The sequence below is a fragment of the Lutra lutra genome, chromosome 10 (genome assembly GCF_902655055.1).
Source record: "Lutra lutra chromosome 10, mLutLut1.2, whole genome shotgun sequence".
Lineage (NCBI taxonomy): Eukaryota > Metazoa > Chordata > Mammalia > Carnivora > Mustelidae > Lutra > Lutra lutra.
This window is the reverse complement of record NC_062287.1, coordinates 58,652,626-58,724,714: the sequence shown is the minus strand read 5'-3', so window position 1 is coordinate 58,724,714 and position 72,089 is coordinate 58,652,626. Positions and strand designations below refer to the sequence as shown.

The following is a 72,089-nucleotide window of genomic DNA, read 5'->3' as shown; positions in this document are numbered from 1 at the left end:
CCCAGGATGGAAACCACACAGATGAGGTTGATGGGGATGGAAACCCAATGATGAGAGGCTTCCAGGCCTGGAAAGCCAGTGAGGAGGAATGTAGAATGACCAGAAGTGCTGGTGTTGCAGGAGAACATAGTGTTTCCAGGAGGGCGTTGTCCATCCTACAAGTAAGAGACATTCATTTATTTGATCATCACTTATATAAAGTCCCTAATAAGTTAGTATGGAAAGGAAAATCTGCCCCATAACCCTTTCTTAAGCCATGAAAGAAACCTCCTTCCCCTTAGAAGCCCATTCCTCTCCATCTCCTGGCTACTTTAGCCTTCTCTTTGGATATAGTAACAATGAATACATTGTAAGAGTTGATCTCTGCTTACTGCTTTAGCTACTCAGTATCTTTTCTTGGGCCTAAACAACCTTCTTTATTCACTTAAGCTATACTCAAAGGCCTATCTCCAGAGTGTCTCCTCAGATTAAATAATGAAGAATGGAGAATAATTTACTGTCAAAATTTAGGATGGTATTATGAATAAGCAGAAGAGACTCCATTTTTATTTATTCTTAGAGGCAGGTTTTCCACAGCCCAATATATAAACAACACTATTAACAAACAACACTAGAAAGGACACAAGCAAACAAAGGATGTATTTTCAAAATCTTTGTCTGAGGAGGCTGGTTTTGGTTTTTCCTCTAGTGCTCTATAAAACCAACATTTTCTTTATTTCTTTTCTGGAAATTCCTTTGGGGCCCCATATAGGTTCTTTTGAATGTGTTCAATAGTGACAAATTTCTCTTCTGAGAAGATGGGTTGGGTTGACTTAGAGTAAGTATCCAAGAGTTCTTCAAGCTAAGTCTGGTAAACAAGATAGGAACTCAGATGATGCACTTTTGTTAAAATGCCATCTTCCCCAGGCCCATCTCCACTTCCCTGGCTGCTTGAAGCTTCTGACTCTGCTTTTGAGACAGTCCTATGGACATGGACTCAATAGGAAGGCACTGTCCTCTGAAATATCTCTTTTGGCCCTCTTGCCATAAAAGCTCTTATGATAGCCCCCAAGTACTTTGAAGTTCTCCTTTGTGTGGGCAGAAGGGTGAGGCTGACTGGCCTGAGGGTAACCACCTGAAGAGTTAGAGCAGCTGAATTTCCAGAATCCCAGGATTAATAAAGTTAAGCAAGGAAGCCAGAGTGTAGTGTGAAAGTTCCTCTGATCCCATAACTTCACATCACACCTTTAGGCTCTCCATTCTCTCCAGCTTCTCTCCTCAGCAACAGCAGTGCATCTTCCCTGTGTCTACTAACTTCACATCTGTTTGCATTATAAATTGAATGTCTCACAGAAGCACAAACTGTAATTCCCCTACTTTGTCCCCAGAGTTCACCCTCTAATACCTGCCAGGTTTTCCTCCCATTCCTGTTATCCATGAAATCTCCCAGGAGGGAGAGGAGATCTGTTTGTTTGTTTTTTTTTTTTTTTTTTCACTCCAAAACATATTCCTCAAATCAGATCCCAATGAAACTACAAATTGTCATTATTTCTCTAGATATTTATGCCTCCTAACTGTCCTACTTTCTTCAGTCTTTCTGTATTCATTATCGAAATTTCCAACAGAATTCTCAGAAAGCTTTTAAAAAGGCAAGTATGGACATTTAAATGAGTACATGCATAGAGAGGAAATAGCGATCAGATTTGTTATAGGAGGATGTCTCCTATCATAACTTCCTTTAATGATCTGGCCCCTCATTTTGAAGGATCGGGTCTAAGTAAGATCTTTATACTGGGTGCAGAGAGGGAGAGACCTTGTCCGTGCTACATCTGTAGCTTACTCTATCACCGGTTCCCTAAGCATTATAAACACTACTCATAAGATATCTTTCTACCAGCAAATTTACTATACTTGTTAATTCTTTTTTGTTAAAGTATATGAAACACATAGAAAAGCCTACCTGTCGTTAAGTGTCAAGATTGAATTTCCTTGAAGTGAAACAGAACAATGTCAGCTCCCCAAGAACACTCTGGGACCCCTTCTGGTCACCCCATCCTCTCAATGATAACTACCTTTCTGACTTTTTTTTTAAAGATTTTATTTATTTATTTGACAGAGAGAGATCACAAGTAGATGGAGAGGCAGGCAGAGAAAGAGAGAGAGGGAAGCAGGATCTCTGCCGAGCAGAGAACCCGATGCGGGACTCAATCCCAGGACCCTGAGATCATGACCTGAGCCGAAGGCAGCGGCTTAGCCCACTGAGCCACCCAGGCGCCCCCTTTCTGACTTTTAATATCACAGATTAATTTCCCTGTTAGAATCATGCAGTATACACTCTTTTCTATTTACCTTCCTTCGTTCAATTTTGTCTATTTGCTGAAAGGATGAATAGATGACTTGTCTTAAAAGCACTATCTTACTAAACTGACTTTATGTTCTATGCTAAGCACTGTGCTAGGAAGTGTTATATAGCAATGAAAATTCACATAAGGCAGGGATAGACTAAAGGAATGTGTTTTTGCTTCAATGTGAGTGTATATGGATCCACCCATCAGTCTCTGATGATGATGATGATGATGATGATGATAAGAATAGTTGCCATCACTTATTGACCATGTACCAGACACTGAGTAAGGATGTTACCTACACTCATAATAATAAGATGAGTCTCGGGTTGACTAACTTGCTGTAGGTGAATGATCCTGATCTCAGCTCAGCACTGATTCTCAAGACAGTGCAGTAGACAGTTTACAAAACTTGTCCCAATGTCAGGCAAGACATGCATTATCTGATAGACCAGAGCCCAAATGGAGGGGCTTTTCCCCTGTTCAAAAAAACACAATGGTCTATTCAGCAAAAGAGCAGCTTAGGTACCACCCAAAGCAACATTTTCGCCAACTGCCATTCCATATAGTGTCATTTTGTACGAAGCTTCTGTCCATAGCAGAGTGCAATGACAACCACAAGCCCACAGTCACACCTGAGAAAAAGTCAGTATCTGACATCTCAGGCACATGGAAGCTGATCTCTGATTCCTAGGCATCTGTATATCAGTTTGCTAGTGTTAAATCTACTCTGCTCTACCCCATTTTTCCCTTTTTGCTATGCTCCTTGCTTTCTTCCTTCTCCTTCCTTCATCTTCAGGGTCATAAGGTCTTTTTTCTTACACAATAATGTAAAAGTCAGAAATAATACATTGGCCTTTTATAAATGTTCCATACACATATTGCTGGCTTAATCCTCCAACCCTGTGGAGAAACCCTTTTTCCATTTTCTGATGAAAAAAACTAGGGTTCAGAGGAGCTAAGTGACTTTGCCAAGGTCTTGAAACCAGGTTGTAGATCTGGGGATTTAAATCCAAGCTGGCCTAAAGATAAAGCTATTTGCTTAATTGCTTTATACAAGGAAGAATTGTTCTGGCACTTTATGATTATTAGGTGCCCAGCTCTCAAGACAATTTAAAGGCCAGTTTTTCTGTCCCCTCCCTCCAAAGCCACTTCCTCTAAAGCGGATGCAGAAGTTGGGCACTGGAATGAGGTCCCCCAATAAAAGCTGTCTTCAGATCAGTCCAGCCAGACCCCTCTGCTCCAGTCATTTCTAGTTTTTCTAGCCTTTTCACACAGATTGTGACTCATCCCCTGGAAGCAGTGGCCAAGTCCCCTTCCATAGCCCACCTGCACCCAAGACCCAAGAGTGTTGTGGTGTTTGATACAGGGAGGCTACTCCCTCCTCTTCCACTCCCGTGCTGCAGGAGGAACAAGGAGTTCACCAAAGGTAGTATTCTTGTCATAGAAAGGACAAGAACACTGACCTCACAGAGCATGAACACAGGGAAAGATTATAAACTGTTTAGCACATGGTAGGCACTGAAATGTAAAAACAAGCATATTTCACATTCATTATCTCATGAAGTCTCCCTACTTCCAAAGCCTATTAGTGGCATCACACACACCCCTTCTGGAAATGGAGAAATAGTCTGAGAGATGAGGAAACTTGCCAAGGACCACACAAAGGGTCCGCAGAAGACCAGCTTCAAGCTCCATCCATTTGACTCCAAAGTTCATGTGGCTGTCCGTTCCTCAGAATTCTCACCTCTAAAATCTTTGAAAATAATATTTATCCCTTGAGAGCATTGTAAAATGAGAATGCATGCAAGGCACTTAGGACAGCGCCTGGCACATAATAAGCACTTAAAAATGATAATAGCTAATATTCCAGTATTAACTGCTTTGTAAGGTGGGTATAATTATCATTCCCACTCTGCTATGTGAAAACTGAGCCACCAAGTCATTAGAAAACTTTAAGTTCATGAGGTAAGAAAGTGGATGAGCCTGGGTTCAAATCTAAGCAGTCTGATTCCAGAACTCTCATTTTTGAGCACGGTGTTATGCTGCTGCTTTGTGCTAGCTAGATTATTAGTGCCACAGATGTTCATCCCCAAAGAAGTGCAGAACTATGGATGTATGGGATCTCCTCGTTTACCACCCTTGCCTCCTCTCCAATCACTTATAATATCATCAATCTTGAATTTCCCCCATAGAAAAGTTCTAAGTTTATAAGGGGCCGATGTGCTTATTAACTGTCCCTATGCTGCATAATGCATAAGTTTAATTATAGGCTCATGGTTTAGGAAGAAGAACTTTCTCCTCAAAGTAGTAGTCTCCTGAGAAAGCAAAGGAGAAACATGATAAAACTGTATCTGGAAAGAAAAAAGAGGGAGACAGAAAGGGAAACAATGCAGAGCAGATCCTTCTGAGGACGGGGGTGGGGAGGGACAGAATTAAACTACACTTTCTGACCCTCCGCAATCTTCCTCATTCAGGTTCCAGAAAGACTTTGTCTTTCTCTAGTCAGGGACGTCTGTGCCCACATGGCCTGTAGCTGAACTATGAGCCACTGCAAAGAAATGACCCAGCTTAGAGAAGATTGGAGACACCTTCCCCCACCCCAAAAGATTTCTGTGGTAACCAGGCATCAGTCCCCAGCACTCTAGGCGATGTAAAGCTTTAAGCCTCTGGATTTGCCAGCTAAGTCCTAGGATTGAAGAAGCCCCAGGCCTGGGGCCAAGAGGAAGTTTATGGAAAAATCAGCTTTGGGGGGTGCCTGGGTGGCTCAGTGGGTTAAGCCGCTGCCTTCGGCTCAGGTCATGATCCCAGCTCCTGGGTTCGAGCCCCACATCGGGCTTACTGCTCGGCAGGGAGCCTGCTTCCTCCTCTCTCTCTGCCTGCCTCTCTGCTTACTTGTGATTTCTCTCTGTCAAATAAATGGATAAAATCTTTAAAAAAAAAAATCAGCTTTGGTATGGACAGCTCTAGCCTAGCAGAGACCAGCAGCTTGGAACTAGGGATCCAAGTTTTCCACAAGCCCATGATGCTGTTTTGCTGTAGTCAAAATTAGCTCTATCACTGCTCTGCTCAGAAATAAGCTTAGCCTAAACCTGCCTGAGCCACACAGCTATAACTGGGCAGTCACAAACTGTGTGCAGGGCCTCTAACTCCCCAGAAATAACTCAAGGCTCCTTCCACCTCCATCTGCTTTCTAGCTGTTTGAAGTTGCTATTATGACTTATGAATGAATGGGGATGTGTGGGGAGATTTCCTGCTCAGAGCCTACAGCTTCAATACAGGACTTAGATCCCAAAAGCTATCAATGAAATTGCAGCGAAATCTGAGTGGAGGAATAAAATCAGAGTTCCTCAAAAGGTTTTCATTTATGTATCAACTTAGGATCCATATAGTAATAAAAATCATTAAGTAAGTCTGATTCTATCAGTCTCTTCTAAATCACTTTAAATATTTTTGAACAGTAGATCCCCTTCAAATTTAACTATATATGTTGCCTGATTTCGAAAGTTGGCAACTATGAATCCTTGATTAGATTTAACTGATGCAGTGTGGCTATTTATAAAGAGATGCCAAGGTCTGGGATGGAGAGGGAATATCTCTAGTACTGAATGATATAAAATTTTAAACGATAGAATCATCCTGGTGTACAGGCCTGTTTGTATAAATCAGCACCTATCAATGTGTTATAACCCAGCCTTCTGTGATCTTCCCTCCAAAATCAACACACAAAGCAAAAGTGTTTGCGAAAGTGATCTCTCCAACTTCCTTGAATGTCTTTTATAGCATGAATACTGTATGTTCTATTAAAATTATGTGTCTTCTCACATTAGCATTTCAGAGTTTGGGACAGGCTGGCCTCTAACCTGTATTTTATCCTGGATGGGCAGTACAGAGTAGAAGTATATACCAATAGACCCAGACAGCTTGGGTTTGAATCCTGGCTTCATACTACTGATCAGCCTCATGACTATGGGCAAATTTCTTAACATCTCTGTCCTAACGTTCTGACCCATAAAACATAATGAGTACTTTTCTCATTGAGTTTTGGTGAGGTTAAATGAATTCATCAGGAAATCATAATCTTTTCGATGTTTACTATGATCATCTCTTACATAGCTGACTGCCTTCTTGACTTAGAATGACATGGTAAGTGACCCCTCCATATTGGGCGAAACTAGTCAGAATATGCTGTTTCAAGGGAGGTTTGGTCACACACCTGAACCCCAGACTGAGGCAGAGTCCATCCCCTATACCTGTCTTTGCTCCAAAATCAGAAATCCCATACTATGATGCAGGAAATCTGTCAGATTCAGCCTGTCCTACAAGAAGCCTCTGCAGGTGAACCTGGAGATTCATCTATAGCTCATTTGGCCCAGATTTGGCCAGGTAATTGAAGACTGAGAAGGAACGGTGTTTCCCATTATCATGAAGTAACCATGTTTCTCAGCCCAGAATAGCAAGGAATGGTCTAGCTCAAAAGACGGCATTGATTAATATAATAAGAACTCATTACAGATGTCCACCCAAGCCTATTATGTTATAAGAAAAAGGATCAGCAAAAGCCTTCTAACACTCATCTCTTGGGATTTGGAAAGACCAGAAGGGTGGTTGCCAGCCCTAAACAGAGACTGTTCAGTGTGGCCCAGAAGCAGAAATGCTGAAACAGGCTGAAGCTATAAGGATTCCTCACCCTGGGTCCCAGGTTTGACCTTCCACTGCCAGTACTCACCATCTCTCCAGAGTGGGAATCTCTTCTCATCTGTTCCTCTGTTTGTGAAAAGCATTTTTTTGGCTGTGTCAGTAAAGACCAATACTTTATAATCCTCCTGATGAACGAAGGGGAATAACTGGTCTTCTGGGATCTGAGTGCAAATCCAAGAGATTTTCATAGTTGAACTTCCTGAACCCCCTGAGTGCTGCTAGGCAGCTCTGGGACTTGGAAGGAAGCATCAAGCAGAAAATCCTAATGATTTTTCATAGGGGGCATCAGAAGAATACTAAATTGCCCCAGATTGAGCACGTGCCTTTCCCAAAGGCCAGCCCCATGAACAGCCTGGTGACAGATGGAGGCAGGTAGGGACCAAGAGGATAGTTAGAGACCAGGGCACCCAACTGTCCTGCTGGAGCACCAGAGGCCATGAAAAATTTCCATTTCTAGAAAGAATAGATATAAGTTCTTTCCAAATTCTCCCAAAGAGAAACCCAGGTAGTGTAGCCAAAGAGATGTGCATGAGTGCTTTATACATGGGGAACATGTTAGAGAGGAGAAAACAGTTCTCTTTTTGTCCATACCTAGGGAATGAAGGTGGCTGAAAATGAAGCTATAATGATGAAGCAATATCTCTCTCTCCTGGCAATACCCTCTGAGGTCACACATCAAGCATGATGTAGTAGAAAAGCTGGGATCTATTTCTGGATCTGTCACTTACCAACTGTGTGATAATGAGCAAATTAACCCCTTGAGCCTTTTATGCTTTACTTATAAACTAGGAATAATGCTTATTTCATAGGATTGTTATAATTATGCTGGACTATGAAGGCATGCAGAAAAGGACTTGGCACATCATATAAGCTCCATAGACCCTCCTTTCCTTTCCAGTAAGAAATTGAGAACAGGCTTTCAGTAATGTCTGGACACCCCTATCTTGCCCATCCACAGATCACATTCCCCCTAACATTCATAGAGTTTTTGGGCAGGGTCAGGAGTGGGAGGGAGGTGGTTTAAATAAACTTTTTATTTGAGGATATTTTCAGATTCACAGAAAAGTTATAAAAACCATGTAGTTTCTATATATCTTCCCCCCTACTTTCCTTAATGTTAACAACTTACATACACACGGTACATTTGTCGGAACTAAGGAATTAATAGTGGTACGTTACTAGTAACTAAAGTCCAGATTTTATTTAGGTTTTGACAGTTTTTCTATTAGTATCGATTTTTTGGTCCTAGATCCAGTGCAGAGAACCAGAGTGCAATTAGCCATCATGTCTCCTTAGTCTCTTCTGATCTGTGATAGTTTCTCAATTTTTCCTTGGTTTTCATGACCTTGAGAGTCTTGAAAAATATTATTCAGTTATTTTAGAATGTCAGAGCATTTAATTCACTAACTTCAGCCATCCCCTCTTCCTTTCTCTCTAGCATGGAAAGGGGGACAATATAGAGGCAACAGGCTACCCCGCAGGATGTCCTGACTCCTCTTTATTCCACTCCAGGTCCTAGTGTGTCCTGCAGATTCAAGAACAGGACATTTCAAGGTTCTGTCTGCTTGAGGCCAATAGCATCTCTTGAGGTTTTCCTAGTGGTTTTCCCAATTAGGTTTTCCCATCCTCCATGGGATGCACACCAATATAAGGCTTTCCCATACCTACTACACACCCCTTTTTCTCGTTCATTGAAATCTTAGAAATTTTTCAGGTTCTTATGTTTCAGGCTCTAAAAAGTTGAGAGATGATTTTTAATAGAGTCTTAACTATTTTTTTAATTAACTATGTTGAAATATGGGCATCTTTCTGATGAAATTGTTTCTTTAGCTTTTCTAGCTCTGCATTCTGAGATGCATTCTTTGCCTTAAAGCTAATAAATATGGCTAATGTTAGGTTGTCTCTCAAATCTGGAATGGGAGGGAAGTTGGTAAATGGAAGTAGATGGAAGAAACCTGAGAGCAATTCCATCTGCTCCTGAGAGACTGTTCTATTCGCTCTAAAGTCTACATTATCCAGTAGTCTTTGAAATGGTTCGCAATATTGGGGTTCCACTTTACCTACAGATTAATCAGGCACCAATCCTATCCTGCTCTAATTTATGTCTCCAGAAGAAAGTAAAGTATGTGTAAAAACTAAAATGGACTCTTTACTAGACAAGAGAGAAATAGAGAAGTCTTTATATAAAGAAGATGTTATTTGAGTTGAGACTGAGAAGAGTTGGCCTTAAATATGTAGAAATAAAAGGCTTGCTTTGAGGGGGGGGGGGGGTACCCAGGTGTCTCCATCAGTTAATCATCTCCCTTCAGCTCAGGTCATGGTCCCGGGATCTTAGGATTGAGCCCCACATCAGGTTCTCTGCTCAGTGGAGAGTCTGCTTCTCCCTCTGCCCCTCAACCTGCTCATTACATGCTCTCTCTCTCTTTGACTCTCAAATAAATAAATATTAAAAAGCCTTGCCAGGACTGTTGTTAAGATCATTGCATATGGAATCAAACAGGGCTTAAACCTTTATTACTAAACTAGATACCCTGTGCCAGGTACCTAGACTCTAAAAACATCAGTTTTAATTAGTAATAATTAAACCCATCCAGTGGCTATTGATCAGTGTCTGCTCCAGTGACCTGTTGCCACTCAATGGACTTTTGTGCAAGGGTCCGTATCAGTAGTGGTAAACAGAGAAACCTCAGTGAGGGGAAGCCTGTGCTCGGTTAGAGCCTCCATCCCTGCTGCTCTGGAAAGATACATAAAAGGGGCACATTAGTTGCATAGAACCAACAGCATTTTGTCCTCATAAAATAGGTAGTAATATTTCAAAGACAGATTCATCCTCTATCCTACACTGCCTCTGCCAGCACCACCATTTTCAGACTTAAACCATCAGGATATCCCAACATCACTTGCAACTGAGAAACTGGTTTTGCAATCAAGGAATTCTGATAATGGGATTGCCCTATGGAATGCATTAGTCTTTCAACGTACACCATCAGCCAGAAAAAGTTGGCCCAATAAGACTATGAGATGCCCTGCTAAAGGCACAGCTATGACACCAGTTTGGAAACCCCAACCTATGACATAGGAAGGTTGTCCCATAAACTCTAAGTGATTAAAATCAACAAATATATGGTGGCATTTTTTTCATATCTACTATATGCACACACTTCAGAGAATCGGGGGGGGAAGAAGTGGCCCCTATTATCACCAAACTAATAGCTCCTTTATAGAACACTTTCTTTCCATCCCCCAATATAGTGCTCAGCCTGTTTAGTAAAAAAAAAAAAGGGGGGGTAACAATGACAATAACTAGGACTTTCTACCAGAGTAAGCAAAGCTGGTTCTAATAAACTGGAATTTGCAACTATCCCTTGGCTCTGGAACTTCTTCAGCCACTAATAAATAGAGGATGGGGTTTCTATACTGGCTGGAGTGAATTATCCTTATTACCAGAAAGAATTCAAGTGGCTAGTACATAATGGGCCAAGAAGGACTATGCCTAAAACCCAAAATATACATTGGAGAGATTCCTAGTTATGATTGCCTGATGGCAACGGCCAGTGCATTAAAAACAGGAACATTAAGGATACTGATCCTTCAGGAATGATTTGGTTGACTCACCAGGAAAAGTACACTGGAGGACTAAGGTACTGGCAGTGAGTGAGGGGAAGTTGGAATGACTAGCAACTTTGGTCTTACAGCCAGTACCAAGGTGGGTATAGCATGCCTGTGTTCTATCCAGCAGTCTAGATGCATATTATTGAATATTACCAAAGCAATCCTGTGGTATATATTAATATCTTTACTTAATAGGTAAATAAAAGGAAACTCAGAGAGATGGCACGTGGCTGGTAAATAGCAGGGTTAGCCCTGAATCCATGTCTGCCCTATCATGAGATCTGTGTTCTTTTCTACCACACCCAACAGTGGCTTACTCACTGCCTATAGGAGTGAGTGCAGTGATGTGAAGCAGAGCATTTTCTGAATGTCTGCAAATTCATACATGGGTCTCTTCCTTTGATTTTTTTTTTCCACTTTGCTTTCTGGGACTATGGTCCAGGAATCAAATCAGTACAGTGATGCAACTTGGATGTTAGATGTCACCTGATAACCTTCCACTACACAAATTCTCTTAAAAACAGAACTGGAAATTTCAAAAAGGCATGAAGTATTTTTAGGTTCCCTAAATCTATAGAAAACATTAAGCAGTTATACAGGGATATATATATATATATATATATATATATATATATATATATATATACTTATATATATATGAGTTGGAAGGAATTGAGAATTATTCTAGTCTCCTCGCCCTTCCTTTTTTCCCTTCCTCCTCTACAGCTTATGACCACATCCCTCCCAGCTGCTCCTACAGCCTCTGCTTGAGCTGACGGGGAAGCCTGTTATCTCTGGGTTGTCACTAAAATAAGGGTCTTCCCTGGACCTTTAATTCTCATGCACCTACTTACTATGCCACTTCAAGCAAGTCGCTTTACTCCATTCAGAATCCATGTCCTCTCCTGGGATGTGAGTTTAAAAATTCCTAAATCACTAAATTGTTATGTGGCTTAAATCATACAACCTGCCATAGCAACAGTATTCACAGTAGTCAAAAGATGGAAGCCACCCAAGTGTCCATTCACAGATGAATGGATAAACGAAATGCATTTACAAACATGGGGATATTATTCAGCCTTTAAAAGGAAGGAAATCCTGCCACATGCTACAACATGGAGGAACCTTGAGGACCTTTTGTTAAGTGAAATAAGTCAGTCACAAAAGAACAACTACTATATGATTCCACTTACATTGGGGCACCTAAAGGGGTCAAATTTGTAGAGACTGAAAATTGAATGGTAGCTGCCAGGGGCTGAGGGGAAGGTATAATGGGGGAATTATTGTTGAACAGATAACAGTTTCAGTTGGGCAAGATGAAAAAAGTTCTGTGGATGGTGCTGATGGTCACATAATGAAGTGAGTGTATTTAATGCCACTGAACTATATACTTGAAAACGGTTACAATGGTAAGTTTTGTTGTTTTACTGCAATTTTTAAAATAAAAAATAACCTCAGAAAATCCTTAGCTCAGTGACAAGTACACAGTTGGTGCCCAGTAAATGTCAATTCCTTTCTTACCAGTCACTGGTGTGACACCTGCCTTGGGGTCATGTGGTATAAATCCCTTACCCCTGACGTTAAAAGAATATCAAGTCTTTGGGCACCTGGGTGGCTCAGTTGTTAAGCATCTGCCCACAGCTCAGGTCATGATCCCGGGGTCCTGAGATCAAGCCCACATTGGGCTCTCTGCTTGGGGGGAAGCCTGCTTCTCCTTTTCTCACTCCCCCTGCTTGTGTTCCTGCCTTTACTGTCTCTCTCTCTCTGTCTTTAAATCTTTAAATGAATGAATGAATGAATATCGAGTCCTTCCTCAAATGGACTTGTTTCTGGAAGTAGGAAGCTGAGGGTGGCCTGTAAGAGAGACCTCCAGGCCCTGTTGTCACCATCCAAACCTCCCTAAGAGCAGCTCCCGTAAGTGGGCACGGCACAGCACGTAGGTGTGGAGTGATGGTGACCAGTGTCAAAGGAGGCAGCATGACTCCTCCATATTAGATGCGATATTTTCTCTTATTAGATACTGAGGATATGGGAGGGAGCGGGAAGCAAGGACGAATAGCTAAGGAGCTCTCACTAGAGCCAGCCTCGGCTTCCGCCACCTGCTGCGCCCTAGCTCCGCCCCAGCTGGCTAGTCACGCTCTCCTCCCACTCTCCGCCCCTCCGCCCGCCTCCCTTCCAGACGCGCCTCTGACGGGAAATCGAAAGTGAAATAGGCAACTTGCCGCCAGCTGGTGAGTACCCTGGAAAGGTAAGTGACTTGCCCCGACCCTAGTGGCCCAGAGACAGGGGGACCTCTCTCCCCTGCCCCAGATCCGAAGGGCCCCTTCCATCCCTGCTCACCCCCTTAGAGCCTGCAGTCCCAATGGAGCACCCTGAGCCCCAGCCCGGGCCACACCCCAGCCCCTGCCCGAGGGCGCCTGGCTCCGAAAGTGACTTCCACGCCACCAGGAAGGAGGAGGGGTTGAGGGCTGCCTTGCTATCGCGGCCTGACCACCTTGAGCAGGAGAATGGGGCAGCAACCTAGCCTGGAGTGTGGCCCAGGGACCCCTGTCGACAGTTACCCTCTGAGGGTGAGAGGGGTAGGATGGTTTCCGGTGTTAGAAACTTAAGAGTCCATGCCCCAGAAGCAATGGAGACAGCTACCAGGTTCCCCCAAGGAAGCGCGCTGGTCTACCAGTTTGTGTGTATAGAAACACAAACATATCCACACGTGCATACCTACAGGTATAGATACATACAGATAGACATATATAATAAATATATTATGTACATAATCACAGATATATATAACTCTTGCCATTATTGTGCAGATTAGTGATGTTTGCAGAGCATACAACACCTTCTCTGGCACAAGGAGTGTGTGTAGTGAATGGCCCCTATCATGATGATGAGCTACTCAGCAGAGGACTGGTGACCAGGGAGGGGAGGGGAAGGTATGGATAGGAAAAACCTGGGCAGGCACAATGAAGCAAGGATGGCCATGAGGAAAATAGAGTTGTAAATAGCTTTATCTCTGAAGTTCTCAATAACATTCACAGTCTCTTTAAGGGGACTCAGTTTCCCCTTCTGTCTGACTAGATAAGTGGATGAGACTAGAGAAGTTCTTATTATTTAAATTACTGTTCTGGTCTTATTCTCACCCCTTCCACTAAACTCATTCTCATGTTTTCCTTTGGACTGTTTTTTCTCACACAACGCTTATGATCTTCTCATTTACTTTTCTCCTCTCCCCACCAGGCTACCCCCAGGATCTTTGCATTGCTGCTTACTAAGAACATTAGCCCCATGGCCTCAGTAGCGCCCTTGGCAATGATGTGGGAGGAGGTTACATGCCCTATCTGCCTGGATCCCATGGTGGAGCCTATGAGCATTGACTGTGGCCACAACTTCTGCCACGAATGCATCTCTGAATTTGGGAAAGATGGGGGCGGTGTCTGTCCTGTGTGTAAGCACAACTTCTTGCTCCAAAACCTCCGACCCAACTGGCCACTGGCTAACATGGTGGACAACCTCAAACAAATGGCCCAGAGTGCCAAGGAGGACACACAGGGGGACCGGTGTAAGGTGCATGGAGAGAAACTGCACCTGTTCTGTGAGGAAGATGGGAAGACCCTTTGCTGGGTGTGTTCCCAGTCCCAGAGCCACCGTAACCACCACATGGTCCCTATTGAAGATGCTGCTCGGGAATACCAGGTGAGTCCCTAGCATAGAGGCATGAGCAGGTAAAAGGGATATGGGTCCCTTGAGGTCTTTGTTCCCCAGTGGTGGGCAGGCAGCATCATCTGTGGAAGTGGAGGGGTTGGGGAAAGGTAGGGGGTCTCCCACCTTCCGTATCTAATGTAAGCAGAGAACTGCAAGCTCAGCACAACTTTCTCATTCCCTAGGAGCAGGGAATATACTTGGGGAAAATGCTGCAAGAATCACATTTCCTGTGGCCTCCTAGTTAATTAGGAATGAGTAGTACCCCACCCCTGCAGCCCAACAACAGTTTGGTTTCATTTTTTTTTTTATTATGTTATGTTAGTCACCATACAGTACATCTTTAGTTTTTGATGTAGTGTTCCAAGATTCATTGTTTGCATATAACATGCAATCCTCCATGCAGTATGTACCCCCCCCTTAATACCCGTCACCAGGCCAACCCATTCCCTCACCTCCCTCACCTCCCTCCCCTCTAAAACCCTCAGTTTGTTTCTTGGAGTCCACAGTCTCATGGTTCGTCTCCTCCTCCAATTCCCCCCTTCACTTTTCCCTTCCTTCTCCTAATGGCCTCCATACTATTCCTTATGTTCCACAAGTAAATGAAACCATATAATTGAGTTTCTCTGCTTGACTTATTTCACTTACTGTAATCCTCTCCAGTCCCATTCATACTGATGCAAAAGTTGGGTATTCATCCTTTCTGATGGGTAATACTTCATTATGTATATGGACCACATCTTCTTTATCCATTCGACTGTAGAAGGTCATCTTGGTTCTTTCCACAGTTTGGCTATTGTGGACATTGCTGCTATGAACATTGGGATGCATATGGCCCTTCTTTTCACTACATCTGTATCATTGGGGTAAATACCCAGTAGTGAAATTGCCGGGTCATAGGGTAGCTCTTATTTTTAATTTTTTGAGGAACATCAACACTGTTTTCCAAAGCGGCTGTACCAACTTGCATTCCCACCAACAGTGTAAGAGGGTTCCCCTTTCTCCACATCCTCTCCAACATTTGTTGTTTCTTGCCTTGTTAATTTTTGCCATTCTAACTGGTATAAGGTGGTATCTCAATATGGTTTTGATTTGACTTTCCCTGATGGCTAATGATAATGAACACTTTTTCATGTGTCTGTTAGCCATTTGTATATCCTCATTAGAGAAGTGTCTGTTCATGTCTTCTGCCCACTTTTTGAGTTGATTATCTGGTTTTTGGGTGTTGAGTTGGAGAAGTTCTTTATAAAACTTGGATATGAGCCCTTGGTCTATAGTGTCATTTGAAAATATCTTCTCCCCTTCCATGGGTTGCCTCTGTTTTGTTGACTCTTTCATTTGCTATGCAGAAGCTTTTTGTCTTGATGAAGTCCCAAAAGTTCATTTTCACTTTTTTCCCTTTGCTTTTGGAGACGTGTCCTGAAAGAAGTTGCTGTGGCCAATGTCGAAGAAGTTACTGCCTATGTTCTCCTCTAGGATTTTGATGGATTCCTGTCTCACATTGAGATCTTTCATCCATTTTGAGTTTATCTTTCTGTATGGTTTAAGAGGATGGTCCAGTTTATTCTTCTATATATAGCTGTCCAATTTTCCCGGCACCATTTATTGAATAGACTTTTTTCCATGGGTTATTTTTTCCTGATTTGTCGCAGATTAGTTGACCATAGAGTTCAGGGTCCGTATCTGGGCTCTCTACTCTGTTCCGTTGGTCTATGTGTCTGTTTTTGTGCCAATACCATGCTGTCTTAGTGATCAGCTTTGTAATAAACCTTGAAATCAGGCAATGTGATGCCCCCAGCTTTGTTTTTCTTTTTCAACATTTCCTTGGCACTTCGGGGTCTTTTCTGGTTCCACACAAATTTTAGGGTGGGTTGTTCTAGCACTTTGGAAAAATTGATGGTATTTTGACCAGGATATTGAAAGTATAGAAGTATAGATTTCTCTGGGCAGTATAGAAATTTTAACATTGTTTATTCTTCTGGTCCCTGAGCATGGAATGTTTTTCCATCTTTTTGTATCTTCTTCAGTCTTCCGTGAGTATTCTATAGTTTTCAAGTAGAGATCCTTTACCTCTTTGGTTAGGTTTATTCCAAGGTCTCTTATGTTTTTCATTCATGCTATTGTAAATGTAATCACATCTCTAATTTCCTTTTCTCCAGTTTCACTGTTAGTGTGTAAGAAACTGATTTCTGAGCATTGATTTTCTATCCTGCCACATTATTGAATTGCCGTATGAGTTCTAGTAGTTTGGGGGTGGAGTCTTTTGGGTTCTCCACATAAAGTATACTGTCATCTGCAAAGACAGAGAGTTTGACTTCTTTGCCACTTAGCTAGGATCTTGTTGAGAATCTTGGCATCCACATTCATCAGGGATATTGGTCTGAAATTCTTTTTGATAGTGTCTTTGCCTGGTTTGGGGATCAAGGTAATAGTGGCTTCATAGAAAGAATCTGGAAGTTTTCCTTCTCTTTCTATTTCTTGAAACAGCTTCAGGAGAATAGGCATTATTTCTTCTTTGAATGTTTGGTGGAATTCCCCAGAGAATCCATCAGGTCCTGGACTCTAGTTTTTTTGGAGGTTTTGTTTTGTTTTATTTTGTTTTGTTTTCTGATATTTTTTATTTTTTTTATCTTTTTATTAACATATAATGTATTATTTGCCCCAGGGGTATGGGTCTCTGAATTATCAGGCTTATACATTTCACAGCACTCATCATAGCACATACCTTCCCCAATGCCCATAACCCAGCCACCTTATCCCACCCCACCCACCAGCAACTCTGTTTGTTTCCTGAGATTAAGAGTCTCTTATGGTTTGTCTCCCTCCCAATCCCATCTTGTTTCATTTTTTCCCTGCCTACACCCCCTGACCCCCTGCCCTGCCCCTCAAATTCTTCATGTAAGAGAGATATAATTATCTTTCTCTGATTGACTTATTTCACTTAGCATAATACCCTCTAGATCCTTCCACGTCATTGCGAATGGCAAATTTTTAAGGTTTTTGATGTATTCCATTGTGTGTGTGTGTGTGTATCACATCTTCTTTATCCATTCATCTGTTGATGGACATCTAGGCTCTTTCCATAGTTTGACTGTTGTGGACATTGCTGCTATAAACATTTGGGTGCATGTGCCCCTTTGGATCACTACATTTGTATCTTTAGGGTAAATAACCAGTATTGCAATTGCTGGGTCATGGGGTAGCTCTATCTTCTGGTGGCTCCCTCCCCCTTCTGTTTATCCTCTGATATCAGTCTGTGCACTCTCAACAACTCTGTACCACTCCACTGCTGATCCTCTGCCCCTGTAGAGATCCAGAAGTGTATAATCTTAAAACTCAGGCTTATTTCACAGGTGTTCAGGGTGTTCTGGTAAATATCTAGCTCAATTCAGGGAACCAGCTGAAATAGGTTCTCCTATTCCTCTGCCATCTTCTTGGATGCATTTTTTAAGAAACATCAGGCTTTTCCCAAAGTCTTCTTATCCACAGAATTCCTATCCCAGTCAGACTGTAGTCTTCCCTCTTTCTCTGAACTCAGGTTTTTCAAAGTACCAGCATGGTCATCTTCATGCCACTCCACCCCACTTCTTGGTCTAGTTGGGTGCTAACCTATCTTTCTCTGCAGGCGAAGCTTCAAGTGGCATTAGGGAAACTGAGAAAAGGACAGGAGTTGGCCGAAGAGATGGAAGTGAATATTGCAACAAAGAGAACAGCCTGGAAGGCAAGTGTCACATCCCAAAGGGAATCTCTGATCAGAAGCCAGGGCAGAGTCCAGGGTCCTGGTCTCAAGCTCTAACCATAGCTATGCCCATATGTGGAGTGATAGTATCTCACTCTCGAAGAATCCGCTGCCCTCTAGATCTCCTGATAGAGAATAAAAAGGAGAGGTTCCCAATCAGAAAAATCAAGAGTCTTAGGAGAAGGTGCCAAGAGGAACAAGCCATACCTTAAATTCCCAATCCTTGAGCCTAGTCTTAAAACATGATAGCATGCCTGCCTTGGTATCTGGGACAGAGGTTCCCCAATAGAAATATAGAGATCACCAATGGCTACACCTGTCAGGAAATGACAAAGGCTGTGAGTAACAGACTTACAGGAATGACCAAGGCAAAACATAGAAAAACTAATGTGACTGGGTAGGTGCTTGACCTTGTCCAGATCACTGGTCCAAAGTAGAATGGAGAACTAAAGCTTGTTCTGCCTCTGTAAGTGGGACAGGGGTTGGGGGGGCCAGGGATTAGAGGAATGGAGGGAACTCATGGCCAATAGAGCCCAGAAAGGGAACATTTGGGATTGGAGAAGGGTAAGTCAGGCTGTGGTGACAAAAGGAGTCATCCTGTGTCATCAGGTGACCTTCAGTCACTAATAGGAGATGGCAAAGATTATCCCAAGGACTCTCTTTCCTCAGGACTGAGGAACAGTGTTGTGAGGCTGTTTGGGAGGTTGTTGGCGGTGGGGACAGGTGTTACAGTCTCAGGAACTCATGGAGATGTGAAGACAGAGCAGCACAGTTGGGTGCTGACTAGGTTTTGAAAGAGGCTGTAGAAAGTTTGATACCATGGGCCCATGCAGCTGTGGTTGTAGGGCTGCTACAGTGTGCCCCCTGCCCCATAATCCCATCTCTCTCTTAGCTCAGAAGCCTCACCCTCATACCTCCCCAGCAAAATAGTGTGTACGTATGTATGTTCTCAGACCCAGAGTGATGAGTCTACAGGGAATAGAAATAGATATAAACACCTTCGTTCCTGAACCTTCTCTTTCTTCCCACTGACACTAAAGAATCAGGTTGAAACACACAAACTGAGAATTCACGCAGAGTTTGTGCAGCAGAAAAACTTCCTGGCTACAGAGGAGCAGCGGCAACTGCAGAGGCTAGACATGGAGGAGAGGGACCAGCTGAGAATCCTGGGGGAGGTGGAGGCCATGCTGGCCCAGAAGAGCCAAGCCCTGCAGGAGCTGGTGATGGAGCTGGAGAGGAGGAGCAGGGGTTCAGCCGTGGAGCTGCTGCAGGTGAGCCGGCCCTCTCCCTGAGGCTCAAGGATGAACTGAAAAATGGGTAGCCTCAGAGATCTCTAGCATCAGCAAATGGAAACTCAGTGTCTGGACTAACCAGAATTCAGACCCATGAGTGGTCTGCATTCAAGCCATGGAAAGGTGCCAACTTAGGAGGGAATTTTCCTTGCAGCAATTTAAAAAAGCAGCCATCCCCATTAGAGCCTGCTCTGACACATACCAGGTTTGCGATCCTGAGAAAGTTCCTTAACCTTTCAGAGTGTCAGGTTTCTCCTGTGTTAAGTGGACATTATAATATTACATATCTCAAAGGATTTTTGTGAGGATAAATGAGAGAAACCACAAAAGCTTCTGCATGATGGTTTGGCCATGGGAAAGTTCTCATAGACGTAACTGAGAACATGGCACTAGAAATTAAGAGACAGTAGCCCAGCCCCAACCCTGCCATCAGTTCTCTCCATAATTCTAGGGCAAGTGCTTTTCTTTTCCAAGACCTACTTTCTACACTTGTGAAACAAGAGGGAGGGAGTGGACTGAATAACAAAGATTCCCCAGATTTTAGTCACGATGTATCATCTTCACACTTCCTGCCACTTCTATGAACTACCCAAATCCTGTTAGCATTGGATTTTCTTAACATGGTCTCACTCTTTCATTAGAAGAAATTCAGCATAAAAGGAAATTTGTCCTAAGCAATAGTAGTCACAAAATTATGTGTTGATATGTTACTGATTTTTGTTTTCATGTCCACAATGACCATTTCTTAAATAGCACATAGGACACACCTCATTGTATTCATTCTGTCACAACAATGCAATGAGGTGGGTACTGTTATCCCCATTTCATGGATGAGAAAACAGAAGAGCAGAGAGGTTGAGAAATTCAAAGACTACAGCTAAATAACTTAACCACTTTAACCCAAATAATAAGAGCCATAGCTAAAATTAAAATAAGCATATAATGGTTTAAAAAAAAAAAAACAACCTCATCCATGTATGTTCTCTCATCCCCTAATATGTTTACCTTGTTATAGGAGACCAGAGTCTCAAAAGTCCCTTCTGCTCTGACCTCCTACAGTTTTCCTCTTCCCAACTTTTTTTTTTTTTTTTTTTTTTTTCAGGGAGAGTATTTTTTTTTTAATTTTTTTATTTTTTTCAGCATAACAGTATTCATTATTTTTGCACCACACCCAGTGCTCCATGCAATCCGTGCCCTCTACAATACCCACCACCTGGTGCCCCCAACCTCCCACCCCCCACCCCTTCAAAATTCTCAGATCGTTTTTCAGAGTCCATAGTCTCTCATGGTTCACCTCCCCTTCCAATTTCCCTCAACTCCCTTCTCCTCTCCAACTCCCCTTGTCCTCCATGCTATTTGTTATGCTCCACAAATAAGTGAAACCATATAATAATTGACTCTCTCTGCTTGACTTATTTCACTCAGCATAATCTCTTCCAGTCCCGTCCATGTTGCTACAAAACTTGGGGATTCATCCTTTTTTTTTTTTTTTTTTTTTTTTTTTTTTTTTTTTTTTTTTTTTTTTACAGCTTTATAAACATATATTTTTATCCCCAGGGGTACAGGTCTGCGAATCGCCAGGTTTACACACTTCACAACACTCACCATAGCAAATACCCTCCCCGATATCCATAACCCCACCCCCTCTCCCAACACCCTCCCCCCATCAACCCTCAGTTTGTTTTGTGAGATTAAGAGTCACTTATGGTTTGTCTCCCTCCCAATCCCATCTTGTTTCATTTACTCTTCTCCTACCCCCTCGACCCCCCATGTTGCATCTCCTCTCCCTCATATCAAGGAGATCATATGATAGTTGTCTTTCTCCGATTGACTTATTTCGCTAAGCATGATACCCTCTAGTTCCATCCACGTCGTCGCAAATGGCAAGATTTCATTTCTTTTGATGGCTGCATAGTATTCCATTGTGTATATATACCACATCTTCTTTATCCATTCGTCTGTAGATGGACATCTAGGTTCTTTCCATAGTTTGGCTATTGTAGACATTGCTGCTATAAACATTTGGGTGCACGTGCCCCTTCGGATCACTATGTTTGTATCTTTAGGGTAAATACCCAGCAGTGCAATTGCAGGGTCATAGGGTAGTTCTATTTTCAACATTTTGAGGAACCTCCATGCTGTTTTCCAGAGTGGTTGCACCAGCTTGCATTCCCACCAACAGTGTAGGAGGGTTCCCCTTTCTCCGCATCCTCGCCAGCATCTGTCATTTCCTGACTTGTTAATTTTAGCCATTCTGACTGGTGTGAGGTGATATCTCATGGTGGTTTTGATTTGTATTTCCCTGATGCCGAGTGATATGGAGCACTTTTTCATGTGTCTGTTGGCCATCTGGATGTCTTCTTTGCAGAAATGTCTGTTCATGTCCTCTGCCCATTTCTTGATTGGATTATTTGTTCTTTGGGTGTTGAGTTTGCTAAGTTCTTTATAGATTTTGGACACTAGCCCTTTATCTGATATGTCGTTTGCAAATATCTTCTCCCATTCTGTCAGTTGTCTTTTGGTTTTGTTCACTGTTTCCTTTGCTGTGCAAAAGCTTTTGATCTTGATAAAATCCCAAAAGTTCATTTTTGCCCTTGCTTCCCTTGCCTTTGGTGATGTTCCTAGGAAGATGTTGCTGCGGCTGACATCGAAGAGGTTGCTGCCTGTGTTTTCCTCGAGGATTTTGATGGATTCCTTTCTCACATTGAGATCCTTTATCCATTTTGAGTCTATTTTCGTGTGTGGTGTAAGGAAATGATCCAATTTCATTTTTCTGCATGTGGCTGTCCAATTTTCCCAACACCATTTATTGAAGAGGCTGTCTTTGTTCCATTGGACATTCTTTCCTGCTTTGTCGAAGATGAGTTGACCATAGAGTTGAGGGTCCATTTCTGGGCTCTCTATTCTGTTCCATTGATCTATGTGTCTGTTTTTGTGCCAGTACCATGCTGTCTTGATGATGACAGCTTTGTAATAGAGCTTGAAGTCCGGAATTGTGATGCCACCTACTTTGGCTTTCTTTTTCAATATTCCTTTGGCTATTCGAGGTCTTTTCTGGTTCCATATAAATTTTAGGATTATTTGTTCCATTTCTTTGAAAAAAATGGATGGTACTTTGATAGGAATTGCATTAAATGTGTAGATTGCTTTAGGTAGCATAGACATTTTCACAATATTTATTCTTCCAATCCAGGAGCATGGAACATTTTTCCATTTCTTTGTGTCTTCCTCAATTTCTTTCATGAGTACTTTATAGTTTTCTGAGTATAGATTCTTAGTCTCTTTGGTTAGGTTTATTCCTAGGTATCTTATAGTTTTGGGTGCAATTGTAAATGGGATGGACTCCTTAATTTCTCTTTCGTCTGTCTTGTTGTTGGTGTAGAGAAATGCAACTGATTTCTGTGCATTGATTTTATATCCTGACACTTTACTGAATTCCTGTACAAGTTCTAGCAGTTTTGGAGTGGAGTCTTTTGGGTTTTCCACATAGAGTATCATATCATCTGCGAAGAGTGATAGTTTGACTTCTTCTTTGCCGATTTGGATGCCTTTAATTTCCTTTTGTTGTCTGATTGCTGAGGCTAGGACTTCTAGTACTATGTTGAATAGCAGTGGTGATAACGGACATCCCTGCCGTGTTCCTGACCTTAGCGGAAAAGCTTTCAGTTTTTCTCCATTGAGAATGATATTTGCGGTGGGTTTTTCATAGATGGCTTTGATAATATTGAGGTATGTGCCGTCTATCCCTACACTTTGAAGAGTTTTGATCAGGAAGGGATGCTGTACTTTGTCAAATGCTTTTTCAGCATCTATGGAGAGTATCATATGGTTCTTGTTCTTTCTTTTATTAATGTGTTGTATCACATTGATTGATTTGCGGATGTTGAACCAGCCTTGCAGCCCTGGAATAAATCCCACTTGGTCGTGGTGAATAATCCTTTTAACGTACTGTTGAATCCTATTGGCTAGTATTTTGGCGAGAATTTTTGCATCTGTGTTCATCAAGGATATTGGTCTGTAGTTCTCTTTTTGTTGGGATCCTTGTCTGGTTTTGGGATCAAGGTGATGCTGGCCTCATAAAATGAGTTTGGAAGTTTTCCTTCTATTGCTATTTTTTGGAACAGTTTCAGGAGAATAGGAATTAGTTCTTCTTTAAATGTTTGGTAGAATTCCCCCGGGAAGCCGTCTGGCCCTGGGCTTTTGTTTGTTTGGAGATTTTGATGACTGTTTCAATCTCCTTACTGGTTATGGGTCTGTTCAGGCTTTCTATTTCTTCCTGGTTCAGTTGTGGTAGTTTATATGTCTCTAGGAATGCATCCATTTCTTCCAGATTGTCCAATTTGTTGGCGTAGAGTTGCTCATAGTATGTTCTTATAATTGTCTGTATTTCTTTGGTGTTCGTTGTGATCTCTCCTCTTTCATTCATGATTTTATTTATTTGGGTCCTCTCTCTTTTCTTTTTGATAAGTCTGGCCAGGGGTTTATCAATCTTATTAATTCTTTCAAAGAACCAGCTCCTAGTTTCATTGATTTGTTCTATTGTTTTTTTGGTTTCTATTTCATTGATTTCTGCTCTGATCTTTATGATTTCTCTTCTCCTGCTGGGTTTAGGGTTTCTTTCTTGTTCTTTCTCCAGCTCCTTTAGGTGTAGGGTTAGGTTGTGTACCTGAGACCTTTCTTGTTTCTTGAGAAAGGTTTGTACCGCTATATATTTTCCTCTCAGGACTGCCTTTGTTGTGTCCCACAGATTCTGAACTGTTGTGTTTTCATTATCATTTGTTTCCATAATTTTTTTCAATTCTTCTTTGATTTCCTGGTTGACCCATTCATTCTTTAGAAGGATGCTGTTTAGTCTCCATGTATTTGGGTTCTTTCCAAATTTCCTCTTGTTATTGAGTTCTAGCTTTAGAGCATTGTGGTCTGAAAATATGCAGGGAATGATCCCAATCTTTTGATACCGGTTGAGACTTGATTTAGGACCAAGAATGTGATCTATTCTGGAGAACGTTCCATGTGCACTAGAGAAGAATGTGTATTCTGTTGCTTTGGGATGAAATGTTCTGAATATATCTGTGATGTCCATCTGGTCCAGTGTGTCATTTAAGGCCTTGATTTCCTTGTTGATCTTTTGCTTGGATGATCTGTCCATTTCAGTGAGGGGAGTGTTAAAATCCCCTACTATTATTGTATTCTTGTCGATGTGTTTCTTTGATTTTGTTATTAATTGGTTTATATAGTTGGCTGCTCCCACGTTAGGGGCATAGATATTTAAAATTGTTAGATCTTCTTGTTGGACAGTTCCTTTGAGTATGATATAGTGTCCTTCCTCATCTCTTATTATAATCTTTGGCTTAAAATCTAATTGATCTGATATAAGGATTGCCACTCCTGCTTTCTTCTGATGTCCATTAGCATGGTAAATTCTTTTCCACCCCCTCACTTTAAACCTGGAGGTGTCTTCGGGTGTAAGATGAGTTTCTTGTAGGCAACATATAGATGGGTTTTGTTTTTTTATCCATTCCGATACCCTGTGTCTTTTGATTGGGGCATTTAGCCCATTAACATTCAGGGTAACTATTGAGAGATATGAATTTAGTGCCATTGTATTGCCTGTAAGGTGACTGTTATTGTATATTGTCTCTGTTTCTTTCTGATCTACTACTTTGAGGGTCTCTCTTTGCTTAGAGGACCCCTTTCAATATTTCCTGTAGAGCTGGTTTGGTATTTGCAAATTCTTTCAGTTTTTGTTTGTCCTGGAAGCTTTTAATCTCTCCGTCTATTTTCAATGATAGCCTAGCTGGATATAGTATTCTTGGCTGCATGTTCTTCTCATTTAGTACTCTGAATATATCATGCCAGCTCTTTCTGGCCTGCCAGGTCTCTGTGGATAAGTCTGCTGCCAATCTAATATTTTTACCATTGTACGTTACAGACTTCTTTTCCCGGGCTGCTTTCAGGATCTTTTCTTTGTCACTAAGACTTGTCAATTTTACTATTAGGTGACGGGGTGTAGACCTATTCTTATTGATTTTGAGGGGGGTTCTCTGAACCTCCTGGATTTTGATGCTTGTTCCCTTTGCCATATTGGGGAAATTCTCTCCAATAATTCTCTCCAATATACCTTCTGCTCCCCTCTCTGTTTCCTCTTCTTCTGGAATCCCAATTATTCTAATGTTGTTTCGTCTTATGGTGTCACTTATCTCTCGAATTCTCCCCTCGTGGTCCAGTAGCTGTTTGTCCCTCTTTTGCTCAGCTTCTTTATTCTCTGTCATTTGGTCTTCTATATCGCTAATTCTTTCTTCTGCCTCATTTATCCTAGCAGTGAGAGCCTCCATTTTTGATTGCACCTCATTAATAGCTTTTTTGATTTCAACTTGGTTAGATTTTAGTTCTTTTATTTCTCCAGAAAGGGCTTTTATATCTCCCGAGAGGGTTGCTTTAATATCTTCCATGCCTTTTTCAAGCCCGGCTAGAACCTTGAGAATCGTCATTCTGAACTCTATATCTGACATATTACCAATGTCTGTATTGATTAGGTCCCTAGCCTTTGGTACTGCCTCTTGTTCTTTTTTTTGTTGTGAATTTTTCCGCCTTGTCATTTTGTCCAGATAAGAGTTTATGAAGGAGCAAGTAAAATACTAAAAGGGTGGCAACAACCCCAGGAAAATATGCTTTAGCCAAATCAGAAGAGATCCTGAATTGTGAGGGGGGAGAAAGGGGATAAAAAGGGGTTCAGAAAGAAAGAAAAAAAAAACTATTAAAAAAAAGAAAGCCGATTAAAAAAATATATATATAAAAAGAGGAAAAAATATATTTATATTAGATAAACTATTTTAAAAACGTTAAAAAAAAAGAAAACGGTAAAAGTTAAAAAAAATTTAGCAGAAGAAGAGAAAAAGAAAAAAAATTGAAAAAGAAAAAAAAATTAAATTAACTGCAAGGCTAAAAAATCATGGGGAGAAAGCCATGAGTTCCGTGCTTTGCTTTCTTCTCTGGAATTCCGCCGTTCTCCTTGGTAGGTGAACTTGGTCCTGGCTGGGTTTCCCGTAGATCTTCTGGGGGAGGGGCCCGTTGTAGTGATTCTCAAGCGTCTCTGCCCCAGGCGGAGTTGCACCGCCCTTACCCGGGGCCGCGCTGAGTCATCCGCTCGGGTTCGCTTTCGGGAGCTTTTGTTCCCTGAGCGCTTTCCGTAGAGTCCAGAGGACGGGAATAAAGATGGCGGCCTCCCGGTCTCCGGCCCGGAGGAGCCGAGAGCCCGGGGCCCCACTCCTCAGTGCGCCCTCAGAGAACAGTGCCAAATGACTCTCGTCACCCTGGCCTCCGGCCGCGCTCCGAGCTGACCGAGCCTGCGACCGGTTCAAGGCAACCCTGAGCTGAGAGTCACTCCTCGGCTCTGTCTCTGCAGCCGGCTTCCCCGTTCTAATACCGGTAAGCTCTGCGACACTGACACACCCCCGATCCTTCTGCGACCCTGCGGGACCTGAGGCCGCGCTTACCCCGCCTGGGCTTCACCCCAGTTAAGCCTCTGGAGCGATGTCCCTCAGCAGAACAGACTTTTAAAAGTCCTGATTTTGCTCCGTTGCTCCGCCGCTCGCCGGGAGCCGGCCCCTCCCCCCGCGGTCTATCTTCCCGTCGCTTTGGATTCACTTCTCCGCCAGTCCTACCTTGCAGAAAGTGGTTGATTTTCTGTTTCTGGAATTGCTGTTCTTCTTCTCTTCAATCTCCCGTTGGATTTGTAGGTGTTTGCAATCTTTAGATAAGCTATTTAGCTGATCTCCCGCCTCCCGAAGTAGTCTCAGCCTGCTACTTCTCCGCCATCTTGACTCCTCCCTCTTCCCAACTTTTTCAAGGTGTCTGTCAGATGTGGTCATGAAGTCATTCTTTATTTTTGTTTGTGCAAAAAGGCTGACTGGATTGGCCTGATTTGGCAGGCCCTCTTCCACTCTAAAGGTTACTTCTTCCCAACATTGAACCATGCTTTCTAAACACACTTTTGACTGGGCCTAGGAGGGTGCCAGTTCCCTTGAAGGGCTCCCAAGGCCTGCAACAGCATATTCTCAAATGATTCAATTTCACATACATGAGAAAGTAGCATTAACTCCAGCATAAAAGCCATTCCTTCCCAAACAACACAAGCCTGCAAATGAGATGGAGCAGTTTCTGTGCACCCTGACTTGGCCATTCTCACCCTGTGACTCCCTCTGGGCTTCGGCCAGGCTGGGCTTGTTCCTTTCCACTTTCCTCCAACTCCTCTACCCACAAATCTGGGCTTTCTAATTTATCTTCCGAATCACAGTCCTTAAACTGGTCATCCTTCCCCTCTCTAGAGGTCACACCCATGCTGGTTACCCCACAAACATCCACACCCTTTCTCCTCCAGGCTGGTGGGAAATATTTCAGGTATTGGCCCAGAGGAACAGGGTAGAGCAATGTCCCATGGACCTCTGTGGGGAAGGGCATCACCTCACCCACAGAACTGAGGTCTTGAGGTCTCCATGATAAACCAGTGATCCAGAATTCATACTCTATCTCTTTTCTCCTCAGGAGGTGAAAAATGTCCTGGGAAGGTAAGAGGAGGTTTTCTTTATAAGAGGAGGGGGTTTATATACCTGTGGGAAAGGTTTTCAAGTTAGAAAAACATGCACTGATGTTTTCCCCATTCTCCTCCCTATTCTCAAAGATCCAGTCTTCTATAAAATATTTTCTGGTCTGATGCTAATTAATGAACATCTCAGTGAGCTGCCCAAAGTAATTGGACTATAAGAGCTTTACAAAGTGAAGCCCCAACAAACTGGGAAATTCTGTGAAGTTCTAAGTCCACAGCCTCCTAGAACTCTTTCTTTAAAAAGAATCTAGTTGGTTACATATCTCCCAGAAAGAGCCAGATGGGAGACCAGCAACATGGAAGCTTCCTTATGGAAGTAAGTCCATCTGTAGCAGATACCTCACCTGTAAAATGAAACAGAATGTGCTTGCCTGCTGACCTCAGTCTTGAAGAGGAGATAGAGACTATGCAGTAGTTTCAGGAGCCCATGTAATCAGGAACACCTTGATAGGAACTAAGTCCTACCACTTTTTACCTTCCACCCCCAGGGATCTTAATACAAGTGTTTGTAAATTTGCTCCAAAGTGTTATCCACAATTGAGGTTATAGTATCAGGGTTCAGGAGGGTGAGGCAAGAGTTGGAAACAGAGTCTATAACTGTTTGCCCAGGAGTGAGTCTTGGAACCTGAAGGAGCTGGACATCACCTCCCCAGGCCTGAGGAATGTGTGCCTTGTGCCAGGGTTGAAGAGGATGCTGAGGACATGTGGAGGTGAGGAAGTCCCAGGAAGGTGGAGTCCCAGGAAAGTGGGACTGGGGAACACAGGGGGTGTTAAGGGTGCAGAATGGGTCCCAGGGTCAGGGAGAGATAGCTGGTCAGGGTAGGTGAGGCAGGGACAGATAGGTGGTTCCTTCTAAAGTCATGCTGGGGGGTATTTCCTCCTGTAGTGAGGCCATGCTCACCTCTCATCCTTACCTCACACCACAAGCCCAGGGTTCCTAATTCCCCTCCCTCTCCCCGCCTGACTGTGGTCCTCTCTCTGCAGTACACATCACTCTGGATCCGCACACAGCCAATCCGTGGCTTATCCTTTCAGAGGATCGGAGACAAGTGAGGCTCGGAGACAGACGGCAGGAAGTGCCTGAAAATGAGGACAGATTTGACAGTTATCCCATGGTCCTGGGTGCCCAGTGCTTTGACTCTGGAAAGGTTTACTGGGAGGTAGATGTGACAGGGAAGGAGGCCTGGGACCTGGGTGTTTGTAGAGACTCTGTGCAAAGGAAGGGGCAATTTTTGCTCAGGCCTGAGACGGGCTTCTGGACAATTTGGCTGTGGAACAAACAAAAATATGAGGCTGGCACCTGCCTCCAGACTCCCCTCCACCTTCAGGTCCCTCCACGCCAAGTTGGGATATTCCTGGACTATGAAGCCTGCATTGTCTCCTTCTATAACATCACTGACCACGGCTCCCTCATCTATACTTTCTCTGAATGTGCCTTCGCTGGACCTCTGCGGCCCTTCTTCAGTACTGGTTTTAATGATGGAGGAAGAAATGCAGCTCCTCTTGTCCTCTGTCCTCTGGAGATGGGATGATAGGGATCCACTGACCTGTGGTGGCATTCTCTAGACACCAATACCTCTCCTGTTGGTGCCCTTCTCAGCCACTGACCCTCCTCATTTCCCCAGGAACTCTGAACCACTTTGTCTCTGCAGAGGGGTCAGGATACCAGCAAGCAGACTTTGGCAGGGGAGTTCACTGAAAATCTACATCAGCATTCCTAGCACTAGATTGCTTTCTGATTCCTTCCATGAAACAAACTACTTCTATTTGGCTCAAACCACCTCGATCGATCAAAATTTGTTTCTGCTGTCTTATGTGACCCAAGTCTTGTTTCCTCCTCTCCAGCTCTAGCCCTTTGGTCATATCTTTTATACACCTTGCATGGTTTGCAAAAAGGCTTCCTAAATGCATTGGGCCTTGACATATCCCATTCGATACTTGTTCTTGTATACATCTAGGATTACTGTTGTAACATACACACATCAGATCATAAATGGCTCCACATCACCTACAGAAAAACAATCATCCTTTGAAAATAAAAGCTGAATGATACATGCCTTACATTACCACATCACATATCCAGCACCTGTGCTCCTCTATCCCTACCATGCACTTCCAACCACATCTTCTTAATGGTGTTGGTCAAAAGGTGTATCAATCTAAATGGAAGGTGGGATAGATTTTTGATATGTCAACTTGGCTAGGCCATAAGCCCCCAGTTCTTTAATCATTCATCTAAATGTTGCTGTGAAGGCATTTTTTAGATGTTATTAAAGTCCATAATCATGTGACTTTAAGGAGATTTTTATTAGGTCTGCCCAAGTTATACAGGACAATTAAGTAAAAAACCTGAAAAGCAAAACTTCACTGAAGATGATCCATATACCCCTAGCAGCTTTAGCTCCTGCCAAAGTTATAGCCTGCTGTTTCTGATGCCCTATCTTGTGGATTTAGGACCTGCCTTGCCTACCCCCACAATTGTATAAGTCAAGTCCTTGCAATAAATCTCTTCATATTTATCTCCTACTACTTTCTGCTTCTTTGGTGATGAGAGAATTTTAAAAGCACCATGATAATAGATAGTAATATACAAGGGAACCCCATAGGCCTCTCAGCAAACTTTTCAGCAGAAACTTTGTAGGCCAGAAGAGAGTGATATGATAGAGTCAAAGTGCTGAAAGGGGAAAAAAAATGCAGCCAAGACTATTCTATCCAGCAAGGCTATCATTCAGACTAGATGAGGTAAAGAGATTAGCAGACAAACAAAAGCTAAAGGAGTTCATGAGCACTAAACCAGTCCTACAAGAAATGTTAAAGGGGACTCTGGGTGGAAAGAAAAGATAGTAAAAGTAGGAAGCATGCTCTAGCTGCCATCTTGCGTGTGTGCACCTAATCACAGCTGGTCCGCCCGAGACCCCCCTGAGCACCAACCCTAGTACCCTGTGCAGTCCCACTTCCGCTCCAACAAGATTAAAGAAACTCATGAACCAGGAGAAACTCGCCAAACTGCAAGCACAAGTGCACATTGGTGGGAAAGGAACTGCTCGCCGAAAGAAGAAGGTGGTTCATAGAATGGCTACAGCAGATGATAAAAAACTTCAGTTCTCCTTAAAGAAGTTAGGGGTAAACAATATCTCTGGTATTGAAAAACTGAATGTGTTCACAAACCAAGGAACAGTGATCCACTTTAAACCCCAAAGTTCAGGCATCGCTGGCATGAACACAGGCTATGCTGAGACAAAGCAGCTGACAGAAATGCTACCCAGTATCTTAAACCAACTTGGTGCAGATAGGCTGACTAGTTTCACAAGACTGGCTGAAGCTCTGCCCAAACAATCTCTGCATGGAAAAGCACCACTTGCTACTGAAGCAGATGATGATGATGAAGTTCCAGATCTTGTGGGGAATTTTGACGAAGCTTCCAAGAATGAAGCAAACTGAATTGAGTCAACTTCTGAAAAAGATAAAACTTGAAGAAGTTACTGGGAGCTGCTATTTTATATTATGACTGCTTTTTAAAATTTTGCTCATGGATCTGATAAAATCTAGATCTCCGATATTTTTAAGCCCAAGCCCCTTGGACACTGCAGCTCTTTTCAGTTTTTGCTTATACACAATTCATTCTTTGCAGCTAATTAAGCTGAAGAAGCCTGGGAATAAAGTTTAAAACAAGGTTAATAAAGTTCTTTGCCTAGGATACAGTTTTATTTTTTATTTTGTTAACACTGATTTATACACAGAAAGCAAAATTGTTTATAGAAAGCTAAGCATGGCATGTAATATGGCTGGTAATCTTTGATGAAATTTGATTAAAGATTTTAAATGGCCATATAATATTTAAAAAAAGAAAGTAGGAAGCATAAAAGAAGCATGACTGAGTATATCTGTAAAAATCAGTCAAGAGTCACAAAAAGATGTAAAGTATGACAATATATACCTAAAACATGGGGAGAGAAGAGTTAAATTGGGTTCAATCTTAAATGATCAACTTAATATATATTGACTGCTATATGTGGGTATTATATACAAATTTAGTATATATAACCACAAATCAAAAACCAGTAATAAGCATGCGAAAAATAAAAGAATCCAAGTATATCACTAAAGAAGTTCAGCAAACCATAAGGGGGGGAAAAGGAGAGAAGGATTAGAAAAGAACAACAAAAACAGACACATAGGTCAATGGAACAGAATAGAGAGCCCAGAAATGGACCCTCAATTCTATGGTCAACTAAACTTTGGCAAAACAGGGAAGAATGTCCAGTGGAAAAAAGACAGTCTCATCAACAAATGGTGTTGGCAAAATTGGACAGCCACATCCAGAAGAATGAAACTGGATGATTTACTTACACCACACAAAAAAGTATACCCAAAATGGATAAACGACCTCAATGTGAGACAGGAATCCATCCAAATCCTTGAGGAGAACACAGGCAGCAACCTCTTTCTTTGACCTCAGCTGCAGCAATTTCTTCCTAGGAACATCGCCAAAGGCAAGGGAAGCAAAGGCAAAAATGAACTATTGGGACTTCATCAAGATGAAAAGCTTTTGCACAGCAAAGGCAATAGTTAACAAAACCAAAAGACAACTGACAGAATGGGAGAAGATATTTGCAAACAACATATCAGATAAAGGGCTAGTATCCAAAATCTATAAAGAGCTTATCAAACTCAACACCCAAAGAACAAATAATCCAATCATGAAATGGGCAGAGGACATGAACAGACATTTCTACAAAGTAGACATCCGAATGGCTGACAGACACATGAAAAAGTGTTCAACATCACTCCGTATCAGGGAAATACAAGTCAAAACCATAGTGAGATACCACCTCACACCAATCAGAATGGCTAAAATTAATAAGTCAGGAAACAACCAATGTTGGTGAGGATGAGAAGAAAGGAGAACCCTCCTACACTGTTAGTGGGAATGCAAGCTGGTGAAGCCACTCCAGAAAACAGTATGGAGGTCCCGCAAAAAGTTGAAAATAGAACTACCCTAAGACCCAGCAATTACACTAGTAGGTATTTACACTAAGGATACAAATTTAGTGATCCAAAGGGGCACGTGCACCCAAATGTTTACAGTAGCAATGACCACAATAGCCAAACTATGAAAAGAGCTTAGATGTCCATCAGCAGATGAATGGATAAAGAAGATGTCACACACACATACACACACACACACACGGGAATACTATGCAGCCATCAAAAAAAGAAATTTTGCTATCTGCAACAACATGGATGGAACTAGAGGGTATTATGCTAAGTAAAATGAGTCAGAGAAAGACAATCATTGTATGATCTCACTGATATGAGGAATTTGAGAAACAAGAGAGGATCATAGGGGAAAGGAGGGAAAAATGAAACGACAAAACCAGAGAGGGAGACAAACCGTAAGAGACTCTTAATCTCAGGAAACAAACTGGGGGTTACTAGAAGGGAGGGAGTGGGAGGGATGAGGTGACATTGGGGAGGGTATGTGCTATGGTGAGTGCTGTGAATTACTTAAGAGTGATGAATCACAGATGTACCTCTGAACCAATTCATTATATGTTAATAAAAATTGATTTTTAAAAACCCACAAGTAACAAAATGACAATAAATACATATGTATCAAAAATTACTTTAGGGGCGCCTGGGTGGCTCAGTGGGTTAAGCCGCTGCCTTCGGCTCAGGTCATGATCCCAGGTCCTGGGTTCGAGCCCCGCATCAGGCTTTCTGCTCAGCAGGGAGCCTGCTTCCTCCTCTCTCTCTGCCTGCCTCTCTGCTTACTTGTGATTTCTCTCTGTCAAATAAATAAATAAAATCTTTAAAAAAAAATATTTTAAATGTAAATGAACCTAAATACTCCAATCAAAAGACATAGGGTGACAAAATGGATGAAAAGGCAAGATCCATCTATGTGTTGCCCACAAGTGACTCATTTCAGACCTAAAGACACATGCAAACTGAAAATGAGGGGATGGAGAAACATCTACCATGCAAATGGATATGAAAAGAAAGCCAGGTAACAATACTTAGATCAGACAAAATAGACTTTAAAACAAAGACTGTAACAAAGGACAAGGACACTATAATAACAAATGGGAAAATTAAACAAGAATTTGAACAACTGTAAATATTTATACACCCAATAGGAGAGTACCCAAATACATAAAATAGTTAATAACAAATAAAGGAGCTAATAAATCATAATACAATAATAGTTGGAAACCATAACACTCCACTTACATCAAGGGACAGATCACCAAACAGAAAAATCATCAAGGAAACAGTCACTTTGAATGACACTGGATCAGATGGATTTAACAGATATATGCAGAACATTCCATCCTAAAATAGCAAAATACATATTCTTTTCAAGTACACGTGGGACATTCTCCAGGCTAGATCACATAGTAGGCCACAAAACAAGTCTCAATCAGTTTGATCATTGTATGATCAAAGTCATACCATTTATCTTCTCTGACCACAACATTATGAAACTAGAAAGGAACCACAAGAAAAAAATCTGGAAACTGCACAAATCCATGGAGGTTAAATAACATGCTACTAATCAATTAATGGCCAACCAAGAAATTTTTTTTAAGAAGTCAAAAATTACATGGAGAGATATGAAAAAAAAATAGTCCAATACCTCTGGGATGCAGCACAAGTATGCTAAGAGGAAAGCTTATAGCAATAGAGGTCTATCTCAGGAAGCAAGACAAATCTCAAGCCACCTAACCTTACACCTAAAGGATCTAGAAAAAGAAGAACAAACAAAAAGCCCCAAATCACAGAATGAAGGAAATAATAAATGACCTAGAAACTAAATAGAACAGATCAATTAAATCAGGAGCTTGTTCTTTGAAAAGATCAACAAAATTGATAAGCCTCTAGCCAGACTCATTAAAAAAAGAGAACTCAAACAAAATCACAAATGAAAGAGGAGAAATAACAACTGACACCACAGAAATACAAAGCACTGAAAGAGAATATTATGAAAAATTATATGCCAACAAATTGGACAACCTAGAAGAAATGAATAAATTCCTAGAAATGTATAACTTACCAAAATTGAAGCAGGAAGAAACAAAATTTGAACAGACTGATTACCAGCAGTGAAACTTAATCAGTAATCAAAAAACTCCCAAAAACTAATGATGTACTGTATGGTGATTAACCGAATTTAAAAGAAAAAAACTCCCATCAAACAAAAGTCCAGGTCCAGATGATTTCATAAATGAATTCTACCAAATATTTAAGAGTTAATACCTGTTCCTCTCAAACTTTTCCAAGAAATAGAAGAGGAAGGAAAACATCCTGGTACCAAAACCAGATAAAGATACCACCAAAAAAGACAAGTACAGGCCACTATCCCTGATGTACATAGATGCAAAAATCCTCAACAAAATATTAGCAAACCAAATCCAACAATACATTTTTAAAAAACTATACTATCAAGTGGGATTTACTCCCTAGATGCAAGGATGGTTCAGTATTCACACATCAATCAACATGATATATCACATCAACAAAAAAAAGGGTAAAAACCAAATGATCATTTCAGTAGATGTGAAAAAAGCATCTGATAAAGTACAATATCCATTCATGATAAAAACCCTCAACAAAGTAGGTTTAGAGGGAACATATCTCAAAGTAATAAAGGCCTTATATGAAAAAACAACAGCTAACATCTTCCTTAATGGGGGGAAAGGGAGAGCTTTCCCCCTAAGGTCAGGAAAAAGACAAGGATGTCCACTCACCACTTTCATTCAATACAGTACTGGATAAGTCCTAGTCACAGCAATCAGATAACAAAAAGAAATAAAAGCGGGGGCGGGGGGGGAGGTTGGGGGAACCAGGTGGTGGGTATTAGAGAGGGCACGGATTGCATGGAGCACTGGGTGTGGTGCAAAAACAATGAATACTGTTATGCTGAAAATAAATAAATAAATAAATAATAAATAGAAATAAAAGGCACTCAAACGGGTAAGGAAGAAGTAAAGCTTTCACTATTGCAGACAACATGATACTCTATACAAATAAACCCTAAAGACTCCACCAAAAAACTACTTGAACTGATAAATGAATTCAGCAAGGTTACAGGATACAAATTTGATGTACAGGAATCTGTTGCATTTATATACACCAATAATGAAGCATTAGAGAAAACAATCCCATTTACAACAAAAATTATAAAATATCTAGTAATAAAATTTAAAAGGTGAAAAACTATACTCTGAAAACTATAAAACATTGATGAAAGAAATTGAAGATGACACAAAGAGATTCCATGTTCATGGATTGGAAAAACAAATATTTTTATTTTTTGAAACAGCCTTCAGAAGAATAGGCATTATTTCTTCTTTGAAATGTCTTTCCTACCCAAAGCAATCTACACATTTAAATGTAATACCTGTCAAAATACAAAGAGCATTTTTCATAGAACTATAACAAAGAATCTTGAAATTTGTATGGAAAAATAAAAGACCCCAAATAGCCACAGTGATCTAAAAAGAAAAACAAAACTGGAGGCATCACAATTCGAGACTTCAAGTTATACTACAAAGCTGTGGTGATCAAAACAATATAGTACTGACACAAAAACAGACACACAGATCATTGGAACAGAATAGAAAGCACATGAAATAAACCCACAACTATACGGTCAATTATTCTTTGACAAAGTAGGCAAGAATATGCAATGGGAAAAGGACCATCTCTTCAATGGTGTTGGGAAAACTGGAGAGCTACATGCAAAAGAATGAAACTGGACCTCTTTCTTTCACCATACACAAAAATAAACTATTTAAATATGAGACCTAAAATCACAAAAGTCCTAGAAGAGAACACAGGCAGTAACCTCTTGCTATGTCATCAGCCATAGCAACTTTTTTCTAGATGTCTCCTGAGGCAAGGGAAACAAAAAGCAGAAATGAACTATTGAGACTACAGCAAAATAAAAAACTTCTGTACAGCAAAGGAAACAACGAATAAGACTAAAAGACAATCTACTGATTGAGAAGATATTTTCAAATGACATATTCAATAAAGGGCTTATATTCAAATTAATTTTTAAAAAACTGGGGTGCCTCAGTCAGTTAAGCATACAACTCTTGATCTTGGCTCAGGTCATGATCTCGGGGTTGTGAGACTGAGCCCCACATTGGGCTGCATGCTGAGCTTGGAGCCTGCTTAAGATTTTCTCTCTCCCTCTACCGCTGCCCCTCAACCCTACTCATGCACTCACTCTCAAAAAAATTCTATGTATCACTTAACAACTCAACACATACCCAAAAAAAAAAAAATCTAATTAAAATGGGCAGAAGATATAAACAGATATTTCTCCAAATCCCAGATGGCCAACAGACACATGAAAAAATTCTCAAAATCATTCATCATCAGGGAAATGCAAATCAAAACTACAATGAGATATCACCTCATACTTGTCAAAATAGCTAAAACCAAAAACTCAAAAAACAAGTGTTGGCAAGGCAGTGGAGAAAAAGGAACTGTCATGCACTGTTATTGGCAAGGCAAACTGGTAGAGCCATTGTGGAAAACAGTATAGTTTCTTCAAAAAATTAAAAACAGAGCTATCCTTCAATCCAGTAATGCACTACTAAGTATTTACCCAAAGAACATGAAAACACTAATTTGATGGGGTATATGCACCCCTATGTTTATAGCAGCACTATTTACAATAGCTAAATTATGGAAGCAACCCAAGGGTCATCAATATATGATGTGAAACACACATCATATATTGATGTGAATGATGTGAATCACAAAGATGTGAAACACACACACACACAATGAAATATTATTCAGGCATAAAAAAGAATGAAATCTTGGCATTTGCAACAAAATGGATGGATGTAGAGAGCACAATGCTAAGTGAAATAAGCCAATCAGGTAAAGACAAATACTGTATTATTTCACTCATGTGTGGAATTTAAGAAACAAAACAAAGAACCAAAAAAGAGAGAAACCAAAAACCATACTCCTAACTATAGAGAACAAACAGATAGTTACCTGAAGGGAGGTGAGTGGTGGAATGGGTAAAATAGATGAGGGGGATTAAGAGTACATTTACTTGGGGGCACCTGGGTGTCTCAATCACTGGAGTCTCCAACTCTTGACCTCAGCTCAGATCTTGATGTCAGGGTTGTGAGTTCATGCCCCATGTTGGGCTCCACACTGTGTATGGAGCACACTCTTAAAAAAAAAAAAAAAAAAAAAAAATAGAAAGTATACTTATCTGATGAGCACTGAGTAATATTTGGAACTGTTGAGTCACTCTATTATATACCTGCAACTGATTTACACCATATGTTAACTACACTGGAATTAAATTTTTTTAAATAAAATAGAATCTCAGCTTGCTCTCTGTAAATCTGGTAAATATTCATTTCATGATATTTAGATAATTACAAAGATGTCAGTGACCTTAAGGTTTATTGATAAGAATTATTTATAAGAATGAATATAGGTCTATCTTAACAGTGGACAGAAAGAAGTTACTTTGAAGGAAGGATAGAAAGAACAGAATCTTCAGGCAAGATGACAATATTATAGAGCTAAACCAATAAAAGTTTGCAAAGTCAATGTTGTCTTGGTTGATAACTGAAGGAAGAAAAGAAGCACCCAGTCCTATATGAATGGGGATGTACTGGGAAATGGTGGGATTCTGTATGTCAAGGTCACAGAGAAATTTTTTAAGGGTAAATTATAAAATCCACTTTTCTGCTGCTATGTCTTTGCCTTGGAGTGATTAATGGAAATGGTAGTTTGTTTGTTTTCTTTTAATGTTCAATTAGCCACTGTATAGTACATCATTAGTTGTTCCCTTTAATTGATATGCTAGTAGGAGAAAACTAACATGATGATATAAACTTAAATATTCTCATTTCTCAAAATCCAAATACCTTGGCGTATCAGGTTACCCCAATACTTGGAGATATCCACTACACAAATGACATACTACCATCCCCCTGGGCCCCAATGAAAGGAATTAAGTTGTAGAGATTTTAGAGTATCTCAACTTCTAACCCATCAATAATTACTAAAAAGTGATCCAGGTATACCCTGCATATCAAACAAAAATTCTCTTGAGAAATGAGGAAAGATTGTACCAGCATTAATTCTAATTCTAATATTTACCACTAAAATGCAAGTAAGGCCTGTTGACTTTTGTGGTCTTTGATTCTACAACTTCTTTTTGTATTAGAAGAGGCAGAAATTATCACACCAAATATTTAAAGATAAACAAGCTAAGAAGTTAAAACTGTATCCAGTGCTTACTCTGTCAGACATATTCAAGATCCTGTTTATATTTTTTTAGTTCTATCACAGCCATATGATAAAGGTATAATCAAGGAATTTAGAGATTATGATACTTTTATGAAACTATCCATTACATTCTAAATTTTTTCCAGTGTTGGTGTGGTGTAATTGGCATAAAAACTGTATACACTTACGGTGTACATATATGTACACCATGTACATACATGTATACTTTATGAAATGATTACTACAATCAAACTGATTGACAGATTCCTTGCCTCACATAGTTACATTTTGTGTGTGTAGTGAAAACATTTAATGTCAAATCTCAGCAACTTACAAGTATACAATAATATATTAACTATAATCATCAGACTATACATTAGATCCTTGGGTTTCATAACTGAAAGTTTGTAACCTTCAACCAACACCTATTTCCCCCACCCCGGTGCTCCTGGCAACCACCATTCTACCCTCCACATCTGTAAGTTTCCCTTTTTTAGATTCCACATATAAAAGATCATATGATATTTGTTTTTCTGTGTCCAGCTTATTTCACGTAGTATAACACCTGCTGTCATGTTGTCAAAAATGGTGACATTTTCTCCTTTTTATAGCTGAATAGTATTCTATTGTATATATGTACATTTTATCTTCCAGCTTTATTAAAATATAATTGGCATAACATTTTATAAGCTTTTATAAGCTTTTATAAGTATAAAACATAATGATTTAATACATCTATATTGCAAAATGATTACCACAATAAGGTTAGTTAACTCATATACCACTTTACATAGTTAAATTTTTCTCCATGTGTTAAGAATTTTTAGAGTCTACTCTTAGAGACTTTCAAATTACACAGTGCAGTATTAACTAACTATAGTAGTCACCATGCTATACATTACATTCCTAGAACTTATTCATCTTACAGCTGGAAGCTGTACACTTTGTCAACATTCACCCCTCTCTTCCATCCCCCACTACTCACCTCTGGAAACCACCAGTCTGTTCTGTTTGTAGGAGTTTGATTTATTTTTAGATTCCACATATAAGTAAGGTCATACAGTATGGGTCTTTCTCCAACTTATTTTACTTACTGTAATGCCCTCAAGACACATCCATCTTGTCACAAACGGCAGGATTTCCTTTTTATATCTGAATAGTATTCCATTTTGTGTAATAGTGTGTATGTGTGTATATCCCATTGTCTTTATCCACTCATCTCTCTAGACACATAGGTCATTTCCATGTCTTGACTATTGTAAATAATGCTGCAGTGAACATCAGGGTACGCAGTTATCTCTTTGAGATAGTGATTTCATTTCCTTCATATATATATATATACCCAGAGGTGGAATTTCTGATTATATGGCAGTTCGAGTTTTCATTTTTTTGAGGAACCTCCATGCTTTTTTCCTTAGTGGCGCTACCAGTTTATATTCTAAGAGTGCACAAGGGCTCCCTTTTCTCCAGGCCCTCACCAACACATGTTATCTCTTGTCTTTTTTACAAAAACCATGCTAAAAGGTGTGAGGTGATATCTCATTGTGGTTTTGACTTGAATTTCCCTGATAATTAGTGATGTTGAGAATTTTTTCATGTACCTGTTGGTCATTTGTAGGTTTTCTCTGAAAAAAAAAAAGAAAAAAAAGTCTATACAGTCCCTTTGCCCATGTTATTGCCATGTTATTCTTTTGCCACTGAATTTTGTTATTGAATTGTATGGGTTCTTTGTATATTTTGGATATTAGCCCTTTGTCAGATGCATGATTTGCAAATATTTTCTCCCATTCCATATGTTGCCTGTTTTTTTGTTGTTGTTGTTGATTGCCTCCTTTAGTATACAGAAGCTTTTTAATTTGATGTAGTTCTGCTTGTTTATTTTGTTTTTATTGCTTGTACTTTGATAGCCAAAAAAGCTCATGCCCTTTTCTAAACACTACTCCTCTCAAAGCAATATGGCAATCTATCTTTCAAAGTCATAATATATCACTTTGTTCACAACCAATAGAACCCTTAGTTCATAAGGCACTACAAAGCAGGGGAAGAAAATGTGAGACCCTATAGTGGTAAACATACCACCTGATTAGTCACACAGACTCAGCATGGTTCCACTGTGAAAAGTACTGACCACACGCTCTCGAATCTGCTTGGTCTTGACCCCATAAATTATAAGATTCAGCATGGGAGGAGCTAACATGCAGATATTGGCCAACAGAATGTGAGTGTGGAGGGGAACATGATGCCCAAACCGCTGGGTAATTATTGTAAAAATGCCAGGCAAGTAGAACATGGAAATGACTACAAGGTGGGAGCCACATGTGCCCAGGGCCTTTTGCCGAGCTCCTCAGGAAGGGAGATGGAAGACTGCATTGAGGATGAGGGTGTAGGAAACCAAGATGAGCAAGGCTTCTAGCACTACAGTAGAGAGGAGAACAGACAAGCCATACCAGACATTGACACGAATATCAGCACAAGCAAACTTGGCAACCACCATGTGCTCACAGTACGTATGTGGTAGCACATTGCTATGGCAGAAAGGCAGTCTCTTGACCAGGAACACATCTGGGAGTATCACAGAGAAGATTCTCATGACCACAGCCAGGACAACCCTTATGATTATGGCACAACTGAGCACTGCAGTATAGCGCAATGGGTCACAGATGGCCACATAGTGGTCAAATGCCATGGCCAGCAAAATCCCTGATTCAGCAATGAAGGTGGCATGGATGAAGAAGATTTGAGTGACACAGCCATCAAGGGAGATCTCCCCAGCATGAAACCAGAATATGGCCAGGGCTTTGGGCACAGTGGTAGTAGACAGGATGAGGTCAGCCACAGCTAGCATGCAGAGGAAGAGATACATGGGTTCATGGAGGCTACGTTCAGTGATGAGGATGAAGACAAGGAGACTATTCCCAAGGACAGCAACCAGGTAGGAAATAAAGAAAGGAAGAGAAATCCACGTGTGTTAGTCTTCCAGGCCAGGGATGCCCACCAGAATGAAGAATGAGTGGCTGGTACCAGTATAGTTGAAGGTTGCCATTCCCAGGACAAGTGACCCAGTGTTGATGTCTAAGATCTGCAGTCACCTCTTCTCTTTTGCCAAAAAAGGGTGAATACAGTTGAAGTAGGGGAGGTAGGAAAAGATCATTTTTCACTGGATGAGCTGTGGAAAGAATCCTAGTCAGAAGGTCCAGAAACGTGGGTTAAAACTCTTTGACATTCTATACACTATGTGATCTCAGTAAAATTACTTCCCTGCTCTGGGTCTCTCTTTAATTGCCTTAAATTTAATGTTGGGGAGAAGTTGGATTACTTAATTTGTAATAGAGTTGTTCCAGCTCTAGAATGCTATAGATCTCAGTCTCGGATTGTTATAAACAGTTAAGAGCTGTGAATAACAAATACTGGAATTTCCACTTTGACTATCAGAATATAATATGCATCTCAATAGGAAACTGGTCACAGTTGACAATAATTTAACAAGCCTTGCTGAGCACCTACCATGGCTCCTTAGGAAACCTACTTGGGGGAGACAATTAAGTAAAATATCTAAATGATACAGATAGTGTAAAGGAAAATTTAAACACTAGGAGTTGTAGAAACATGGAGAGCTTTCCAGGAGTTCAGAAAAGGTTTTCTAAAAGGCACTACTCTAAGTGGAACCTTGATGAAGTAATGTTTTATCAAATAAAGTCATGTGAGGAGGGAATAACATGAACAAAGTCCAAGAGATGTAGAAGGACATGGAGTTTAGAGGAAAATTATGATTCACTGTTACCAGAGCAAAGAGGATGTGGTACAAAATGGTAGAAAATAATGTCATGCAGTGAGGTAGGGGTCATCCCTGAGGACTTTGAGTACCAGTGTAAGGAGGTTAGAATTTATGTTGCAGCAGTAAGAGTCACTGAAAGATTTGTGGTGAGAGAATGGCGTGATGAAGTTAGCAATTTAAGTAGTTCTCTCTCTCTCTCTCTCTCTCTCTCTCTCTCAGTTTTGTGTAAGATGGGTGGTGAAGGGAGGAGACAGGTTGGAAAATGGAGACAGATCAGTTAGGAGGGGCTCTGTACTAAGGGCTGCATACGCATTATCTCACACTGTGGTGATTAAGATAAATGCAGTCATTTCCCTCGTCTTACTGATAGGGGAGAAAACAGAGTCTACAGGGTTTAAGTAGTACCCTACCCAAGGTCACCTGGCCAGTAAATTGTGGAGCTAGAGTTTGGCTACCACACCATCCTTAGAGTCACTCATATCTGCCCTACTCCACGTTGGTCCCCTTCATCAGGATTGTGTTTTCCTTCCTCCTGGCTTAAGGTGAAAGAAAAACAATGTGGAGATTCCTCAAGAAATTAAAAATAGAACTTCCCTATGACCCTGCAATTGCACTACTGGGTATTTACCCCAAAGATACAGATGGAGTGAAAAGAAGGGCCATCTGTACCCCAATGTTTATAGCAGCAATGGCCACGGTCGCCAAACTGTGGAAAGAACCAAGATGCCCTTCAACGGACAAATGGATAAGGAAGATGTGGTCCATATACACTATGGAGTATTATGCCTCCATCAGAAAGGATGAATACCCAACTTTTGTAGCAACATGGACGGAACTGGAAGAGATTATGCTGAGTGAAATGAGTCAAGCAGAGAGAGTCAATTATCGTATGGTTTCACTTATTTGTGGAGCATAACAAATAGCACGGAGGACATGGGGAGTTAGGAGAAGGCAGTTGGGGGAAATTGGAAGGGGAGGTGAACAATGAGAGACTATGGACTCTGGAAAACAATCTGAAGGGTTTGAAGAGGTGGGGGGGGGGTGGGAGGTTGGGGGAACCAGGTGGTGAGTATTAGAGAGGGCACAGACTGCATGGAGCACTGGGTGTGGTACAAAAACAATGAATACTGTTATGCTGAAAATAAATTTTAAAAAATGATTAAAAAAAAAAAACTTTTTCATTCATTTAAACTTCCCACTGTCACTCTGCCATCTACAAACTTCTATTTGAATCACCTTTTCCCCCTATTCAAGGCTCAGCCATCCATCTGGCTGGACCCTATCCATACTGGCCCCCAACTTTCTCTTTAAGCCTCTCCCCACTAATCTGTCACTCTAGTAACTTCAAACTTTCCCTCTCTGTTAGCTTCTTCTATCATGTGAAAATATGTTCAACTATCTCATTCCCCTTCACCTTAGTCTCACAGAAAAATGTGCTCTCTCTCCTTCTACCCTCTTATCATCCCCAAATCTTTACCCAAAGCCACTTTACTTATAACCCCAATATGCTGCTAAGGCTTCCTTCTCTAAAATAATCTATCATATCACAGTTGCCAAATCTAATGTTACTTTTAATTTGCTGTTAGGAATCTCCAATTTCTGTCAATACTTTCGTGTGATCATTAAATACCTATTAAGTGTTCTGGTGCATAAACAATGAATTCTGGTATACTGAAAAGAAATTTAAAAAATAAAAAATTATTTTAAAAAAATTTAAAAAGTATTAGATATTTTATAATCATCGCACCAAATCTATGAAATTGAGTGTAACAAAAGTTCATGCATTAAGAAATTGACTCTCAGACCAGAGATTGCTCAAAGTCAAACAACTAATAGCTAAGATGATATTTGAATCCAAGATCATTAGAATCAAAGCTTCCATTATCTTTAAAAACTTCCATTTTATTTTTTACTACCTAAGCCACCTTTCTTTGGCTTCCTCCCCACTCTCTTCTAATCCTATCTATTCCACAATATGTAAGGCATGCAAGACAATGTAATATAGAAAAAATCACAGGGGTTTAGAACCAGACCCACTGGGATTCGATTCCAGTTGTGCCTGCTACAGATCCACATACAGACGCACAATCTTCCATTCAGGTGGATATTATCACACACATTCCTTTATATAGTCACCAGGTGCATAATCACTCTTACCAATTTCGATGAAGATTTATACACTAACACACATTTTCACTATTGATACAAATAGCCCCTCACTGTGAACACATTAACATGCACATACACACTTTTAAACTTTTCCTCACAGACATACCCACCCAAATTCACACACAGTCATTAACCAGTCAAACTCAAACTCACTCCCACAAAGGTAAGTTACGACTTATCTAGGTCATAAATTTGCCATCTTCATTCAGCACGCTGATTCTCCTCACATGAAATCAGTTTCTTCTGAGAGGTAGAGCTTCCAGAGACAATATTCCACTCTTACCCCTGTCTCCAGGCTTAGAGCCCTTACCACTGCCAGAAGAAAGGACTCTCACAGAAATGCAACCATAGGACAACACTCCCGTGTCACTAGTTCCACTCAATATTTTAGATCTCTGACTCGTGTTTGGGTAGATCAATTCTGGTTGGCACTTTACACCAGGGGTCATCAAACTACAGCCTGTGGGCCAAATCTTGCCCAATACCTGCTTTTGTAAGTAAAATTTTATTGGAACACAACCATTCACCATACTTACATATTGTTCAGGACTACTTTTGTGGGACAGAGTAGTTGCAATGGAGACCATGTTTAAAGGTTAAGATTTTTACTCTTGCCCTTTACAAAAAAATTTTTACCAACCCCTGCTTTAGAATGATCATGTAACTTTTTGCCAAGGCCACAGACAGAAAGGCAATTTTCCCAAGTTCATAGAGTAAATGAGTCAAGAAGTTCTGCTTCTCCTTCCACTAGTATTTCCACTATGCCACAAAGCATTTAGGGAAACATTTTGGTCTTTCCTCTCTGTCTGTGCTGTCAGGGGATGGAGAATTCCAAATACAGCCTCTAAAGGGTTACCAAATGATGATGGCAATCCATCATTTTTCCTATATATTTCATTTCCTATATATTTCCTATATATTTTAACAATAAATTCATCCCCATGCTCAGACCCCACCACTGATGCCTATGAAAAGAAGAACCCAGAGAGGAATCAAGCTATCCTGAGTCAATACCAACCCACATCTCTCCTCACCCAAACTGTCTGTCACAGCCCTGAGGAACCACAGACAGAAGCCATGCCCCTGCCCAGATGGCAGGGTGTTCCCACAACCAGGAGACTCTGTGCAGTGGCCAGGGGACCAGGTTGAAAGAGGAACTGCATCTGAGCATCTTTGAAATATCATGGGGACCACGAACTTATTCATGTGACTCTTCTCCCTTAGGATTTCCACTACTGCCAGTGACATAACAGTAAGCACTTAACCCTTCCTTGCCTGAATACCAGAAGCCCCCTATGAAAAGTACCAAGAAGCTGTATGGACTTGGGAGAGCAGAGAAGGAGAGAGAGGTTTTAGAGGGGAGAGGGAGGGCAGAGGATAGGATTGTGGTTAGGGACTTTCATCAAGGCCCCATACCTCACTCTGGGTCATCCTTTTCATCCTTGACTTCCAGAAGGCACAGAGGCATATTAGGAGCTAGAATCCTATAGATTCTCTCAAACATTCATTTATTCTTTCACCACCCATTCAATCAATATGTATTAAGTGCTATGTTGACCATGCCATGATAAAATGTTAATAAAATCAAATGCACAGAAAGTTTATTTATATCATTTTGTATATAGGACTAATCCTTTGATTCCAACATCCAAGGATTATCAATAGAACATTTTCATTGATGACCTTCCAAGATTGTTTTCTCCCTTATTCATGGATTTATATATGGTAAGATAAAACCGTACATGTTGCATGCTTTATTTTATAATATAGGAATTTTGAATTTACAATTGGTAATAAATGTCCCCAGTTTGTAACTAATGTTCTATCAGCCATGTAGCTCCTTTAATTCAGCTGCATGTGTCTCCAGTCTGATGCAATGCCACATAGTAGTCTATAAATATTCCCTGAAAAATTTGAGTGACTAAATAGTCCACATTAGTGACATACTACAATACATTTATAAAACTGCTATTTTTCTGTTAAAAAATATTCCATAATGAACATATTTACATATAAATTTGCATTTTTGTCCTAGATTATTTAAATGTTTGATATTTCAAAGAAGGAACTGTTATGGCAATGTTTCTATTTCCATGTAGTATTTTTTATTATTGATAGGAATTTTTCTTTAATAATTTTTTCCATACTAGTGCTCATTCACTTTAGTGTAGGAGCTAACGCTGCTTTGAGATAATGTTATCTACCTTCCCCATTCCTCAAAGCAGTCTCAAGATTCTTTCGATACCCTCACGAACAAATGCATGCATGTTTTACACTCATGTCATAGGGATTTCAATGTTCATTTGGAAAACCATTTCTTTACCCTGTGCTCTTGCTCCCATTTCCTCCTCTGATTTCAGTTGCATTTTCCTTTACTTTACTTTAGTTATGCATTCCCATTACACCTTTTCTCCACTTCCAAGTTTACTAATTCAAACATCCCACTGCCTAGCCACAATTACTTGCCCAACTATATGCTGACTATCTGCTTACTAATCTCATCAAACCTGCTAATCAATACCACGATTTCCTTTCTAACCCTCCAACCCACTCTGTATGATTTCCTTTAATTAACTTTTAAATTCTGTTGCCCTTCATTATAATACCTTTAAGGATGCTCAAATCCTTCAAACTTTTATTTTTTTTATTACATTATGTTAGTCATCATTAGTTTTTGATGCAATTCTCCATGATTTGTTGTTTACGTATAACATCCAGTCCTCATTGCAATACGTGCCCTCCTTAATACCCATCACTGGGCTAATCCATCCCCCCACCAGTCAGTTGGTTTCCCATCAATACCTTCAAATCTTTTTCTCCATTCTATCTAGTCCATCTCAACATTATTATGAACCAAACAAAAACCATAGTTGGCTAGTCACCTGGAAAGCAAAATGATGCCACTAAAATGATTACCAACCTAGACTATGAGCAGAGCCCAGCAACCTTACACATATGCTCAAGTCAGCTAAATCAAACTTCCTAATCTCCCCACCTAATTAACCTAAATCTCTCCACCTAATTAACATTTCATATGTATATTCAAAGCTCCAACCTTGATTCCAAAACCTAGCTCTTTATGCTTGGCAAAAAACCTTGCCTACTAAATCAGAATAAATCAGTTGGAAACACACAAATTCAAGAAACTGAACATAAAAACATATCTGCATCTGCTCCCACCCATTTCTCCTTATTGGAGGAGCCATCTCTCCTGTCAAAGAATAATCCCTCCACCTAAGGAATATAACCATGAGCATTCATAACCATGGTCCTCGAAAGCATGATTTTGGGGTAAAATTTGCAGCATATGTTCTGTCTAGGAAAACAAAATATGAGAAATCTGATATGGAGAACCCATGATGTGGAAAATAAGCAGATGAGAAGATAATCAACATCATATTTCATTTAAAAATTGCAAATTAGGGCGCCTGGGTGGCTCAGTGGGTTAAGCCTCTGCCTTCGGCTCAGGTCATGATCTCAGGGTCCTGGGATCGAGCCCCGCATCGGGCTTTCTGCTCAGCAGGGAGCCTGCTTCCCCCTCTCTCTCTCTGCCTGCCTCTTTGCCTACTTGTGATCGGTCTCTCTGTCAAATAAAATAAAATAAAATAAAATCTTTAAAAAAAATTGCAAATTAAAACAATGAGATACCACTATACTCCTACTAGAATGGCTAAAATCCAACACACTGACACCAAATGCTGGTGAGGATGTGGATCAACAAGACTTATTCATTGCTGGTGGGAATGCAAAATGGTACAGCCATTTTGGAAAACAATGTGGCTGTTCTTTAAAAAGCTAAACATACTCTTTTCATATGATGTAGCAATCACCAAAAGAATTGAAAACTTATACCGACACAAACACTTGCACACAGATGTTAAAGAAGATTTATTCATAGCTGCCAACACTTGAAAGCAGCCAAAATATCTCTGAACAGGTGAATGAGGAAACAAACTCTAGTACACCCATACAATGGAATGTTACTCAGAATATAGAGAAATGACATGTCAAGCCCCCCAAAACATGAAAGAACCTTAAGTGTATAACACTAACTGAAAGAAGGCAGCATGTTAAGTTTACACACTGTAGGATTCCAACCTTATGACATTCTGGAAAAGACAAAACTATAGACAAAGTAAAAAAAATTAGTGGTTTCCAGGAGTTCAAGGAGAGCAAGAGAAAGACAAATAGGGGGTACATGGGTATTTTTAGGGCATTGAAAATACTCTGTACAATACTGTAATGGTGAATATATGTCATTATACATTTTTCAAAACCCACAGAAGTGTGTAACACAGAGTATATGTTAAGTTATTCATTTTATTAACAATGTATCAGTATTGGCTCATTAATTGTAACAAATGTATCACACAAATGCAAGATGCTAAAAATAGGAGAAACTCTAGGCAACTGAGGAGGTAAGGATGTATATGGGAAATGTGTACTTTCAATTCAATTTTTCTATAAACCTAAAACTGTTCTAAAAAATACTTGTTAATTTTTAATGCAATTCTTGAAATTAAAAAAATTCAGTGGATTTGTTAAATAGTTTGTTAAAAGGAACTAAAAGATCTGTAGAAACTTGGAGAGAGAAGCAAAGAGATGCAAAAAGACAGGCTAAACAATTTGCAGGATAGAGACAGAAGAATCAACTTCTTAAAACAGTATATTAAATTCATAAGAAATATAACTGTAAGAAATGCTGAATTCTAGGACACAAACTGAGGGCTGCTGGAGGGGAGATGGGTGAGAGGATGGGGTAACTGGGTGATGGGCATTAGGGAGGACACTTGTGATGAGCACTGGGTGTTATATGCAACTGATGAATCACTAAGTTCTACCTCTGGAACTAATAAAAAAGAAATTTGAAATAAAAAAGAAAATTGGACTATGCAATAGCAATAAAACTCAAAGATTATCAGATATGGAAAAAATACAGTTTTACATTTAAAGAACATCAACTTAAATCATGAGCACAAAATGCTTGGGAGGAAAACATATAAATGGGTCACTAAAAGAACACTAACCAATAGAAAACCTATGTAGCTATAAACATAGCCTACTGAACAGTATACTAACAATCTCAAAACTGTTGTGTTTCAAAGATCAGCTGTTTCAGAGAAAAAAATTACAAGAATTACACAAAACTGCCAAATAATCACTGTGAGGAATTTAAGTCTTTTCGCCAATAATTACTGAATCATTTTTTATTGGTATGTATATAGAAGGTTTGAACAGTACAATAAGTTGTTTTACCTGTTCTTTAACTCATAAAACATTAGAAAATTTGTTTTCTGACGTTTTACTGAGTGACAAACATGTTATAGAAAAAAGTTAACTTTTTTCTTTTTTTTTGATATAGTTAACTATATCATATAGTCAGAAAGACATAATCATATAAAAACTGAAAAACGTACTAAAATTTAACAATCATGCCCCAGTTTTCTTATTATTGGTCATTGAAGTTTGTTTTCTTTTGCTTAATTTATTAATATATTTCTTGCAAGATTAACTATAGAAAGTATGCCATGAGAAACTAGAAGATATATAAAAATAATCAAATCATAGGTTGAAGAAAATATTCTAAGATTAAAACAATAAAACCCAAAAAAGGAAAAGAAAGATGGATTTGAAAATATTTCGTACTCTATTTCTTTAAGTAAAACAAAAGCCAACCAAACCATTCAAAGAAAATTACAGAATGTGTAATTTAAGCCACCTGAGAAAATACTCTCAATAAATTAATACATTGGGGAAGTTATATATTCTCACTAAGCTTCAAATTACATCTGCAAAATGGGTAAAATAAAAGCAATAACAAGCTTAATGTGAAGATTCAATAAGATAAAGTATGAAATAAGTTTTGTGTAGATTCAATAAATGGTTGTTACTATTAATCCACAAAGAAATAGAATATCCATAACAATTATCCAATGTATCTGTTAACTAAATAAATTCAAATGAAAGAACATTGAAAAATGGTTTTACTCTGACATGTGGCAGATTTTTATAAAATAGAACTACTTACTAAATACTAGTAGGGGGTAGAATAAATTTTGGCACTTTCATGTATTTCTGATGAATGAAAATTAATAACTTCCCTAGATGCCTTTTTTCAATGTGCCAGAGAAGACTAAAATCTTCATACCCCTAACCTAGTAATTATTTGAAGGTTGAAAATATGCAAAGCTTAATGCACAAAAAATAGATAAATCTTATATACAAAAATGTCCCTAGCATAACACTTATGTTGTTAATGATTACAAAAACATAAGTATTTTAAAAATAGGGGCACCTGGGTTGCTTAGTGGTTTAAGCCTCTGCCTTCAGCTCAGGTCATGATCCCAGTGTCCTGGGATCGAGCCCCACATTGGGCTCTCTGCTCAGCAGGGAGCCTGCTTCCCTCTCTCTCTGCCTGCCTCTCTGCCTACTTGTGATCTCTGTCTGTCAAATAAATAAATAAAATCCTTTAAAAAAAGAAGAAGAAAAAGAATCAAATGTTTAACCAACTGAACCACCCAGGTGCTCCACAATTTTAAAAAATAAATAAATAAATAAATAAATAAAAGGATGAGGGGCATCTTGGAGGCTCAGTTCATTAAGCATATACCTTTGCTCAAGTCAAGATCTCAGAGTCCTGGGATCAAGCCCAATATCAGGCTCCCTGCTCAGTGGGGAGTCTGCTGCTCCCTCTGCCTCTGCCCCTTTCTGCCCCACCCCGTCACACATTCCCTCTCTCCCCTTCTCTCTCTCTCAAATGAATGGCAGCTTTAAAAAATAATTAATTAATTAATTAAATGGATGAATACTACCTCAGCTATTGTAAAAAAAAAAAAAAAGAATGTAAGCATGCTTTTTAAGTAAATGATTAAAAGACAAAATAGTCATTAACAGATTTCCAAATGTACCGTCATTTAAAAATAGCCACACTATGGGCCTGTATGATAATATTGAATTACAGAATCATGTCTGAGTTCTGAATATGCGTGTATGATTACAGTTGTTGGAGTAAGAGTTATGTATAAAATCTGGAAGATTCTATACCAAAATGGTAACAGTAAATTTCTTTGGGTGGTTGGATCATATGCAATTTTCATTTTCTTATTTCTTTATGGAATCTTTATATAAAAAACAAAGTAAATGTTTTCAAAAGAAGTAAAACAATATAGTATCACCTCATAGAGGAAGTCATATCTTTATCTGAGATGAGGTGGTTATAATGACCTCACTGAGTAGATGACACCAAGCTAGACCTTGAAAGATGAATAAAGGGAATTTATTAAAAAGTCAAGGACAGGGACACCTGGGTGACTGAGTTGTTAAGCATCTGCCTTAGACTCAGGTCATGATCTCAGGGTTCTGAGATTGAGCCCTGCTTGTTCCCTGTTCAGTGGGGAGTCTGCTTCTCTCTCTCCCTCTGCCCCTCCCCCCACTACTTGTGTGCACTCTCAGATTTTTTAATTTTTTAAAATATTTTAAAAATAAAAGATCAAGGACAGGAGAGGTCATTCCAGGCACATGAATCCTTTAGGGAAAATGTACCAGACAACATGACTGAACATGGAGAAAATAGAGACAGACAGTTCCTTGAGACTGAAGCACAGACTGTGTAAAATTAATTTGGAAAGTATTGCTGGAAAGGAAGTCTGAATTTGTTCTGTACCATCTGAGGGGGATGATTTTTGAGAAACAACTCCCAAAATGTCAAAAGTTAGGAGTACAGTTGACTTAAGTCCTCTTATTGCCCATGATAATTTGAGAAAGCATATGAAGGGATGAAGGGTTTACATAGGTGTCCAGGCATATGATGAGAGGTCTCAGGGCTTGACATAGCTCAAGACAGAAAACGATTTATCTAAATGAGACTTAATATTATATTGTCTGTTCCCAAAATTGAATTGAATATTACAGAGTTATACATGATTACTACAGAGAAACCGGTCCCTTCCCCAAATAATGAACTGTAACTATCTCAGTCAACCCACAGGCACTGTGGGTTGAGAATCAATCTAAGAACAGATTGATTAGGGGGGCAAGTCTGACAGTCTTAGGTAAGTTGCCCCACAGGCCCATAATTCAAGGAGCTATTTTGCTGGGGATTCATTTCTAGTTCTCTGGTTCACTGCTGAGAGAGCCCATCTCACAAAGGACCAGAGTTTCTGAGAAACCAGTTTCTGCCATCCCTAGTTATTTCTGCTTTGGAAACAATACATAAAGCACTTGGTCTCTTATCTGTTTTGTTCTGACCCCATAAATGATGGGATTCAGCATAGGTGGAGCAAGCATGCTGACATTGGCCAACAGGATATGGACATGTAGCGGGATGTGACGGCCAAAGCGCTGAGTGAGAACAGAGAAGATTCCAGGCCCATAAAAAAGGACGATGACACAGACATGAGAACCACATGTGTTGAGAGCTTTGTGGCGAGCATCTCGGGAAGGGATACGAAAGACAGCATGGAGAATCAGAGTATAGGAAACAAAAATGAGGACAATGTCTAGGATCACTGTTGACATTAAAACAAAAAATCCATACCAGATATTTACACGGATATCATCACAGGCATACTTGGCCAAGCCAATGTGTTCACAGAATGTATGTGGTAGGATGTTATTTCTGCAAAAAGTCAGCCTCTTCAGAAGAAATATCATGGGAAAAATTGTACAGTGTGCTCTCATGAAAACAGCCACACCAATTTTCCCTATCAGAGAGTGGGGGAGTATCATGGTGTATCTCAGTGGATAACATATTGCGATGTAGCGGTCAAATGCCATCATCAGCAAGATGCCTGACTCAGAAATAAAGGAGGAATGCTGGAAGTAGAGCTGGGCAATGCAGCTATTAAGAGAGATCTCCCTACTATTGCACCAGAAAATGGCCAATGCCTTGGGTTCTGTGGTTGTGGCAAAGACAATGTCAACTCCAGCCAGCATGCAGAGAAAAAGATACATAGGTTCATGGAGGCTGCTCTTGATGAGGATAATGAAGATGAGCAGACCATTTCCAAGGAGAGCAAAGACATAGGAGATGAGGAAGGGGATGGAAATCCACATGTGTAGGTCTTCTCGGCCTGGAATGCCCAACAGGTAGAAGACTACATGGTTAACACCAGTATGATTGAAGCTGGCCATTTCTGAGTCAAGCCAATGTGGACTTTAATTTCACCTAGCAGAGACAAAGAGAAATGCAGATTACATATAAATGTTTTTCTTGAGGTTTCTGATTAAATATATCTAATTAAATTCCTGTGTTTACTACTGTTTCCTCCTATTACCTGTTAAAACATCAGTTAAAATAACAAAAAACATCAAATATAAAAAGCAGAAGAGATAATAACAGAGAAGGGACAGTTTGAGAGCAGATAGAGGACTACTGACCAAGCACATGGGATAAAACTAATAGGCTTGAACTCTGGAAAACAGTATGGAGGTTCCTCAGAAAGTTGAAAATAGAGCTACCCTATGACCCAGCAATCCCACTACTGGGTATTTTCCCTAAAGATACAAATGTAGTGATCCAAAGGGGCATGCACACCCGAATGTTTATAGCAGCAATGTCCACAATAGCCAAACTATGGAAAGAACCTAGATGTCCATCAAAAGATGAATGGATAAAGAAGATGTGGTGTGGGTGGGTGGGTGTGTGTGTGTGTGTGTATACACACACACACAAATGGAATACTATGCAGCCATCAAAAGAAATGAAATCTTGCCATTTGCAATGACGTGGATGGAACTAGAGGGTATTATGCTGAGAGAAATAAGTCAATCAGAGAAAGACAATTATCATATGATCTCCCTGATATGAGGAAGTTGAGAGGTAGGGCAGCGGGTTGTGGGGTGTAGGGAGCAAAACAATGAAACAAGATGGGATTGGGAGGGAGAGAAACCATAAGAGACTCTTAATCTCATGAAACAAACTGAAGGTTGCTGGGAGTTGGGGAGAAGGGATAAGGTGGCTGAGTTATGGACACTGGGGAGGATATGTGCTATGGTGAGTGCTGTTCAAATGTGTAAGCCTGATGATTCACAGATATGTACCCCTGGAGCAAATAATACACTATATGTTAATTAAAAAAAAAACTTAAAAAAAACTAATGGGATTGAGTAGAAAACAAAAATCAAGTTAATTTTCACTTCAGAACCCAGATCATCTCAAAAATTAAAGGTATCAGGATATTTTCTAAATAGAGATAAGGATGGGCTTTTTAAAGAAGATTATTGGTTGAAAATCTATATAAAAATCAGCTAGACTCCAGGATCCTCTTTCCCAAGCTGTCCATCTAGGTACCACATTCCCTCAGAATGCTGGAGGTTTATTCTCTGATGGAGTTAAGGCTGGAGACTCTTAGCATACTACCCCCACCCCAACCATGTCCAGAGGACAGGGTAAAATTAAAGGCTACATACTGAACCAAATGAAACCTCATGAACTTCTGTTTATTTACGCCTGGTAGTGTTAGCTTAATACCATATACCCAGATCTTCTAATTCATTTTAAGAATGAGGCTCCAAAAGTGAGTCGAGGTGCTATGTGTAGTATGAGATTTATTCAGGGAGACTTTCTGCCAAATGACTCAAAATCCAGAACTTTACACCCAAGTAAATAAAAAAATTTGTAAGAGTAAAAAAGTTCTTTAAGACCTTCAAAGATCTCAAAAGACTGACCTCCCATTAAGCCTTTCAAAGAAGTTACTGGGAGATAAATACCGAAGTGAGGGAATGAACCAGAAATGAAGAAACATGGGCTCCAACAAAGTTGCTAAAACAAAGTGCTACAATGCCAGAGAGGGCATAGGCTGTGAGGAAGTGAGGGACCTCCTCGAATAGTGGTGAAGGTCAGTCACTGTCTTGAGACCTGGAGTATCATGAGTCTGGACTGGATCAAGGGAGTAGAGATCCTAAAGGAAAGTCTCAAAGAGAAAAAAGGAAAAGATTGTTTTGAAATGTAATTTATATTTCTAGTGCAAAGTAAGCCACATAAAAGTTAAGCAAACAAAAAATAGACAATTATTTACTCCTGGAAAGAAAAATTTTTTTTCAAGAATAGAAATATAACCATATGTCACTGTATAATTCAGTTATAATCACAATAGTGTAAACATAAATACACATCTTAAAAATCATGGTATAACACTTAATAAAATCAGGAAAAGGGAGATTTGTGTGTGTGTGAATGTGCATGTATGTATTTGGTTGGGAGGGGTTTACATGTGGGAAAGCTAAATGCCCATCTTCCTTATAAAAAGGCCAGTGTATGACATACAAAAGTGATCTTAAAATAAGAATCAAGAAATAACAATATAAATGTATTGTATATATGGAGGTAAGTAATAAAAGAAATAGAAGTGTTAAAGTGGTTTTTCTGAGGAGCAAGGATCAGTTGTGAGATGGGGCAGGGAAACTATTGTTTATGGTAAAGGCAGAGGATATTTGAGGTTTTAAACTGTATGTATAATACTCACAAAAATTTTTTAAAAATCTTAATAGAGTACCTAGGCTCTTCACCTAACAAATTTGTAACTCATACAAGTTCTTTTCTCTTCTCTCTCTCTCCCTCCCTCCTTCTTTCTCTGTATCTCTCTCATTTAATTTCTGAATTAAAATACTCCCCTTCTTTGGGCACCAAATTACCCTCTGAGAGAACACAGATTGGCTCAAATGAACTAACTCCACTTTCCTGAGAGAAAAGTCTAGGGATACTGGCATTTGAGGAGGCATAGACAGTCTGATAGAGATTTTTCCTCCAATGGACAATTGCCTTCTGTACATTGCATGGTCAGATACTGTAATAATACTTTTCTAAGAAATGCCACAATCCTAGAAGAAATAGAAAAGTGGCAAGTGGCACCCAAAACAATGACAACCCCATAGACCTAATGATGAAAGAACAGAGCTGGAGATCAAACACAATCAGAAGCAGGAAAAGAGAAAGTCCTTCAGAAACTGAAGGGTATCTTTGAGAAAAGGAACAACCAAGGGGATTGGCTTTGTTTACAGTCATAGAGGAAAGCCGAGGGGTTGGAGAACATGGCCTTTGGAACAGCTGCCTAGAACAGCTGCTAGTCCAACTCCAAATTCTTTTTAGATATTTTCTTTATTTATTTGAGAGAGAGAACATGACGGGGAGAAGGTCAGAGGGAGAAGCAGACTCCCAATGGAGCTGGAAGCCCAATGTGGGACTCGTTCCCAGGACTCCAGGATCATGACCTGAGCTGAAGGCAATCACTTAACCAAACTGAGCCACCCAGGCATCCCCAACTCCAAATTATTTTAAAAGACTGTCCCTCAGGTCTCCTTCCAAAAGAAGATTTCCTGAGCCTGCCCCAGACATTACCCTGCTTTGTACTGCTGAGTCCTTTCCCTGCCCCTCTCACCTGGAATTTCTTAGAATCTGCCAAGCATAGCAGGGCTTTGCCTACATGATCCAGATTTCTAAATATTAGAAAACATGTCTCATTAATCAGGAATGATTTTCTTCTCTATCCAGCATCTCTAACAACCTTTGACTTCCTTGATGGATGGGGCACGTCCTTTCATCAATGTACCTAAAACATAGCATAGAAGGAAAGGCAAACAGGGCAGTAGGAGGGGAGGTAGGAGGGAAGGAAGACCAGGTAAGAGAGATTTAAGGTAAGTGACCAAAGCAAGACTTTCCTTTGAGCACTCATTTTCTGGAATCCAAATGACACTTTAAAAGTCCTTTGAGAACCTACCATCTATTTCTGCCCTATCTGTCCAAATGTTGGCCATTGGTCTCCTCTACAGTCTGTTCACAAGACTCCAAACAAAGATCCTCACATTCCAACATTCAAAATCAGTTTCATTACCTTGGGCCTATAAGGCCTATTATCTAGCTCAACTCTCCCCTACTCCTAGAATCTCACCTCACATATGACAAAATCAGTCATCAGCTTCAGACTAAGTCTTTCAAAGCAGAAATGGAATCAGTAACTGGAGGAAATTTAGTGACTTACAGATTAGACTACAGAGTGATTATCTTTGTGAGACTTAGGAGGTCACTTTTATTCCAAGGCCCCAGTGCCCTTGGGTTCTGACTCCACCAACAAACCCACAGTCCCATATGGGCCAAGTCATTATGCTTACTTCCTACCACCGTTTTCTCTTGATGCCTAGTCCTCTGGCACCTTCCCTGTTATTTGATCTCTATCCTCAAATTTTATGTGTGCATCTTTGTGGCTTTCCATACTCAGACACTCTCACTCCTAGTATTTCCTTCTAAGAAATCCCTGTACTTCTTTCAAAAAGCATTACATTCTGTGTAATCAACACTCTCCATTATTTAAAACCAATATCTATTTAATAGGCATCTTTTCCCATAAAATATTTCTTCATAATCAAGACAAAATCCAAAGTTCAATTTATCAAGCACTGTGATAAAATTTGTATTTTGGAGTCTTTAACTAAAGGAATGTGTATGACATGCAGGGCTGTTTGGAGCAACATGTGAATTATAATTGTTATGAAAGCACTATTTCCTTTGGCTGACTAGAACTGGAACAAGTCATTTGATTTTTAATGTAAAATACACCATCACCAGGATCAATAATTTATAGTCACTTTTCTGCATATTCCTGTCTTCCTTTGTTTTTGTCCTGATTATAAATGTTTGATTATAGGTGTAATACATAAGCAGTATAAAAGAGAAAGCATTGAGTAATTCAGATTGGCATACAATAGTAAATAACAATTATGTATATAATTCACTAGTAAAATCCATCCTAATACAGACAATACATATCATTGTGGAGATCATTAGAAGGCTATCAACACATTTTTATTTGTTCATAAAATTAACTTTAAGGCAATTAAGTTGCTCTCATATACTGGGCTTCCCCACTCCCATGCCCTCTCTGTGTGTTGAATTTGATATTCCCATCTCTACTTGCAGGAGAGGAACTTGGTGTAGAACTCATGTCGTGGGAAGTTCAGGGAGTCAAGATATGAAACCCATAGAAAGACAACCATCAGCATGTCTGCATTCACTCAATGTCTGACTCAAAACTGAGCACATAGTGAGTACATGTAAATATAGTCACCTCCCACTCTGAGTTCTACTCTCTTATCTCTGCATTTTATTTCTGTAGTAGGAAAATCCCCTCTTTTTTGTTTCTGTACAACTCTCTAAGTTATGGAAAAACAACTGAAAAACATTCTTGTAAAAGGAGTGCCAATAGAGACTTGTGAGGACCAGCCTGCTGAGGACAGCTACCAGCAGGTCATTCTGTGGCCACACAACCGCTTTGAGAACACACACCCCTGAGGAAAGCTATCTTCCAGGAAGAGATGGAAGGACCAAAACTAGACAATGATAATACTACTGAAGTTTGGTGGCTAGCTGTTCATAACACTCATTAAACATCAGTAGAGAAAAGGTGATTAATCTGAAGCAAAATAGAATCCTGAGGAGGACTAGTTTACAGACCATGGAACTCACTGGATACTTCTGGGGGGCAAGGAAGGGTTTTTCTACTGTGGGAAAACAGAAGGTAAGAGGCTCAGGAACTGGGATCTGGTGTACAGGTGAAGTTCTATATACTAGAGCTGTTGATTGTCTAGCAGGGTTACTCTCAATAATTTCTAAAAATGCCTCATGAGGGGTGCCTGGGTGGCTCAGTGGGTTAAGCCTCTGCCTACGGCTCAGGTCGTGATCTCAGAGTCCTGGGATTGAGCCCCGCATCAGGCTCTCTGCTCAGCAGGGAGCCTGCTTTCTCCTCTCTCTCTGCCTGCCTCTCTGCCTACTTGTGATCTCTCTCTGTCAAATAAATAAATAAAATCTTTTAAAAAATAAATAAATAAAATGAAATGCCTCATAAATCCTTCAGTAGCCTTGATCCAGGTGCTTCCACAATCCTAGGCAATTCACCTCTAGTTCCGGACTTTATGCTAGCAGTGTATGCAAGTGCTGTTCTTCCTCATAATCTTGCCAGGAGAGTCTGGTGTCAAGCTTTTGAACATTTGTCAGTCTGACAGTTTGTCAAATGTGGTTGACACTCAGCAAGAATGGCTGCCAGTAAATAAGTCAAGCAGAGAGAGTCAATTATCATATGGTTTCACTTATTTGTGGAGCATAACAAATAGCATGGAGGACAAGGGGAGATGGAGAGGAGAAGGGAGTTGAGGGAAATTGGAAGGGGAGGTGAACCATGAGAGACTATGGACTCTGAAAAACGATCTGAGAATTTTGAAGGGGTGGGGGGTGGGAGGTTGGGGGCACCAGGTGGTGGGTATTGTAGAGGGCACGGATTGCATGGAGCACTGGGTGTGGTGCAAAAATAATGAATACTGTTATGCTGAAAAAAATAAAAAAATTAAAAAAAAAAAAAAGAATGGCTGCCAGTAATTCTTTCCTTGACTGCACACACAAGCCAATTTCCCCCATCATGAGATGCAGTCTATTACCCATTCCTTTGAATCTGGAAGGGACTTCTGACTTGCTTTGACTAATAGAATAACGTTATGTGAATTTCAGGAAATATGACCCTTGCAAATTCCATTAGGCTTTCTTGGAGGCTAGTAGCCATTTAAAAAGCTTAGGATAGAGAGAGGGGAACCCTCTTACACTGCTGGAGGGAATGCAAGTTGGTGCAGCCACTTTGGAAAACAATGTGGAGATTCCTTAAGAAATTAAAAATAGAGTTACCCTATGACCCTACAATTGCACTACTGGGTGTAGTTACAGATACAGATGCTGTGAAAAGAAGGGTATACCCCAATGTTCATAGCAGCAATGGCCACAATTGCCAAACTGTGGAAAGAGCCAAGATGCCCTTCAACAGATGAATGGATAAAGAAGATATGGTTCATATATACAATGGAATATTATGCCTCCATCAGAAAGGATGAATACCCAACTTTTGTATCAACATGGACAGGTCTGGAGGAGATTATGCTGAATGAAATTAGTCAAGCAGAGAAAATCAATTATCATATGGTTTCACTTACTTGTGGAGCATAAGGAATAACATGAAGGACATTAGGAGAAGGAAAGGAAAAGTTAATTGGGGGAAATCAGATGGGGAAATGAAACATGAGAGACAGGACTCAGAAACAGAGTTTTGGAAGGAGGAGGGGTGGAGGGACAGGTGAGCCTAGAGATGGGTATTAAGGAGGGCATGTATTGCATGGAGCACTGGGTGTGATGCATAAACAATGAATCTTGGAACATTGAAAAAATAAACTTAAAATAAAAATAAAATAAAAAACCACCCAGCTGAGCCTATCATCCCACAGAATAGTCAGAGATAATAAAGTAGTTCTTATTTTAAGCCAGTAATTTTACACCATAGCAATAGGTAACTGAAGCAAACTTTATGTCTCTAACTACTGTGATTATATGGCTCTTCTACCATTAGTCAGCTTATGGCAGAATTTTTGTCATTGCTAATCCACTGGGGATGGAAGCAGTTCAAACTTTTGGGACTGGTGAGCTAATAAAGCAAGTGAGTGGCCAAGGGGGGGGGGGTGCGGAAAGCTCAGGATAAATTGGTGCAGAAACTGTTGAAAAAGGTATGAATATTCCTCCAAAAATTAAAGATAGAAAGACCATACGATCTAGTAATTGAGCTACAGGGTATTCAAAGACAATGTTGGCTGTCTCTTAATTTTCAGTTTGATTGTGATGCATCAAGGCATAGCTTTGTTTTTATCTTCTTTGAGATCCACTAATCTTTCTGAATCTGCAAAGTTATGATTTTTAATCTAATTTGGAAAATTTCAGTAATTTTTTCAAAATTTTTTCTGTCTAATCTCGCTCTCATTTCATTTTAGACACCAACTACATGTTAGAAATTTTGGCATTGTTCAGCAATACCTAAGGATCTCTTTTTTTTTTCTTGTTCTTTTATTCTCTCTTCATTTAGATAATGCTATCAATAAATCTTATGGTTAATTACTAAAAGTGTAAGTATCATGGTCAAGGTTTAAGTGCATTTGTAGACTTGTTAGATTTGCATTTCCTCCATAGTGGTTGTACCAATTTTCATTGCCACCAGCAATTTACGTGTATTTCTTATGTCCCTACACTATACCGAGAACAGCTCAGGTTTAAGCTATAAAGCAATTAAAGTAAAACCCTTCACCAGGCTGGTGATGGGTATTAAGGAGGGCACATATTGCTTGGAGCACTGGGTATAAACAATGAATCTTGGAACACTACATCAAAAACTAATGAGGTACTGTATGGTGACTAACAATAATTTTTTAAAAAAAGCAAAATCCTTGCCTTTATGCTTGTCAGCTGTTATGCTTTTATGCTCTTACTGTGTTTTCGCTCTACATGGTCTCATATTCATTTATCCTAAGCTCTTTGTTATTTTTAAAAATTTATTGAGGTATCATTGATACATGACATTACATTAGTCTCAGGTGTACAACAGTGATTCAGCAAGTTTATATGTTATGCTATGCACTGAAAGTATAGCTATCATTTGTCACTATCCAGTGCTATTATAATACCATTGGCTTTATTCCCCATGCTGAACCTTTTATTTATTTTTTATTTTTTATTTTTATTTATTTATTATTTTTATTACTTTTATTTATTTTACTTTTATTTATTTCATTTTTATTACCTATTTTATTACCTTTTATAGGTAATATTATAATTATGTTATAATAATTATAAATACCTTTTATTAGTTACTTATTACATGTGACTTATTCACTCCATAACTGGAATAAATATAACGATAAATGAATATGAGACCATGTAGACCATTTATTACCTGTGACTTATTTGTTCCATAACTAGAAGCCTATACCTCCCACTTCCTTTTACTCATTCTGCCCATCCTGCTCCACTTTCCACACTTGCAATCACTAGTTCTCTGTATATACGGGCCTGTTTTTGTTTTTAGATTTCACATATAACTGAAAGCATATGGTATTTGTCTTTCTCTGACTTATCTCACTTAGCATAATACTGTCTAGGTTCATGCATTTGTCACAAATAGCAAGATCTCATTCTTTATTGCTAATATTCCATTGTGTAGATGTGTGTGAGAGAGAGAGAGAGACTTGAAAACTTCAACATGATCGCTTTTGTGAAGAGCACAAACTTACAAGTTATTGGTACATATTAATCACAAGCATTTATATTGTTATATTGGAAATGTAGAATGAATTAATTCTGTATTTAGAATGAGTTAACATTCATTAAAATAGGTCTCTAGCAAGGCTAGGTTAGATGGAAAAGGTTTTCCTACCAGAGCATCTTGAGAGAAGCAAGAGAGAAGATGATCAGGAGGAAAAGAGGGAGAGAGACAGGAAATGGGTTGAGAGAGCCAGCCTATTTGGAAAGAAGGTGAGGCTGGTGGAGACTGGCTATGTCCCTGGAGCCCTAGTGGAAGTGTTCCCTCCACGGTTCCACAAAAGAGGATAAACAGCTCAACTCCAGACCCATAAGCTGAATTTTATTATGGAGCTCATGTGGTCTGCTCCTGGAGAGCCAGCCCAAGGCTGGTGAGTGAATTAGACATATGGGGATGGGGAGGTTTCCAGATCAAGGTAAGGACTGGGCTGGTGTTCTGTCCCCAAGAGACCAGAGGTGACAGGACTCTTGCAGGCTACTGGTACACATGGACAAAGTGCTAAAGAACAGAGGGGCAAATCTGATTGGTTCTAGCAGACTCAGAAAGTAAGGTCTGGGAGGGGAGCTGAGGATATCTGGTCAGGATGGAAGTTCCTAACAAGTGGCAAATCAGGAGAAGCTATCCTATTGGTGGCAGGTGCCCTAATAATTGTAGATTAGAGATGAGAAAACAGAAAATGCATTTACTTAGACTACAGACACCTCCTAGAAAACCATGCAAGGAGCCCTGAAAATGGCAGCAAGCTGGCCACCTGCCCCAAGCCAATGTTGGAGGTGACTTTGGGAAAGGAGTCAGAGCATCTCTGCAGGTGTGAGAATTAGGAGGCAATTTTCCTTCCCAGAAAGAAAAAAAATCAAGGCAGTAAGAGAGGGAGCTGGAGTGTAACCAATGCTAACATTATTAGCAAGCGTAAGATTTATCTTGGCCCCTGAGCTAGATATTTTAAGATACACCTTCATCTAATATCTTCAGAAACCCTGTGAAGAAGATACTTTATTATTGGCTTCATTTTTTCTTCATTCTGGAGAAAACAGGATGAGATATGGTGCCCTTCTCAGGAGGTGCCCTCTGACCCACACCTGGAACATTTTACTAATCCCATCTGTGTACATACCCACCACTCTCTCAATCCATAAGCCCAGTTAGGATGGATGCCTGAAATATAGCCCACGCTCCAAACAAGCTTCCTGAATGATTAAGTTAATGAATGAAGGAAAGTCTGCTAGGAAGCAAATGGTAAGATTACATGTTAGTTTCTAGCAGAAGAATCTTCCAAGTATCAATATTCCACACCCTCCCCCAGAAATAATGCCTTTCTTTTTCCACTTCCATTTTTTTTTTAAGATTTATTCATTCATCTTAGAGAGAGGGGGCGTGCGCATGAGAGAAAGAGAGAGACCCACATGGAGGGGGAGGAACAGAGGGAGAGAATCAAGCAGACCCCCTGTAGAGCATGGAGCCCAACTCAAGCTGATCTCACAGCCCTAAGACCATGACATGAGGTGAAACCAAGAGTCAGACACTTAACCAACTGTGCCCCTCAGTCATTTCAAAGCTTAGCTCCCCAAGGTGAGAACACTGAGAAACTATTACCTCTTAAAGTTCTCTGATTGTCTTGACAAGTGAGCAAACTGAATGAGGTGAAGCCAGAAATTTTGAAGACAGTAATTATGAACAATTTATGTAAACACATCTGAGCTGCATACTTAAGCAGCAAGTAGAATTGAGCCTTGATTTGTAAATATACAGTCATAATGCCAGCAACAAAGTCTTAAAAGAATGCTTGACTAAGTAAATTATCATAAACCCAGAAATAAAATATTATATGGGCATAGTAATTGATCATATAAATTCATAGATATTAGAAAAAATGTCAACAATGTATTTCCAGAAAATATGTACCACATGATAATTTCCAGGTAGATACAGGAGTAGATGAAGCTATAGATACAGATGGAGATAAAATACAGACACAGACTTAGATACAGATGTACGTGCACATATGTAAGTATATAGATACATAGCCATAGAAAATAAAAAAATTTTTTAAAGATTTTATTCATTTATTTGACAGAGATCACAAGTAGGCAGAGAGGCAGGTAGAGAGAGAGGAGGAAGCATGCTCCCTGCTGAGCAGTGAGCCCGATACAGGGCTCGATCCCAGGACCTCGGGATCATGACCTGAGCTGAAGGCAGAGGCCTTAACCCACTGAGCCACCCAGGTGCCCCGAAAATAAAATTTTAATAAAATTGCTTGGGGCTGTAAGTTTATGGGTTTATGGGTTCCATGTCATGTTTGTCTTTTTCATAATTTCTAATGTTCTCTACAAAGAACATAGATTTTTGAACAAAGTAAGTGTTGAAAAAATAAATATGGACAGCATGCTATCTTCCTCCAAGAGAAGATCAACTGAAGAGCACACTGGGAAGGAGCTGTTGTTGGAGAGAGTGTCAGAAAGGAGAAGAGATGAGAAGTGGGTGTGGAAGGAGGAATACGAATTTTCCACAAGCCGATGGCAGTTATCCCCAGGCAGAGCAGGGACATGGAGAATGTGGCATGATCTGGAAATGGTGAGGCTTTAATGGCCTGGTGTCCAATGGAGGTGACATGGGCAGTGTTGCAGTAAAGGACGTCAGGAGTCAGCTCACAAAAGGCCTTGAATGCCCCAATGAGGAGGGATCACTAAATTACATGGCCTTCCACTGGGATTAAAAAAAAAAAAAAAAAAAAAACCCTTCCTCAGTACTCCCCAGCACACATCAGCCCTCAAAAACCACAGGAGAGATCAGTCTCCATTCCCTCAATCTCCTCCAGGGTTGTTCTGCCAACTATAAAACATGTAATTCATTTACATTCTCATATTACATACATGCATGTTGACAGGATATAAATAAAAGGAATAATGCTACTTTAAAAAATAGGAATAATTAGGGAGGAGTCAAGATGGCGGAGAAGTAGCAGGCTGAGACTACTTCGGGTAGCGGGAGATCAGCTAAATAGCTTATCTAAAGATTGCAAACACCTACAAATCCAACGGGAGATTGAAGAGAAGAAGAACAGCAATTCCAGAAACAGAAAATCAACCACTTTCTGCAAGGTAGGACTGGCGGAGAAGTGAATCCAAAGCGACGGGAAGATAGACCGCAGGGGTAGGGGCCGGCTCCCGGCGAGCGGCGGAGCAACGGAGCAAAATCAGGACTTTTAAAAGTCTGTTCCGCTGAGGGACATCGCTCCAGAGGCTTAACTGGGGTGAAGCCCAGGCGGGGTAAGCGCGGCCTCAGGTCCCGCAGGGTCGCAGAAGGATCGGGGGTGTCTCAGTGTCGCAGAGCTTACCGGTATTAGAACGGGGAAGCCGGCTGCAGAGACAGAGCCGAGGAGTGACTCTCAGCTCGGGGTTGCCTTGAACCCGTCGCAGGCTCGGTCAGCTTAGAGTGCGGCCGGAGGCCAGGGTGACGGGAGTCATTTGGCGCTGTTCTCTGAGGGCGCACTGAGGAGTGGGGCCCCGGGCTCTCGGCTCCTCCGGGCCGGAGACCGGGAGGCCGCCATCTTTATTCCCGTCCTCTGGACTCTACGGAAAGCGCTCAGGGAACAAAAGCTCCCGAAAGCGAACCCGAGCGGATGACTCAGCGCGGCCCCGGGTAAGGGCGGTGCAACTCCGCCTGGGGCAAAGACGCTTGAGAATCACTACAACGGGCACCTCCCCCAGAAGATCTAAGGGAAACCAAGCCAGGACCAAGTTCACCTACCAAGGAGAACGGCGGAATTCCAGAGGAGAAGAAAGCAAAGCACGGAACTCATGGCTTTCTCCCCATGATTTTTTAGCCTTGCAGTTAATTTTTTTTTTCTTTTTCAATTATTTTTTCTTTTTCTCTTCTTCTGCTAAATTTTTTTTAACTTTTACCGTTTTCTTTTTTTAACGTTTTTTAAATAGTTTATCTAATATATATATATATTTTTTCCTCTTTTTATATTTTTTCTTTATCGGCTTTCTTTTTTTAATAGTTTTTTTTTCTTTCTTTCTGAACCCCTTTTTATCCCCTTTCTCCCCCCTCACAATTCAGGATCTCTTCTGATTTGGCTAAAGCATATTTTCCTGGGGTTGTTGCCACCCTTTTAGTATTTTACTTGCTCCTTCATAAACTCTTATCTGGACAAAATGACAAGGCGGAAAAATTCACAACAAAAAAAAGAACAAGAGGCAATACCAAAGGCTAGGGACCTAATCAATACAGACATTGGTAATATGTCAGATATAGAGTTCAGAATGATGATTCTCAAGGTTCTAGCCGGGCTTGAAAAAGGCATGGAAGATATTAAAGCAACCCTCTCAGGAGATATAAAAGCCCTTTCTGGAGAAATAAAAGAACTAAAATCTAACCAAGTTGAAATCAAAAAAGCTATTAATGAGGTGCAATCAAAAATGGAGGCTCTCACTGCTAGGATAAATGAGGCAGAAGAAAGAATTAGCGATATAGAAGACCAAATGACAGAGAATAAAGAAGCTGAGCAAAAGAGGGACAAACAGCTACTGGACCATGAGGGGAGAATTCGAGAGATAAGTGACACCATAAGACGAAACAACATTAGAATAATTGGGATTCCAGAAGAAGAGGAAACAGAGAGGGGAGCAGAAGGTATATTGGAGAGAATTATTGGAGAGAATTTCCCCAATATGGCAAAGGGAACAAGCATCAAAATCCAGGAGGTTCAGAGAACCCCCCTCAAAATCAATAAGAATAGGTCTACACCCCGTCACCTAATAGTAAAATTGACAAGTCTTAGTGACAAAGAAAAGATCCTGAAAGCAGCCCGGGAAAAGAAGTCTGTAACGTACAATGGTAAAAATATTAGATTGGCAGCAGACTTATCCACAGAGACCTGGCAGGCCAGAAAGAGCTGGCATGATATATTCAGAGTACTAAATGAGAAAAACATGCAGCCAAGAATATTATATCCAGCTAGGCTATCATTGAAAATAGACGGAGAGATTAAAAGCTTCCAGGACAAACAAAAACTGAAAGAATTTGCAAATACCAAACCAGCTCTACAGGAAATATTGAAAGGGGTCCTCTAAGCAAAGAGAGACCCTCAAAGTAGTAGATCAGAAAGGAACAGAGACAATATACAATAACAGTCACCTTACAGGCAATACAATGGCACTAAATTCATATCTCTCAATACTTACCCTGAATGTTAATGGGCTAAATGCCCCAATCAAAAGACACAGGGTATCAGAATGGATAAAAAAACAAAAACCATCTATATGTTGCCTACAAGAAACTCATCTTACACCCAAAGACACCTCCAGGTTTAAAGTGAGGGGGTGGAAAAGAATTTACCATGCTAATGGACATCAGAAGAAAGCAGGAGTGGCAATCCTTATATCAGATCAATTAGATTTTAAGCCAAAGATTATAATAAGAGATGAGGAAGGACACTATATCATACTCAAAGGAACTGTCCAACAAGAAGATCTAACAATTTTAAATATCTATGCCCCTAACGTGGGAGCAGCCAACTATATAAACCAATTAATAACAAAATCAAAGAAACACATCGACAAGAATACAATAATAGTAGGGGATTTTAACACTCCCCTCACTGAAATGGACAGATCATCCAAGCAAAAGATCAACAAGGAAATCAAGGCCTTAAATGACACACTGGACCAGATGGACATCACAGATATATTCAGAACATTTCATCCCAAAGCAACAGAATACACATTCTTCTCTAGTGCACATGGAACATTCTCCAGAATAGATCACATTCTTGGTCCTAAATCAAGTCTCAACCGGTATCAAAAGATTGGGATCATTCCCTGCATATTTTCAGACCACAATGCTCTAAAGCTAGAACTCAATCACAAGAGGAAATTTGGAAAGAACCCAAATACATGGAGACTAAACAGCATCCTTCTAAAGAATGAATGGGTCAACCAGGAAATTAAAGAAGAATTGAAAAAATTCATGGAAACCAATGATAATGAAAACACAACGGTTCAGAATCTGTGGGACACAACAAAGGCAGTCCTGAGAGGAAAATATATAGCGGTACAAGCCTTTCTCAAGAAACAAGAAAGGTCTCAGGTACACAACCTAACCCTACACCTAAAGGAGCTGGAGAAAGAACAAGAAAGAAACCCTAAACCCAGCAGGAGAAGAGAAATCATAAAGATCAGAGCAGAAATCAATGAAATAGAAACCAAAAAAACAATAGAACAAATCAACGAAACTAGGAGCTGGTTCTTTGAAAGAATTAATAAGATTGATAAACCCCTGGCCAGACTTATCAAAAAGAAAAGAGAGAGGACCCAAATAAATAAAATCATGAATGAAAGAGGAGAGATCACAACGAACACCAAAGAAATACAGACAATTATAAGAACATACTATGAGCAACTCTACGCCAACAAATTGGACAATCTGGAAGAAATGGATGCATTCCTAGAGACATATAAACTACCACAACTGAACCAGGAAGAAATAGAAAGCCTGAACAGACCCATAACCAGTAAGGAGATTGAAACAGTCATCAAAAATCTCCAAACAAACAAAAGCCCAGGGCCAGACGGCTTCCCGGGGGAATTCTACCAAACATTTAAAGAAGAACTAATTCCTATTCTCCTGAAACTGTTCCAAAAAATAGCAATAGAAGGAAAACTTCCAAACTCATTTTATGAGGCCAGCATCACCTTGATCCCAAAACCAGACAAGGATCCCAACAAAAAAGAGAACTACAGACCAATATCCTTGATGAACACAGATGCAAAAATTCTCGCCAAAATACTAGCCAATAGGATTCAACAGTACGTTAAAAGGATTATTCACCACGACCGAGTGGGATTTATTCCAGGGCTGCAAGCTTGGTTCAATCAATCAATCAATGTGATACAACACATTAATAAAAGAAAGAACAAGAACCATATGATACTCTCCATAGATGCTGAAAAAGCATTTGACAAAGTACAGCATCCCTTCCTGATCAAAACTCTTCAAAGTGTAGGGATAGACGGCACATACCTCAATATTATCAAAGCCATCTATGAAAAACCCACCGCAAATATCATTCTCAATGGAGAAAAACTGAAAGCTTTTCCGCTAAGGTCAGGAACACGGCAGGGATGTCCGTTATCACCACTGCTATTCAACATAGTACTAGAAGTCCTAGCCTCAGCAATCAGACAACAAAAGGAAATTAAAGGCATCCAAATCGGCAAAGAAGAAGTCAAACTATCACTCTTCGCAGATGATATGATACTCTATGTGGAAAACCCAAAAGACTCCACTCCAAAACTGCTAGAACTTGTACAGGAATTCAGTCAAGTGTCAGGATATAAAATCAATGCACAGAAATCAGTTGCATTTCTCTACACCAACAACAAGACAGACGAAAGAGAAATTAAGGAGTCCATCCCATTTACAATTGCACCCAAAACTATAAGATACCTAGGAATAAACCTAACCAAAGAGACTAAGAATCTATACTCAGAAAACTATAAAGTACTCATGAAAGAAATTGAGGAAGACACAAAGAAATGGAAAAATGTTCCATGCTCCTGGATTGGAAGAATAAATATTGTGAAAATGTCTATGCTACCTAAAGCAATCTACACATTTAATGCAATTCCTATCAAAGTACCATCCATTTTTTTCAAAGAAATGGAACAAATAATCCTAAAATTTATATGGAACCAGAAAAGACCTGGAATAGCCAAAGGAATATTGAAAAAGAAAGCCAAAGTTGGTGGCATCACAATTCCGGACTTCAAGCTCTATTACAAAGCTGTCATCATCAAGACAGCATGGTACTGGCACAAAAACAGACACATAGATCAATGGAACAGAATAGAGAGCCCAGAAATGGACCCTCAACTCTATGGCCAACTCATCTTCGACAAAGCAGGAAAGAATGTCCAGTGGAACAAAGACAGCCTCTTCAATAAATGGTGTTGGGAAAATTGGACAGCCACATGCAGAAAAATGAAATTGGATCATTTCCTTACACCACACACGAAAATAGACTCAAAATGGATGAAGGATCTCAATGTGAGAAAGGAATCCATCAAAATCCTCGAGGAGAACACAGGCAGCAACCTCTTCGAACTCAGCCGCAGCAACATCTTCCTAGGAACATCACCAAAGGCAAGGGAAGCAAGGGCAAAAATGAACTTTTGGGATTTTATCAAGATCAAAAGCTTTTGCACAGCAAAGGAAACAGTTAAAAAAAACAAAAGACAACTGACAGAATGGGAGAAGATATTTGCAAATGACATATCAGATAAAGGGCTAGTGTCCAAAATCTATAAAGAACTTAGCAAACTCAACACCCAAAGAACAAATAATCCAATCAAGAAATGGGCAGAGGACATGAACAGACATTTCTGCAAAGAAGACATCCAGATGGCCAACAGACACATGAAAAAGTGCTCCATATCACTCGGCATCAGGGAAATACAAATCAAACCACCATGAGATATCACCTCACACCAGTCAGAATGGCTAAAATTAACAAGTCCGGAAATGACAGATGCTGGCGAGGATGCGGAGAAAGGGGAACCCTCCTACACTGTTGGTGGGAATGCAAGCTGGTGCAACCACTCTGGAAAACAGCATGGAGGTTCCTCAAAATGTTGAAAATAGAACTACCCTATGACCCAGCAATTGCACTGCTGGGTATTTACCCTAAAGATACAAACATAGTGATCCGAAGGGGCACATGCACCCGAATGTTTATAGCAGCAATGTCTACAATAGCCAAAGTATGGAAAGAACCTAGA

The 72,089-nt window shown here is 40.1% G+C and overlaps 4 protein-coding genes and 1 pseudogene across 5 annotated transcripts in view; 2 read left to right on the top strand and 3 right to left on the bottom strand.

Moving 5' to 3' along the window:
• Positions 1–128, bottom strand: part of LOC125079719 (olfactory receptor 51G2-like) — a 1,038-nt gene extending 910 nt beyond the window's left edge. The window contains exon 1 of the mRNA XM_047693498.1: positions 1–128. This exon is cut by the window's left edge and continues 910 nt beyond it. Coding sequence (XP_047549454.1) covers positions 1–128 — 128 coding nt within the window.
• Positions 129–12,792: 12,664 nt separating this feature from the next.
• On the top strand, positions 12,793–31,808 carry TRIM21 (tripartite motif containing 21). Of its 2 annotated transcripts, none has more exons than XM_047693042.1 (7): positions 12,793–12,885; positions 13,875–14,330; positions 17,962–18,057; positions 19,116–19,346; positions 27,912–27,934; positions 28,582–28,682; positions 28,957–31,808. In XM_047693042.1, the coding sequence occupies exons 2-7, from the start codon at positions 13,923–13,925 to the stop codon at positions 29,502–29,504; spliced, it is 1,407 nt and encodes a 468-aa protein (XP_047548998.1). In that variant the 5' UTR covers positions 12,793–12,885; positions 13,875–13,922; the 3' UTR covers positions 29,505–31,808. The 2 variants fall into 2 exon arrangements, with proteins under 2 accessions (XP_047548998.1, XP_047548999.1); XM_047693043.1 differs by having other exon boundaries at positions 12,842–12,868.
• On the top strand, positions 30,955–31,413 carry LOC125079717 (transcription factor BTF3-like). The gene has a single exon (XM_047693497.1). The coding sequence runs from the start codon at positions 30,955–30,957 to the stop codon at positions 31,411–31,413; it is 459 nt and encodes a 152-aa protein (XP_047549453.1).
• Positions 31,809–41,335: 9,527 nt separating the features above from the next.
• On the bottom strand, positions 41,336–42,295 carry LOC125079716 (olfactory receptor 52B4-like; annotated as a pseudogene).
• Positions 42,296–53,383: 11,088 nt separating this feature from the next.
• Positions 53,384–54,328, bottom strand: LOC125079982 (olfactory receptor 52B4-like). The gene has a single exon (XM_047693742.1). It carries the CDS (start codon positions 54,326–54,328, stop codon positions 53,384–53,386), a length of 945 nt encoding a protein of 314 aa, XP_047549698.1.
• Between the last annotated feature and the right edge of the window lie 17,761 nt (positions 54,329–72,089).

Coding starts and splice junctions, on each gene's coding strand:
- LOC125079717 (XM_047693497.1), top strand. CDS start 30,955: ATGAACCAGGAGAAACTCGCCAAACTGCAAGCACAAGTGCACATTGGT.
- LOC125079982 (XM_047693742.1), bottom strand. CDS start 54,328: ATGGCCAGCTTCAATCATACTGGTGTTAACCATGTAGTCTTCTACCTG.
- TRIM21 (XM_047693042.1), top strand. CDS start 13,923: ATGGCCTCAGTAGCGCCCTTGGCAATGATGTGGGAGGAGGTTACATGC. Junction 18,058..19,115: donor CAAAGAGAACAGCCTGGAAG/GCAAGTGTCACA, acceptor CTGACACTAAAG/AATCAGGTTGAAACACACAA. Junction 27,935..28,581: donor GTGAAAAATGTCCTGGGAAG/GTAAGAGGAGGT, acceptor CTGTTTGCCCAG/GAGTGAGTCTTGGAACCTGA.